The following is a 56,909-nucleotide window of genomic DNA, read 5'->3' as shown; positions in this document are numbered from 1 at the left end:
TTAAAGGGCGGTCATACGGCACATTCCGTTTTAAAACTACCATTGAATTTGGCACAGGAAGATTCGCCCATCTGCAATTTTAGTAAAAATATTTAACGAGGTAGGATGCTGCGAGAATGCAAGCTTTTAGCACAGATAATAAATATACAGATGTCTCACCCTTATGGCGAGAAATGATATATGAAACTGAAATCAACCAAAAAAAGAGCTTTTTCAAAAAGTTCAACACATTCACTAAATGAATACCCGAAAGCTATGTTGCTCGTCTTCTTTCCTATGAATGAAAAACTAAGGCAAAGAAAAATCTGAAATCATTTTTGTATGTTCTTTTCCTCTCATAATCCTAATGCACAGTAACACATAATACACCAAGATCATTCTTTACAAATGAAAACAAAACTGTTTTATTTTGATTTTTTGTGGTGTGGTGTGGCTGGTGGTGATGCGTTGAAAATAGGTGCAGGAGAATTGATCGCTTGTCGACGACGAGAAAAAAAAAATATTTACAGTTGTCTTTGGAAATAGAAACAAAGCTAGGACAAGGTTGTCTTTATAGCTCGAGTTCTTATAATCGGATATGTAAATGCTAGTTGCGTGCATTCATGTGGATTTTTTTTATAAATTCTTCTTTTTCTTCAATTTTGTAAAATCTCCACAAATACATTTTTCTGTTTTATATGTTTTTAAACGTAATGAAGTGTTGTTGACTGGTGTCAATAGGATGATGAGGTACCTACATATGTCCAATGTACATGTATGTACCTCATTGTACATAATGTGTCAACAACTAAAATAATATTTTATTTTCTAGTTTAAAAAAAAAGAACTGATCTTATTTTTTTTTATTCAAAAAGATAACTTCCTCAAAAATGGACAAGTAGATTTTGTGCAGCAAAAAATAAAATATGTACTGTTTTCTGTTCAAATAAGGGTCTTCCTGTAGATTTGTATTGTCTGATTTGTATGTTTCCTTGACATAACTGTATAAAAAAACTTGTTCCTTTTTGATTTTGTAATGGGTCCGATTTGTCGAATTGAAAATGTTGACATTTCTCGACGTTTTAAGGTCCATATAGTGGAAATAAAAGCATTTTGGGAAAATGTCTGTGCGTGTGTACCTACGTTCGTACGTTCGCGACTTGTTTTTGCTGTCCATAGCTCAAGAACCAGAAGAGATATCGACTGCAAATTTTGTTATACAGATAATAATGTAGAAAGATGCTGAAATGAATCTCAATTTCAAGTATCTTAGTCTTGACATTCTTGAATCAGACTGTGATGCAACCCAACCTTATAATCTACCATTATTGTCTTTCAGATATAAAAAAAGGCTCGGATGCGGCCCACATCCCGTTAGTTTATTTACTTTTACAAATTTTAAAATAACCAACAATATTTAATATAAGGAAATAGTTTAGTTTGAAAATCTAGTTTTGTTAAATAGATTTTTAATCGAAAACAATTTGTATCAATTTTAGTAGCATATCTTAAATTTTTACAAATTGGATGAATGAAATTAATTTGAGAGATATCAAGAAACGAACACCATTTTTACCAAATTTCCTGTTAGGTTTTAACATTTTTTTTAAACTTTCAGTTCTATTTTTCTCAAAATTGTTTTGAGTCGAAAATCAAATTTTACCAAATTTTATTAATTTTCTTGTTTAGGTTTTTATTTTTTGTAAAAAAAAACTGTCAATTCGATTTTTCTCAAAATTTTACTGAATGTTGACAACAATATTTTTTTAAATTAAAAAGTAGTTTAAAGCAAATATCTCAAAGTTTTGAAAAGATATTTGAGTCGAAATGCAATTTTTAAAAACTTTGAGTAATGTTTTCTCAGGTTTTTATTTTTTATAATATATAAAAAAAAACTGTCAGTTAGATTTTTCTCCAGATGTTAAAAACTTTATTTTTCGTTGCACAAAATTGGTGTGGAGATAAAATAATTTTGTATTCGTAAAATTTTCGAGGTGACTAATTTTTGTTTAGTTTTTTTTTTGATTTATAAAAAAACCTTTAATTGGATTTTTTTCAAAAAATATATTTTCATCTGTATAACAAAATTTATTTGAAGTCGATATCTCTTCTGATTTTGAGCTATGGACGACGAGAAAAACGTCGCGAACGTACGATCGTACAATCGTACCTACGAACGTAAAACACAGAAATCAAATCATCTGCACATTCACTTGCCCCTTCTTGCCCACACAATATTTTCATATAGCAATACACAAGCAACTTCTTCTATTCTCCTTACCGGACACCTAACAATCGACATTCACAAAAAAATTATCAAAAAAAGATCCAACATTATCACCCCTTTCTTCTTTTACGTACCAAAACGCGCATAAAAAAAATATACATTTGTTTGCAACGGACCAAACTTTGTTTTTGTATTCGTTGGCAAACAAAATGACAAATGAGAAGAGAAAAGTTTCTAAAACGAAAAAAAATAGCAAGGCAAAAAGAGCTTTCTCAGCTTTATTTTTAAAAGCTCTTGTCTGTTAAGGCTTGTCTGTTAAGAGAAAAATATGTTTCATTTTTTCCTGCTGGGATGAGACATCTGTATTAATTTATTATCTGTGCTTTTAGTGTGGGATAAAAGTACAATGTCTCACAAGAAGGCTATAGAAGCTTTAAACCGGACTCCAGGACTTGCAAAATAGTACAGATATAATGGGAGACATGGTAGTTTTATTGGCCGGTGATTTCCGTCAAACCCTCCCAGTGATTCAAAGGGGGAGACCAGCAGATGAAATTCAAGCGTGCATTAAATCATCAAGCTTATGGCCGACAGTTGAAAAACTCCGCCTGAAAACGAATATGAGAGTGCATCTTCATAATGACTTTACGCAGAAATGCTGTTGAAAATTTGTGATGGTTGTTTAGACGTTGACGCTGAAAATTAAAAGGGTTCAGTTTCCCGTCAAGCTTAGCTTTGCTGTTACTATGAACAAGGATCAAGGACAAACATTACAGGTAGCAGGAGTGCATTTAGAATGGTCAACTTTATGTAGCCTGTTCACGTGTATCTAATGCCCGGAATTTACACATATTTGCACCCGACGGGAAAACTTATAACATTGTCTATAAAAATATCTTAAATTAATACTTTGTATTTTATTTTTTTAATTTGTTAGAATTCAGAATTATTTATTTTTGTTACGGTGAAATATATTTTAACATTTGCTGTTGCATTTTAATAAACATATATTAAGGTGTTGAAACTTCATTGTCTGTAGTAATTTTTAAAAATTGTTGATCTCAGCCAAGCAATAAAATTTAGTTATTATATTGACTCATTTCTATTATTATACCCTTACCCTTTATCTCTCATACTTATTTAATTTCTCCACTGCGGGCGAAGCCGCGTGTAAAAAGCTAGTATTTTTATAAACAAAGGAGAGAGACTCGAGCCTAAAAGATTTTGCCTGGCCACAGAGTTTGGACAGAAGTCCCAATGCATTTTATGAAGGACAAACCTTGTAAAACGATTCTCGACCTTTGAATTCTTTAGAAGAAAAGTTGTTGGAGAGGGTTATAAATAACATCCGCATATTCGAGAATAGATCTAATGAAAGTAGTATAGAACGCAAAATGAATGTATAAGTCAGAAAAATCAATAGAATTTCTTTTTTGTAAAAAAATAAAACCTACAAAAAAGTACACAAATTTGGTAAAAATGTGTGTTTGGTTTTCGATATATGCACATATACTGAAGAAGAAAAAGGTATTAAAGATATTGACTTCAAATTTATTTCATTTGTTTAAAAATGTAAGAAATATACATTTTTAAGAAATGCTACTTAAATTGGTTTTTGACTGAAAACCTCGTTAACAAAAAAAGATTTTGATATCTAACTATTTCACTTTTTGCAATATATTGCTTTTAATTCCTAAGAATAATTCAAGTAACACCTTTTTAACAAAACACTAAAACCTTTTAAGCAAAACAAACACCAACGGAATAAGTTATCCAAGTCCGTTTGAAATTTAGGGCAATCGATTCTCTTGTTACTTTAAAAAACAATTTGGGTTTATTAGCACATACAAGAAATTGGCTAAAATTGGTATTCATTAATTCTGTACTTATCTCCCCGTTAAAAATGAGCCGATCCATTGAAGTAAGCTTGAGTCCATACCGAATATTTAAAGCTTACAAAGCAATATTGTGTGATAAACTGAATCGAAAGCCTTGCTAAAGCCTGAATACAAAAAGAGGCTGGTATGCGACCCACACTGATAACTTCCCATCCTGTCTGTCGATTTGACTTGCTTAAAAGTTTGTCTATATGTACTCGTACCAATTTTTACCAAATTTGCGTACTATTTTTTGTAGATTTTTTAATTTTTTTTAATGAAAAAACGGACTGTTGGATTTTTATATACAAATTACTGAATATCGAAAACAATATTTTCTGTGAAATAAAATAAGTTTCAAGCCAATATTTTTAAGTTTTGAAAAGCTATTTGAGTCGAAAGTAAATTTTTACGAAGTTTTAGTATTTTTTTTTTAGAGTTTTATTTTTTGTAAAAAAAACTGTCCATTCAGTTTTTTTTTAAATTTTATCAAATATTGAAAACAATATTTCTTATAAGATAAAATTAGTTTAAAGAAAATATTTCAAATTTTTGAAAATTTATTTGAGTCAAAAATCAATTCAACTTTTGGTAATTTTTTGTAGGTTTTTAATTTTTTGCACAAAAACTGTCAATTCGATTTTTTTCAAAATTTTATTGAATGTTAACAACAATATTTGTTGAAAGATAAAAGTTGTTAAAAGCCAATATCTACAATTTTTGGAAAAATATTTGAGTCGAAAATCAATTTTTACCAACTTTTATACATTTTTTTTAGGTTTTTATTTTTTGTAAAAAAACTGTCAATTCGATTTTTCTCAAAATTTTTCAAAATGTTGAAAACAATATTCCTTATAAGATAAAATAAGTTTGAATCCTAAATTTTAAGTTTTTGAAAAGATATTTGAATCGATATTCAATTTTTACAAATTTTGAGTAATGCTTTTTTTAGATTTTTATTTTTTATAAAAAAAAAACTGTCAATTAGATTTTTCTCAAAATTTTATCAGATATCAAAAACATTATTATTCGTTGCACAAAATTGTTTTGGAGATGAAATCATATTTCAGTCGTAAAATTTTGGAGGTGACAAATTTTTTTTTTCAGTTTTATTGATTTATAAAAAAAAACCGTTATGTTGATTTTTTTCAAAAAATATACTTAATTGGTATCACGTTACAATATATTATATAAAATTTAATTCAAGTCTCTAGCGTTTTTGGTTCGTAAGATATTTAGGGTTAACCAAAATTTTCACCTTTTTTCCAAACTGCTATGGTAAATAAAATGCACGACTGGGTCGCACGAACTTGCTCCTGTATGCTAAGAGTATGTTTAAGAAAGTATTTATACCTATAAGATTTTAAAATATTCCTGTAAAATAAGTTTGTTTTCAAAGATATAAACGCCATTTGATTTGTCTCAAAAAAATCCGCGTGATCTTTGAATAGGAAAACCATAGTACTCTTATGAGCCCAAACTTTTAGGACGACCAGGTACCGAGTCGTTGGCGTGGCGTTAGTATCGAAAGTGGAGAAATTCAGCGGGAGCGAGAGAAAAATATTATTCCCATTCCCATAAGCAGCCAGCAGAATAAGGGAGATAATTAATTTTCGACCGAAAAAGTTTACACAATTTCCTTCATTCTACTTGAGTCTATCCTTGTATATATTTTCACATAAAGAGCTTCCATATGAAGGTTTATGAATTTGTTTTTGTTTTATTTATATCAATGCACTTTATATAACAAACAAAATGGCTTAATATTGCATCTAATAAGGGGATGAAACAAACTTTTGCATTCTTACGTCAGCTGTTTAGGATCTTTTACCGATATTTGTTTTTATTTACATTCATAAGTCTGCTTTTACTTGGGTACGATCTTTGTATATGAAAAATGGTTTCTATTATGTATAAAGCTACGATGCGATTCATATAGATTCAACTTGTTCCTTCAAAGCTTTTTTCCTTTACATAGCTATATTGTAATTTTATATGAGAAGAACCAGGATGGAAAATAAATAAGATAAGAAAGAGGCAGACCATGAATGTTTAAATTGTAAAGCGATCGCCTCCTATTGGTTGTGTAGTTAGGTAGTTAGGTTAGATAGATAAAGCCATGTTTATGATGATAATGAAGGAATGTTATTAGTAATTGGAAGGCTCTTACTATAATCCAATCCCATTCCTCATTTCCTATAAGTTTTCAGTGCAAAACATGGAGTTATTTAGTTCAGTTTATTTTTTTCGTTAAAGTTTAAAAGCAACAAGTATAGGAACAGGTAGAAGAAATTGCTATTCATGTGTTGTTTACAGTCAGGCTCTTGGGCGTTTTGGATTTTAGTTATGAAGTGATACGTAAGCAGTAGTTGTAGAAGTTGTATGTACGTAATACCTTTATAAGTAGGTATAATGTGTATACGTTGAAAAAGTGATTCTAATAGAAAATACTCTTTCTGGCCCGTTTCTTTAACTTGTACTAAGTATTTATTCTTTTATTTAGGAGGAGGCAAGCAAAAGAATAATATTTTAAAATCATATAAGTATGTATACAAAAGTACCAAGATATTACTTCTTGATAGACACTTTAAAACAGATTGTTGATTAAACATATCATATTCGTTAATCCGATGCAGTAGCGTTACACGGCCATAGTTGGTATTTAAAATAGTTATAGTTATAAAAATACATTAATAACCAAATGCATTAATTTGGATAAAAGATAGGAACGTAATTACAATTTTGTCAATAAGTAGATAATTTACTTTAAATACAGTAAAAATAATTTTAAAAACATTTTTTTAAGATTCAAAATTTTACCTGAAAAATAAGTTTGTCTTCAAAAATTCAAATGCCATTTTATAAATGAAAAAATCGTTGGTTTTTCGAATTATTTTTTTCAAAATCGTTAGAGCGGTTTTTTTTTTAATTAATTTTTTGTATATAAAATTTTTCAATTTTGTTCTAAAAATATTTTTGGTATGCAGTTGCTTAGAGATTAAAAATATACGCCTTACATTTGAATTTTGTGAAAAAATGTTGACCCGTTTTTTAGATATTGAGTTTTGAAAAAAAAAATTTCAATATTTTTTAAAAAAATTCAAATAATTAAAAATTGAACTTTTGATAATCACATATTGTTGAGGCAATATATGAGCTTATTCTGATAAAAAATTATTGAAATCAGTTAATAAATTGCTGAGAAAATTAAAAAAACAAAATAACGGTTCTATGAGCGGTACCATTCCTGAGCAATACAAAAATATGTTTTCCTTATTAAAAGAAGCTAAATTAAAAAATAAAATTTTAGAGAAAATTTAAGAAAAATCTATCGGTGTGTTTTTGAGAAAATTCGAATTTTCGTTTTTTGACCAAAAAAATTGTATGGGGGCCACTGTTTGTTTTGATCTTAAAAAAAAAATGAAAAAAATGCCTAACGCGAATCTGCTCAAAACCTTAACTTCCAAGTTTGAACTCAATCGACCAAATGGTTTAGGCTGTAGGAGCGTGGACAGACAGACAAAACCGACCGGACGGAATCGCGGGACCCACTTTTTTCGGCTTCTCTACCATCGTAATATCATGTTTGATTAAAATCTCGAGTTCGAAATTTTGCACGAATGCAAAACTTGCCATATACATAGTTCCTATATGTCGCAAGTAAAAAACCACCCACGCAATTTTCTTGAGAGCCCTTTCTGCATCTTTCTGTCTTATTATCTGTATAACAAAATTTATTTGAAATCGATATCTCTTCTGGTTCTTGAGCTATGGACGACGAAAAAAACGTCGCGAACGTACGGGACGTACGGACGTACGAACGTACAGACATCTTTCTAAAAATCTTTTATTTCGACTCTAGGGACCTTGAAACGTCGAGAAATGTCAAAATTTTCAATTTGACAAATCGGACCCATTACAATAACTTCCTATGGGAAGTTAATAATATACACTTGGCTTTTGTTGTCGATAGATTGGAAGAAGAAAAGTATGCTAGATTGGTAGTAGTTGACCCACCTGAAGTAAATCCATATTGGTGAATGCTAATGTGTTCTTTGATCAGAAAATCAAGATTATTTTGAATTAAACTTTTAAAAAGTTAGGGAATCCCAGGAAACTTGCAAATTCCCCTGTAGTTTTTAACGTTGTTATTTAACCCGGTATAAAGTATGACGTTTCAATTCATCCAAGAAGATTCAAAATAATTACAAAAGAAGGCAAATCAAACTAGAACATTTGAACGTAGGAAATTCCGTCAGCACCAGGTCTTGAATTCGGTTAAAGACGTTGCAGTCCATCAAAAACATCCATGAAGTCTAGTTCCATCGATCCTATATCTACCTTAGGTTGGTCATTAGATGGAATGACAGTATTTCCTTGAATATTACTATAGGTTAGGTTAGGTTATAGTGGCTGTCCAAGATGGAACGGACACACTTAGGCCAGTTTAATGGCCCATTGTGATACCACATGAATCTTGAGGCTTCCTCCTAAGCTCAATGGAACCAGTTAGAGTCTCTTACGAAACGTGAGAGGCTGATTATCCCGATATGATTTAGATCGTTTAGATCGTTAAAGAAGAATTCTCCTAGGTAGTTCTTGCGATTTCGAGCTAGAGCAGGGCATGTGCAGAGAAGATGAAGAACCGTTTCTTCCTCTTCCTCGTCCATACAGCTTCTGCAAAAGTCATTTGAGAATACGCTTAGTCTCATGGCGTGCTTTCCTATTAGACAGTGTCCGGTTATGACACCTATAATCGAGCTTATATGCGATCTGCTTAGAGAGAGCAAGCACCTTGAACGTTTTAAATCCAGTGTTGGCCAGATGTTTTTTGTGGCTTGACACGTGGTGATGTTGGTCCACCTGGTGCCTGCCCTCCTCACAGCGTCTTGCATTAGTAGCAGTTTACAAGTAGCGATTGGTATGCCAGTACTTGCCAAACGTGGTAGGATGGGTTCTATTGTACCGTTCCTGGCGAGTTCATCTGCCTTACAGTTACCTGGAATGTCTCTATGGCCCGGCACCCAGCAAAGGTGAATATTAAACTGTTGCGCCATCTCCATTAGAGATGATCGACAGTTATGGACTGTTATAGAGTTTGTAGAGACTGAGTCCAGAGATTTGATAGCGACCTGGCTATCAGAGAAAATACGGGTATCAGATGTTGATATCACGTTTTCTTTGAGCCAAGACAAGACCTCCTTAATCGCCAAAAGTTCTGCCTGGAACACGCTACAATGATTGGGAAGGCGGAATGAGAGACTTAATTTCAGTCGTTCAGAGTACACACCACCACCAACCCCTTCTGCTGGTATTATTCCATCTGGTCCTGCAGCTTTAAATGGTTTGAAGCTGTTGAGAGCCCATTGTAGCTTATCCCTTGTGATCAGACCTTGTGGATATGTTGTATTTAAACTTGAACGTATATAACTGTTGCAAGTTTCGGTAAGAGAACTACCAGGAAAGTGAGTGTCCAATAGTAGGTTAAGCGATTCATTACTTGAATTAGTCCAGGAGCCGTCTGCATTTTTCAAGCAGCTTGGCATAGCTGGATTAGTTGAAAGAATTATCCGTAACCTAGAGGCTTCAGAAGTTTCTTCTATCATGCCACAGAAGGATCGCCAAGAAGATCGCTTGGATTTCCTTAGTGCCTTCTTGTAGATTCTTAGGGATTCTTTGTAGGAGTCCCAATGAGAGGCTAGTCTTGCAGCTTTGGCCCGGTTGAAAAGTTTCCTGCATTCCTTCCTGAGCGAGTCAAGCTCTGAGGCCCACCATTGTGCTTTCTCTTACCTCTTATATGTAAAGTGGACAAGAAATTTCTAGCGATCTGTTCATAGCTGAGGTAAGGTCATTGACTTTGTTGTCAAGTTCGTTAGCGTTAGAGGAAGGACTAGATAGTCCAGGTTCTAGTAAACTCTGTAATGAGTTCCTGTATAAAGCCCAGTCAGTTTTCCGATAGTTTCGAAAAGTCAATGGACTCGCCCATACAGTATGATGAGCGTTAGCATCGCTCCCAATAATTAGGCAGATCCTTTGCCTTTCCGCTTCAGCGACGACTTTCTCCAGGGTTTTTCCAGGGAGAGGGCCAAGGTGGTCGTGCCCAAGATACGCCGATACCAGCCAGAAACTTCCTTTGGTTGTTTCTAGCCTAGCTACGGTGGTATCTTTGTCACTGAAACGATGGAGTAAAAATACATTAATGCTACGTTTCACTAGTATGCAAGATCTAGGTTCACCTTTATCTGTCACACAAAGTGTGTAGTATCCAGGAGTCCTGAGTCCTCGAATAACGGATCCTGCAACCCATGGCTCTTGGATCAGAACAATATCTTCCCCGTTAGTCGCCAGACGGAGAAGAAGTGAGGCCGAGGCCTTTATGGAGTGTTGGAGATTAATCTGTACTAACTGCAGCATTTTGGCTACAATTAGGCAGATCAACCTCCAATACGGTTTTGTTTTGATCCTCTGTGTCTGAGGATGAACCCAAGAGTTCGTCCTCGCTCAGAAGGATCATGTTAAGGTCGTCCTCAGTCTCCATTGAGGATGGACTGTCCACGACTTTTGTAGAGGGTGCATTCGCGATTGGAGAGGACAAGGGTGCATCGTCACCCTCTGTTAGGAGAGAAGACGACGTCCCAGGTTCACCAACCGCTAGTTCACCTTCGGTAGTTTTTGGAGGCCCGCTTTCCGCGTTAACCTCATCTTTTTTATATATTCGAATTTTAATGATTTCGAAGCCATAGTTTATGGAGCCCTCGTTTAGGGCTAGAGGAGCCAAGGATTCTTTATTGAGTACCACAATGGCGCTCCTATAAAGACCCTTCACTTCCTCTAGCTTGGCTATTTTCCAGTTATGCGTCGGAAGGGACTGGTTACACACTTTGACCATCTCGAGAATGTCCTCGATACCAGCAGGTTCAATCGGTATCCAGATACGGGCTCTAGGTCTGCTGGGAATGTCTTCCACAGCGACAATCTCGAGCTTCGCACCTGGCCAAACTTCACCTAACCGGCTGACAGCAAGCTTGTAAAGGTCACAAGATCTCTGGTCGCCACAAACCATGAGTTTGACATAGCCTTGATGCCAACCCCCATCGCTTATGGAAGGAAGTGGTCCTGGAAGCTCTCTCAAAATGCTCAAAAAGCCACCCGAGAGCTTAACCTTGACCAACTGCCAACGATCAGCCGATATTGTGCCATCATCATCGCTCCTGTCAATGACCGCAACCACGACTTTGCCCTTCGCGACGTCACTGAAACTGGATTGTTTCCTGATGGGATTGAGGGGGGTGCTCGTGTTATGCACCCGAGGCCGTTTTGGTGTCGGTGCGGCCCCCTCAAGAGATCTTTCTCTTTTGGACGTAGAGTCCTTATTGGATCTAGTTGTAGCAATTATGCTTTTGGCCCATTCGACGCTAGCGGTTTGCTGCGGTGTCTTTTCAGCCCCCGATGATGCACCAGAGGCCTTCAAGATTTTCGCCGCATGCCGTCTTTGTCTATAAAGACCTTTAGAGATTTTTCCATTTCTGGAAGTGTTCTCAGTAGTAGTGGTAGGACCATTTTTCACAACCCTGCCACTACTGAAATTAGGTATCGCTACCTTTTTATTCTCGTTGCTACAAACAGCAGAGGAGGGTCCATGGTTAGCCACTACTCCCTTCTCTGTGTTGGCCGCAAGAGATACGACAGCAGGCTTTGACACCAAGCTGCCGCCCGGTCCTGAAGTGATACCGGTCTCACATGTGTTTTTGTTTTTGTTGTTTGTTTTGTACATTTTGGTCCCACGAGACGCGAAGAAAAAAGGTCCATCTGCACAGAGATTCGCATGTACAGATAAGGCTAGTTAATCCGGAGGTCGCCAGGTATCCGGATACTCCGTTAGAGACTGGGCTATTTTTGAATTGGGCCCCCAGCCAGGCTGATCATCGGCACGGGTCGTTTAACACCTTAGATCCAGCCCAATAATGATGAGAGGTGGTTGGGGAGGAAGAGAAAGGGTTAGGAGTCAGTTGATGTTAATTCATCATTCTGACTTGTAAGGAAAAGATTGGGATTCGGTAACAGCAATTCAGCTAGGTTACCTAGAGTGAGAAGGAGTATAGGAGATAGGACCGTTGCTAGCTTTTTCGCCATTACAAACGTGGGATGGGAGTTGGTGACACAAGCGTAGGCCGGTATGCCTTGTTTATGTGGGAATGGATGATGATTTTGGGAAGGTAGAGGGATAAGAACGTCCTTTAGTTTCAGGACTCATCTGGAGAAAATTCTCGAGAATCATTGACCTTACTCAGCTTCTACAACTCGACAAGTTCGACGTTCAGAGTAGAAGAATATTACTATATACTGATTACAAAAATAGCAAAAAGTTCAAGAGTCTGATTAATATCGTTGGATTCCACTCCATTGAAATTCATTGACTTAGCACCTAGAACATTATTAATGTCGAATATTAAGCCACAAAAACTGCATTGAACGAATTCGTCTACAACTCACTTGTTGCACTTAGAACACTTTGAAGCCATTTTATATTAGCAAATTGGGGACAAGAAAAAAGGCAACCATCTCTATCAAGATAGAGGATGGTATGTTTTGTTTAATTTATTCTTTAAGGTTCATTTGCATCTATTAAGGAATTTTAAATGATTGTAATTTTAGACTGCAATCAATATTTTGCTCTTCAAACACGCTCAAGCGGCCGCCACTCCAATTTTTCAAGACTTTTATTAATGGTTTCTGGCTCTAAGTTAAAAATGATATTGGCCTTAAATGCTTGAATCGTTAAAATCATTAAATCAGTCTACCGCGGTTGCCTATAATTTTATTCGTTAACGCAGCAGCTAAGATCAAAATACGCCTTATCGAAATAAATTATTTTTTGTCCGAATTTTTTTGTGCAATTGAAGCTGTTCTAAGACTCAAATTGTGAAGCGATAATATTGCGAAGCCGTTGTACATACATCCTTAATTACTGATTCAATGTGACCATTAGTGACGTGAAATAAATCAAATTTATTGAATCACATTCGCTGTCTTCGGTCTACGACTATTTCCACTATCGAACTGCAGGAGGTTGCCAATAACAATGAAAAATAAGCTTTCCCTTAAAAGTGTACAGAACAACCATGCATGATGTGGTTTTCTGGTTTCCCTAACCAATATGTATAAGCTTTGGAATAATTGGATCCTGTAACATTATTATTAATAGCTTTGGTTGTAGAATGGTTATAGACCAATGCTCTTTGTGTCTAGTTTCCCACCATCAGTAACCATATATTCTGATAAATTGGTTGATTCAGCTGAGACAAGCGACCGACTGACGACGACGCACTGCAGCTGACAGCTGGTGGTAGTTGGGTGATACCTGATGATATGCTGAATGTGCAATTAGGTATACTTGAGAGACGATAAATTACAAGCAGTTTCTTGTGGATACCTCAAGTAATTTGTTGGATATTAAAAAATAAACCAACATTTAATGAATTCGAATTTTTGATTTCTTAATAATTTCAAACATAAAAGTACGAATGATTTTCGGCAAAGTAGCTTTACCTCTTTTGCGCTTAAGACACTGCAACGCATCCTATCAGGAACATTCTCGTACAATGTTCGCTAAAAGAATCTCAGCGCGCATATCTTAAAGGAAAGTGCGTAGTATTGGAAAGACAATTTATTATAAAGAATTTACTCTTGCTACCTTTCAAGACGTAAAAGGTGCTTTCAATAACGTCCTTACTAAACCGATTCATTATTTCTATGCTAAGTTATAGAAGGTATCAAGGTTCGTTAGGTAACATAATCTTTTCCAAAAATGTGATTAAAGAAAAACCCCAAGGCGGTGTTCTCTTCCCGCTCTTATAGATTTTAGTAATAAATATAATTCTCATAAAGTTTAAGAGTTGTAGATGCAGGCCTGCATCTACCTGCCTGCCTCTGCCACCTAAAGTTTTAATCGCGGGTACTGCCTCTTGCGAGGAATTGACCAATTCTCCAACACACAGGAATGCATGAAAGTTGTAAATGACTAGGCCCTGGTTCTTTACGGATTAATGCGCCACCTAATTTATTAACTTGGTTAACCTTAAATATCTTACGAACCAAAAACTCTAGAGACTTGAATTAAATTTTATATAATATATTGTAACGTCATACCAAACAGGTATATTTTTTGACAAAAATCAATACAACGGTTTTTTTATAAATCAATAAAACTGAAAAAAAAAAATTGTCACCTCCAAAATTTTACTACTGAAATATGATTTCATCTCTAAAACAATTTTGTGCAACGACGAATAATGTTTGTGACATCTGATAAAATTTTGAGAAAAATCTAATTGACAGTTTTTCTTACAAAAAATAAAAACCTAAAAAAAAATGTATAAAAGTTGGTAAAAATTGATTTTCGACTGAAATATCTTTTCAAAACATTGAAATATTCGCTTTAATTTATTTTTATCTTTCAAAACATCTTATTGTCAACATTCAGTTAAAGTTTGAAAAAAATCGATTCGACAGTTTTTGTACAAAAAATTAACAAAAGTTCGTAAAAATTGATTTTCGACTCAAATATCTTTTAAAAACTTTGAGATAATAGGTTCTAAATAATTTTGTCTTATAAGAAATATTGTTTTCAACATTAGGAACAATTTTGAGAAAAATCGAATTGATAGTTTTCTTAAAAAAAAATAAAAACCTGAAAAAAAATGTATCAAAGTTGGTAAAATTGATTTTCGACTCAAATATCTCTTCAAAAATTTTAAATATTTAGTTTAGTTTAGTTTAGTTTAGTTTTCGGCTCAAATAGCTTTTAAAAAATTAAAAATATTGGCTTCAAACTTATTTTATTTCAGAGAAAATATTGTTTCCAATATTCAGTAATTTTTATATAAAAATCCAACAGTCCGTTTTTTTTTCATAAAAAATAAAATCTACAAAAAATAGTGGTAAAAATACATATAGACAAACTTTTAACTTTTAAGCAAGACAAATCGACAGACGGGATGGGAAGTCATCAGTGTGGGTCGCATCCCAGCCTCTTTTTACAATATAAATCCGTCATAAGACATAGCTTCAACGAGTTTATGGTACCAAAAGGGCGCTTTTCAGCGCTAATTGTGTCAAGCCGAAAAGGGCTGCTTGTGACTTGTTTTTATTGCATTGTGTATATACTTTTAGCCTAGAGGGTCAGATTCAAGATTTGGAAAATCGCAATTATCAATAACATTGTTTATTTAACTTAAACATAATTAAGAAATACGTTTTAAAAATATGGAAATTTGTAAATAATTTTTGAATTTGTTTTCTTTTACCAACAATTTTATTTGCTCTCTACACGTTCAGATGGAAGGTCCTTTATTACCAAATAGTTAAAGATACATTAAGGTGTCAATTTTTGTTCTCATATAACACTTTTTATGCCCCCCAAACGACGTGAAAAGCTAAAGTTTTGTTTTTAAATTTAAAGTCTACCTCAGACGGAAAAGAAGACAAGACTTTCAAAACATGCACAATCAATATTAAAAGACGAAAACTGCATTAATCGAAATACACCCATAAAAAGGAAAGCAGATGTTATGTCCTTTTTTTACACCCACCTTTGTACCGAACAAAAAGAAAATATATATTTATGAATTAGAAACAGTTCAATGATATTTATATAAGAAGCCTTTTAGTATAAGTTTTCTTTTATAGTCAATATCATTTGCCCACGTATGGCAATAAAAATGTCCTTTTCTTGCAACCTCAACCGTAAACATCTAAAAGAGCATAACCAAAAGAGACAGTCTACAAGAAAAAAAAAAAGGCAAATAGAGACGATGGAATTTAGCATCATCTTTTAAAAGGTTGATTTATTATATCAATTTTGGGTGCTTTTTAATTCTTTTTATTTATTCTTTTCAGACTCATTTTCATTGCATATGTTCTTGAATTCTTTTTAAATTTATTTTGTATGCAATATTAATAATTTGTAAAGTTTTTTTAAAGAATATGTCCTTTATGGTCATGAGTCTGAAATGTTAGATTTAAAAAAGAGGCACGCTGATAATTCCAATTTGCTGACCTTATATACTTTCTTCTCATATATTTGGGAATAAAGCAAGTTGTGATTTTAGAATACATTCAAGTTAAATCTCTTTTTTTTTCAAAATATTCCAGACATATGTTTTGTATTTATTGTACGAAAAATAAAAACAATACAAATTTTAACATACATCCAAAACGGTGTTTTTCGAAACATTAACCTAAAAACGTAAGCTTTTTAATAACCGGCAGTATGGAAGGAATATATCCACCGGTAATCTCATGGTTTATCTCACCGAATAGTGGAACTAATTTTTACATCGTTTTGAGTTTGGAGAAACTCAGTGCACTTGATATTTCAAAGGCATTTGATAGAAATTGACATCAAGCTCTCTTATCGAAAATGCGTGCTTTTGATATTGATGAATTTCTTCTTTGTGAGGTTAGATGTTACTTATTAGACCGTTTAATTCAAGTAGGACGGGTTCAAATCTAATATCCACAAGATAAACGCTGGTGTGCCGCAGGGCTCCGTTTTGTCTCCGACGCTCTTTCTTATTTTTATAAATGATCTTTTGTCTGAAAGTTTTAATCCAATAAATTGTTTCAATGACGACCATCAGCTTTATATATTCATTTGTAGATTTTTATCCTTGTTCTTCGAATGTGGAGTACCAACAGCAGCCTATGATAAGCTCATTGAATTCTGATCTTGACAGCGTTGTCTAATGGGGAATCAAAAACCGTGAAGAATTTAATGCTTCGAAAACTCAATGCTGTCTACTGTCTTCAAAGCGATATTATCCCTAATCCCATTTTCCATAGGGAGACTGAATACGAGTAGCTTCAAGTTCGAGGTATGTACCTACATTTCAAACCACATGTTGTGGATTAATCACCATTCGGCATCACCAAAAATGCTGCTAAGTGCTTAGGTTTTTTCAGACCATGCAAACATTTTTGTACCCCTTCTGATTGGGCTATAATTTACAAAGCTTTTATTCGTCCGAAACTGGAGTATAATTTTTATACATGGGCATGTGTATCGAAAAGAATGCTCTAAGAGCTCGTTTTCTTACCGAGGCGTTTGCTTCTCTTTAAAACTGCCCAAAGGTCTCATGCCTATCATCGTTATTTTATAAAACAATGCTCTAGTAAAATAGCCAGTTGCATTTCTTCCCTTAAACAATTCAACCGTATTACCCGTATTCCTAGCAATGTCTATCAGTTTACTCTTGAACCCAATTTTGAAAGTAGTGTTAAGTACAAGGATTCTTACATTAGCCGCACTACACGAATATGAAAAAGTTATAAAAACTTAGCCCTTAAGTTATAACTCACTTTTTTACATTTTATTTATATTAGTATTTCCAATAATATTTTCTTACATTTACAAATAAAATTGTCAATTGTAATTAATTAACAAATAACAAACCTCTGTATACATATAAATGTAACTCAAGTTCTTGAGAATAGACGGCTTAAATTTTGTTTTAATAAAAATAGTTAGCGCAACAGTTCGTTGAGAACTAACAACTCTCAACCATTACTGTGTGCAAATACTGTTGGTTTTTGTGGATGAGGGCTAATTTCAGAAAACGCATTTCATGACAAGAATCACTCTAGGAGGATTTGTCCTTTTCTCGACAAACCTTATCAAAGGTAGATCTGACTGTATACCGACTACTGACTAGGTTGTAAATGAGCGTGCAGTGTTAGACGGAAGTATGTAATATTTTATGTTTGTTGGGAAATAAAATGTAGCGGAAATAGGCAGTGGTTAATGATTCGTTTCGAGGCGGTTAAACTCAAATTGCTGAGAATTAGAAATTGAGAACTAACAACTCTCAACCATTACTGTGTGCAAATACTGTTGGTTTTTGTGGATGAGGGCTAATTTCAGAAAACACATTTCATGACAAGAATCACTCTAGGAGGATTTGTCCTTTTCTCGACAAACCTTATCAAAGGTAGATCTGAGAAAAGTTTTAAAACTATGGTTTGAAGTTGAACAAAATTAAGAATATAAAGAGTTATCCATGTTTTGGTTTCAAAGTAAACGTAAATAAAACACATAATAAAATACTCGAATTCGTGATATTTATTTTGTATTATAAAGTTTGAACGTTGACATTACGTGTGAAACACTACATCATTTTAACGACCACCACGCAAATTGTAGCAATCATCGATTCTTTTCAGGTAATTTTCGACCACTTTAAGTGGTCAAGAGCTAAAGGTTCACCGGTGTCAAATCGCATGATTTTGGTGACCAGGTGATATCGCCACGGAGAGAAATTACGCGGCAAATAAATGTCTCTTGCAATAAAGCCATAAACCAAACTATTCTTCAATAGCAAGCAAAAATAAACCGGTTATCATATGCACATAACGCTCCGAATTCACAAAAACAATCTTTGCATCGTCGTTTTTGAAGAACTAAGGTCCAATCACAGCTCCGTACCAAAGAGCGCATCAAATAGTTACTTTTTGTAGATGTAATGACCTCACTTCAATAACTTGATGATGCTCAAAACCCCAAATACTACAATTTTGTACATGCCCACCGAGTGAAAAATGTGCTTTGTCACTGAAGAAAATGCTGTTCGAAAAATCGCTGTCCACCACTTGTTGTTTAAGCATCAATTAGATGTACCGTAAGACAGTTATAATCCCTGAGAACGATGAGGAATCGACACATTCGGGTCTTCGGCAACACTTTCGAGGGAATGTACGAGTAAAACGATGATGCACAAGGCTTACAATATCTACAATATTTTAATTTCCAGTCTCTTCAGATTTTTAACTAAACAAAAAATTGTTTAAAAACTTAGTTTAACTGATGTCGAACTCCAGCCACATATTTTTAAAACCACAAAATCTATATCCTGTTATTTTCGAATGAAATTTCATTTTTATTTATCTGATAAATGTTTCAAATCATTCATAAATAAGTAAGAAAATTAAAACTCAATAATATGGCATTGATATGAAAAATAAAATGCAAACTATTTTTGGTTGCATTTTTCAATTTGAGTTGAAAAGTATTTCGAATTTCGAAAAAAATGTTTAATATTCTTTAAAATTCAAAAATAAAACCAATGGCATTTTTGATCATCAAATATTATTGAGAGCTTTTGCAAAAAGAAAGTATTGACATCTGTTAATTAGTTTATAATAGACTTATAATAATGCTTCAATTAGGGGTACCCAGTACAGTACACATTCATTAACATTTGACAAATGCACGATCCAGGGGTTGGGTCAAGTATGCCATAAAGCTTGATTTTGATTATTAGTAATTTAACGACATTTTTCAAAAAGTGATTTGCTGTCAAAAACAAGAACAAAATTTTGTTTCACGGTTAGTTAAGAATTTGAAAAACTTAAGTAATGCTTTAAATTATTTTCATAAATTTTTTTTCTTAGAAAAAGAGCAAATATTCTTAAAAAGAAACCTTGAATAAGAAATAGTCAAATTGATATTAAATTGACTTCGAATACGTCTAAAAAAGTCGTAATTCGTAAAAAATTTCGTACCCGAGCTTTTAATCAAACATGATATTTCGATAGAAAAGTCGAAAAAAGTGGGTCCTCCGATTCTGTATGTCTGTTTGTCTGTCCTGGCCCTAACATCTTGAAGCCTTATGTAGATTGAGTTCAAACTGCGAAATGAAGATCTTAAGCCTATAAGTGTAGTGAGTTTTTCATTTTTTTTAATGCGAAGAATAAGAGCATTACCCATAGACATTTGTTGGTTAAAAATCACAAATTCGATTTTTATCATAAAGTAACCGATACATTTTTTTTAAAACTTTCTAAAATTGTTTCTTTATTTAGCATTTTTTTCTTTCAAGATTGATTTGTTGAATACAAACACTTTAAAGATCTTAAATAATTAAAAAAATCTACTTTTTGAAGTTTATTTGCCTTTGATGTTCTAGAACTGAGATTTAAATACGAATTTCAATAATAGGTCTGTTCGCGTAGCCTTGAAACAGTCTAATTTTACGAAAAAATACGAAATTTAACCAAATTCTGTTATCGTACTAAAAAATTTCGTATATTTTCGTAAAAGAGAGAGTAAGAATTTTTTTTAGGCTGATTAGTGAAAAATGTAAAATTTGATAGAAATTCAAATAAATTAAATGAGTTGCTCGCTTTAGCTGTAAGTTAAAAATATAAAAAAAGGCCAAAGGACATCAATAAGGCAGTAATATTGTGTGAAAAATTTGTTGTTTTCCCGTTCGCTTACTTTTTTGTAGTTTCTTTTTTGCGAGAGAATTTTATATCTATTGATAGAAAGGCTATAAATCTTTGAACTGAAAAGAGATTTTGAAACGTGTAATTTTTGAGTGCCACACAAAAGCTTTTTTCACACCTTATTTGCTTACCTTAATTTGTTTTTATTTAATTTTTAGAAAACTTATGTAGTTAGAGTACCTACAGAGCACCTATTTGTTTAAATTCAAGAACAAAAAATTTGTCCCTCTACAATTTTTAAGTTTTGTTGAATGATTAAACATACAAATATTTGCTAGAATCTAAGCAAACTAATACCGATAGATATAATAGATTTCCGAATATTGAATGAAAAAAAAACTACGTCAAAAAAGCCCGAAAATTCTTTATTTTGGATTCTCTCTTATTTTTTGGGGTTATGAATTTTTATAGCATTATTTGCATTAATAGTATAGAAACGAGAAAAGTATATTTTTTTATTATTTTTGAAAAAAAAACACTACGTTTTAAAACAATTTTTTACATTTAAGTGTGCGACATCCCCTCCCCGCCTGATTAAAAGTTTGGTTGCGCCATTGTTACAAATTGTATATGAGGACTTTTATAATTTTTAATCAAAAAAAACTGCTAACACGAATTAGCTCAAAACCTTAATTTCCTATATGACGCAAGTAAAAATGATTCGAAAACATTGTGGGGTACAAATGGACCAATGCCACATTTGTATTGATTTTTCCCGTGATGTAAAGGAAGATACCCGAATATTAATTATTCTAAAGCTTGAATGTATCATATCATTATTCATATGAATACACTTTTACAGTTGATTAAAAATTATTATTAATTATTTATAAAATAAATGGTTTTTCTATAAATTATTTATTCTCTTATCACAAATAACAATTTGTTAATATTCTATTCATGCTACATTTAACAGCAATCGGCACACCTGGAAATTAATTCACTAGAATCTAACCTGCCGCCTAAATTAAATTACCAGGTAATAAGGGCAACAACTGGTAGACGCAAATTGATGATATTTCAAAAATATACGGTATTTTTCGGATGAGTTACAATCATAACTGCCAGGTCTCGTAATTTTTCATTCGAATCGAAATTTATTCTCGTTTTGCTCCTTAATTGAAATATAGAACAAGAAACCCGGAAATAACTCGCATCAAATAAAAGCTGGTAGAAGTGAATTTATATATGACTTTGAGTTGAATATGGTGTTGGGTTGGTGGGGGGTGGTGGGAGTGGTAGGAGTGGTAGGGTCGTATGACAGAATATGGTACAGGATGGTCTGGTGTTTTTATTTCCCATTTTCTCATCAATTCATGTCGTTTATAAAAATAAAGCCATTTGCTATACCTTCCAAAGCCCGAATCAAGTCAAAGGCACGCACAAATTGCCACTTCTATTAAAAGCCAACAAGTTGTGACAGCTCCAAAAACAACGCAAATACATGGAATTCTCCCTTCCGCTTTCCATTCCCCATCCAGAGCGCATATAATAAAAGATTTCATTAGTGAATTTAATGGATTAAACAATGTGCCAAAAGCATATAAAATGGTCCACGTAGGCAGAGCTGAAAAGTATAGCAGAGTTCAGCAAGGGCCCAAAAAGGTATAGCAGAGCGGGCCGGGCTATGTGTATATGGTGGAATGAGTATGATTAAGGACTGTATACCGACTACTGACTAGGTTGTAAATGAGCGTGCAGTGTTAGACGGAAGTATGTAATATTTTATGTTTGTTGGGAAATAAAATGTAGCGGAAATAGGCAGTGGTTAATGATTCGTTTCGAGGCGGTTAAACTCAAATTGCTGAGAATTAGAAATATCTAGGGTAGGTATAGGGTAGGTATACTATACTATGTTAGGTACCCACTTCTGTATCGTATGGCATGTCTTAATATGAGGAATGTCTAATTTCATTTCGTGGGTAAGTAAATGAAGAGCTTTTAGAGAACCCCAAGAATACAAATGAGTGTGAGATTCCCTTAGGTATGTATGGGGGTACTTTCAAACTTAAATTTCTTTCCATTTTAACTTGAAAAAAACTCTGGAGCAATAGACCTGGGCTTGAATTTTGTTAAACAATTTAAAGATGTGGCTTAAAGGTGTGAGGAAAACAGGGGTATGAGGTTTACGGATTGTTGTTGAACATTCTGTTCTATAAATATAACTTTAAATTTAAATTTACAACACCTATGTTTTCTTTTACATTTTAGGGGGAAGAGGTAGAGGTATAGCAAATAAATTAAAAATATTTATAATTTTGGATAGAGCTTTGGTTAGCAGCATGTTGTAGACGTTTGCCAAAAGAACAGAAAAGTAATATTAAAGTGAATTTCAAATCGTCCCGTATCTCTGAAAGCAAAAAAGCCTTAGATGCGATCTACGCTTATAAGCTTTCATTAGTGCCTCTTTAAAGGAATGTTCGTTTTAAAAAAGCAATTTTTCATTTGAAATGTATGCAATCTAAAAGCGAATTTAAATCTTATTTTTGTGCATATGGTTAAAGTTGTATAAAAAACCTGTCAATTAATTTTGTGTATACTTTGACCAAAAGTTAACAGACATATTTTAAATGATAAAGTCAATATTTTACTTTTTTTTTTAATTTAAGCAAACAAAATTTTTCTTAAAATATACCTTGAGGTCAAAATCGTTTTTCTACGTTGAATAAAATTATTTTGGAGATAATATGAATAATTTTTGTTCGAAAAATACTCGAAAAAATAAAATATGTTTTTAAAACGTGTTTTAAGAAGAAATAAAATGCTTTTAATTTAATATTTTGGCCAAGAATTAAGCTAATTATTAAGATAAGGGCTCACAACTTTATTTAAAAAAAAAATATTTCGGGCAAGTGGTTGCTACGGATGGCTCGAATAAATTTGAGCTGGAAGGCCCACTTATGACCACTTTTTGCAGGAATTGAGGTTGTATACCAACAATGAAGAGCCGAATATTTGCTTCTAAGTGAAATATTTTTGAAGTGATGTCTTAAGCACGTTCGGGATACCATTATTCGTCGTCTCTATCTCAAGAACAAGTAGAGATATCGACATCAAATAAATGTTGTTTTACAATTTTTTCGATACTAACATTAAAAAGAGGCTGATGGGATGCGACCCACACTGATAACTTCCCATCCCATCTGTCGATTTGTCTTGCTCAAAAGTTTGTCTATATGTACCCGTATCAATTTTTACTAAATTTGAGTACTTTTTTTGTAGATTTTATTTTTTATGAAAAAACCGACTGTTGGATTTTTACAAGAAAAACTACTGAATATCGAAAACAATATTTTCTATGAAATAAAATAAGTTTGAAGCCAATATTTTTAATTTTTGAAAAGCTATTTGAGGCGAAAGTAAATTTTTACCAAATTTAAGTATTGTTTTTTTTTTTATAAAAAAAACCGTTAAATGGATTTTTTTTCAAAAAATATACTTCTTTGATATCACGTTACAATATATTATATAAAATTTAATTCAAATCTCTAGCGTTTTTGGTTCGTAAGATATATAGGGTTAACCAAAATGTTCACCTTTTTTTCGAACTGATATGGTAAAAAAACCACCCACGCAATTTTCTACATCTTTCTGCCTTATTATCTGTGTAACAACATTTATTTGAAATCGATATCTCTTCTGGTTCTTGAGCTACGGACGACGAAAAAACGTCGCGAACGTACGGACGTACGAACGTACGTACACACGCACGCACAGGCATCTTTCTAAAAATCTTTTATTTCGACTCTAGGGACCTTGAAACGTCGAGAAATGTCAAAATTTTCAATTTGACAAATCGGACCCATTACAATATCAATATTCAGTAAATTTTTTAGAAAAATCGAATTGACAGTTTTTACAACAAATTAAAACCTAAAAAAAACAATACTTAAGCTTATTTAAGATTTACTTTCGACTTAAATAGCTTATCAAAAATTAAAAATATCGGCTTCAAACTTATTTTGACAAAAATCAAACCGTCCGTTTTTCCATAAAAAAATAATATCTAAAAGAAATAGTACGTAAACTTGGTAAAAATATATGTTCGCTTCTCGATATCTCTCAAATTGATTTCATGCATCCAATTTGTATTTGTTTATATAGGAAATAAAAAATTTAAGAAGTGCTACTGAAATTGGTAACATTTTTTTTCCACTAAATCTAAAATTTAACTAAACTTTTTCATTATACGAAAACTCTTGTTGGTAATTTAAAAATTTTTAAGAATAATTCAACTGGCAACTTTTTCAGCACAGGCGAAAACCTACAAACTTTTAAGCAAAAGACGGGGTGGAAAGTTATCAGTGTGGATCGCATCCCTGCCTTTTTTTTAGAAAAATTTAATTGACTAATTTTTTTCTTTATAATTAACAGACATTCAAGGAATTATTAGTACCTTTTATATATTTATATTTAAACACAGTCTGAGCATTAGGAAAATAGGAAAGGATTTAAAAGGAGATAACGGTGCTCATTGGTCTTAAAGTTCTGAACATCAAAATGTTAGGGAAAAACAGAGTTGGCTAAAGTATTCCACATTCTCGATTTGCGATTTAAGAAAGAATCTCTAGTGATTTAAATGTTTCGATCATAGTTCTATCGCCTATTATTTTTAAAGCCCTTTTTTGTATTCTATCCAAGATATTTAATCATGTTTTGGGGGCACCTGCCCAGATATGCGAATTATATTCAAGCTTTGGACGGATGCAGCCTTTGTAAATTACAGCCAGAAAGGGGTGACAAATTTCTTGCACCGTCACTGTGGTTCCACCGAAGGCCGAAACTATAAGAAAACTGCTGTAGCCATTATTTTATTAAACGGTTAAAATGAGCTGAGAACATTCCAAACTAAATAAAAATAGAATAGGAAAAACCGTTACATTTTTATCTTCAGAGTAATCACATTGCAAACACATGGCATTTGAGTTTTAGTGCTCTAAGAGTAATTGCTACTGCATTTGTTTAAATAATTTTTTTTTATCTATGCGTTATTCTTTTTTGTAATGGATATATTGGTGGAAGGTAAGATATTTGTTATTTATTTTTTATGATTCATTTTTCGACTGAGCATAGAAGTTAATAAATTGGGTCTAAATAAAATAGAAATAAAAATAAAATAGCTTAATATGGTTTGTTTTAAACTTTTAACTGTTACGCCCCGTTACGCCCCCACAAAGTTGTATATTACTAGAAAGGTAATTTCATGTACTTTTTAATACACGTTGACTTAGCTGCGATTACTTGCGAATTCACTTTTAATTAGTTTTTGAGCCACCTTAAGTCTCATTTTTTGTATTTCAGGGCATTTAACAAAAGTCTCATTTACAAGAATGTTTGTGCTTCAGCATTGGTTAAATGCTAATGGAACCGAAACAAATAAGTCCCATTCAATATTAGATATCATTTCCAAGTCCTTACAAGACATTCCAAATGCAGATTATAAAGTATTGGAAACTAGAATCGTATATGTTTGTAAAAAACTTACGTATTTCTGGAAAAAATCTTGCCGAAAAAGATGTCTTCTTGTTAAAAATTATTCAGGATGGCTTAATACAAAGGAAGTATGCCTCATTTCTGAAAATAATAATTATTTTCCCTATTCAACTTCTGCGGGGCGACCTTCAACTTCTGCGGGGCGACCTTCAACCTCTGCGGGGCGACCTTCAACTTCTGCGGGGAAACCTTCAACTTCAGGGCGACCTTTCAAAGATTTTGCAGAGAGTAGTAAAAGATCAAAACGAAGAAGATTGGCTACTTTATCGGAAGTGGATTCCTCTGCTGTTGATTATTTATTAAATAATTCAAAAACACCTATAAAACGACCAGGTAACGAAGAAGTTCTTTCACTGATAACTGAAACCAAATTATCAAAAAATCAGTATTTGCTATTGAGAGATTTTATTAATTTGTATACGTCATACGACTTTTTGCCTTCGTATCAAAAAATAATTCAAACCAAAAAATTATGTTATCCTGAAAATGAAAAAATTACAGAAGTGTCTGCCGAAGTCGAACTGCAAAGTTTACTTGACCATACAGCCAAGCGTATACTGGAGTCGCAAGAAACTATTTTGCAAAATTTTTCACCTGATTTTTCTAATATGATTTTATTCGGAAAATGGGGGTTTGATGGCAGCACTGGACAAAGTGAGTATAAGCAGAGCTTTTTAGAATCAAATGCCGATGATGACAGTAGCTTATTCGTAACATCCTTTGTTCCTTTGCGGCTGATATGTGAAAAATCTAATCAAGTTTTCTGGAAAAATCCACGCCCTTCATCCACTCGATATTGTAGGCCGATTCGTTTCAGATTTGCAAAGGAAACTAAAGAGCTTTCTTTGCAAGAAGAATCCTATATTAAAAATCAAATTTCGAATTTGAATCCATTAATTTTTGAAGAAGAGAACATTCAGGTTAGAATAACATATTCCTTACAACTAACTATGGTATAGATGGAAAAGTGTGTTGTGCTTTAAGTGAAACTGCAACAAGCAAATGCTATATATGTGGTGCTTCACCAAAAGAAATGAATAACATTGAAAAAGCCAGTTAATGAATGCAAGTATGAATTCGGTATTTCCCCTCTCCACTCATGGATTCGTTTCTTTGAATTTTGTATTCATTTATCGTACAGATTAGATATACAAAAATGGCAAATGAGATCCGATGAAGACAAAGCCAGTTTTGCAGATAGAAAAAAATACATTCAGGATACGTTTCGCCAGAAACTGGGGCTTATTATCGATAGACCGCGAAGTGGAGGGAGTGGAACATCTAATGATGGAAACACGGCACGAAAATTCTTCGCAAATGCTTCAATCTCTGCTGAAATTACAGGAATCGATAAAAATATTCTTGAGCGATGTCACACAATACTGATCACCTTATCTTCTGGATTTGATATTAAGTGCGAACAATTTAAAATATTCGCACTGGAAACAGCCAGACTCATTATTCAAGAATATGGATGGTACAATCTCCCTAGTTCAGTTCACAAAGTCTTGATTCATGGATCAGACATAATCAATCATGCTCTTTTACCAATAGGAGAACTATCTGAAAAGGCTGCAGAGGCTACAAATAAAAACTTCAAACTGTTTCGTCGAGATCATACAAGAAAAATGTCAAGAAAAGTTTGCAATACAGATCTTTTTCATCAGCTTCTTTTAAATTCCGATCCTTTAATTACAAGTTTGAGGAAATTACCAAAAAAAACAAAATTATGCTTTTTCAGACCAAGTGATTTCTTTGCTTAAGATTTAAGACACATCCTGTTTATGAAAACTTCCTAACTTAAAAGTTAAAATATTGAAATGGCCGTAATTTTATAAATAATTTTTGAAAAATATTTACTTTAAATATTATTATGTATACAAAAAACTTTTCGAATTCAAACTAATTTAATAAAAAGAAAAATTTAATTTAAATACTGGTACCTAGAGTTGTTTAACTAACAGGTAAAGGAATACTTAATGCCATTCATGTACAAAAGAAATCATGCATCCTATAAAGTATACGTAATAAAGAAAAAAAATATATTTAAATAAAACTATAATAAACCAATCGTCAACCCTTTACCGAACATATCTCAAAGTCATGACGAGATAGTTTAAAACTGATTGCAGATTTGAAATCAGGGAGCTCAAAACATTTTAGGACGAATCGTTTTTAGATTTTATCAAGTAAGTTAGTAATTATGGCCGCCTTTGTTCGGGAGTGGAACCACTGTGGCGTCGGAGAAATCCTAAGCACCTGGCACCATTTTTGGCAATATCCAATATATGATCGTTCCATAAAAGGTGATCTGTGATACACATACCAAGTAAAGACAGTTGATTACTTTCTTGGATGCAAGTGACACTCATAGATAGTGGAATCGGGGGTGTGATACGCTTTAACGACAAGAGACAGCATTGAGTTTTCGAAATATTAAGTTCTACACGGTTTTTGATTCCCTATTGTACAATGCTGTCAAGATCAGAATTTAATGAGCTTATCATACGCTGCCGTTGCAGTTCCAAATCCGAAGGACAAGGATGTGAATCTATAAACGAATATGAGAAGCTGAGGGTACTGTCGTCGGCGAAACAGGTTAGGTCGGAGACAAAACGGAGCCCTGGGAAACACCAGCATTTATTTTATGAATTTCAGACTTGTAACCATCCAATACAACTTGTATTGAACGGTAAGGAAGGTAATTTCTAATCTAACGAAGAAGAGATTCATCAATACAAAAAGCACGTATTTTCTATAAGAGCGCTTGAGTCCAAACCCTATCAAATGCTTTTGAAATATCAAGTGCAATAATCTTACTTTCTTGAAAACGATGTAAAAATTTGTTCCACTGTTCGGTAAGATGAACCATGAGATCAACAGTTGACCTATTGCAACGAAAGCCATACTGTCGGTCATTAAGAAGCTTCCGTTCTTCAAGATATTTCTTAAGCTGAAAATTAATCAAAGTCAAAAAGCGCAATTGGACGATAGTTTGAGGGGGAGGAGGATTCGCCTATTTTACGAAACCTTTAAAACCAACAAAGAAACGTTTATCGACTCATGTGTTATGAACCCAGAGAGAGATAGTTACTTCAAATTGTTTAATCTTATATAAAATAGGTATTGTTAATAATATTTTGTTAAACTTTTAGAAAAATCAAACAAGTCTATTTACTATGAAATGGCGGACTACACTGAACAAAAATTATGTAATAACTATGACTTCGAAAAAAGTATTCCCCTCATGTCTAAATAGGCACTAGTTAGGTATTTTTCAATACCTTCATATTAATTTGGTATGAAGGCACAATGTACGAGTGTAAATTTATATAAAGATGATAGAGTAACTGGTTGATCAAATATTTGGGATTTCCTATTTTTTAAAAATAATAGAAGATATTATATGTAAATCAAAATTACATAATTTAGAGTCAAAAAGGTTTCCCAATAATATGTGTTTTTGAATCAAACACAAAATAGTAACTAACAACATCGTTACTATAGTTTATCAGTGGTGAAAGTTTGAAGAAGAATACGAGATTTGTTTTATTATTCTTGGGTTTATAACAGAAGAAAACTGGCTCCTTTTTCCATAAAAAAATAATCTTGATTTGAGAACATGTTAACAAACAAAACACTTGTATGAAGTACGATTCCAATTTCCACTGAACGGGACATCAAATGTCTTTTTTTTTTTAAGTAAAAGTTGAAAAAATAAACTTTTATTTAATTGTTCAAAACATGTCCTACATCAAAACGATATTTTTATTACTTTTCCTTTTATCCAAAGAGTACTTCCTTGACATTGAAAATAATTCTTAAATTCTGAAACAACTATTCTTATCAAAAATCTATCATAACACCAGAGTTAAAAAATTAATTTTGTTACACTTCTAAATAAAAAATATCTTATTACGACTTTTTCTGTTCTTCAATTTTTGTATTGTTAAGAAACAAGGTCATAAATGATTTATGAGAATTTCAAGATGTAATCATCAAGGAATGTCTTCTTTACTTTTTCTAGTTTACAGTTGTGACAATTTGGTTTATTAAGAACATAACATTTTGAAGACATCAACATTTTACGGGTACACATTTTTTATGTTGAAAAAATTCACAATTTGAACAATAAATGTTGTTGCTTAGAATAATAAAATATTATTTTCAGCTTATTATTAGCATACGGCACCAATATTATGAAATCTTATGGCTTCCTTTAACTTAATAAAAATAAAAACTATAAAATACATTTGCCTAACTACAAACTTAACCTAAATACAAATTTTATTAAGAAACGTGCGGATTTATATGTTTCAATTGATTTTTTAAAATATTTGTTTTCTCATTGTTGAAAAAACTTATTTTAAGAAGTGTATATTTAATTGGAGTTTAAAGAAAAGCCAAATAATTGATGAAAATAAAATGTATGTGTGGATCATATGAAAATAGTATCTGATGTTGTAACTGAATTTGTACAAATTTGAAAGATGCTATATAAAAGAATGATCCAAAGATAAAAAGATGCGATTATAGATTTTCATAAAATTTATAGAAAAATTTGTTTATCGAAAGAGTCGAAAATGAAAGGATGAGTTAAGAAAATATTGCATCGCTAACCACACTGAATAACCTAACATTATTGCCCGCCAAAACTCTACCCTCATATTTTCTATAAAGAATTCAAACAGATTTTGTTGTTTGGATATTAAAATCGTAAATCGTATTAATAAAATACGAAAACTAGTATAAGACTGAAATATAATCATAATTTCTTGAAATTCGGAAAACCATTTTTTTTTTAAATATATTAGCCGTAAAACTATTTGTACCAATATTTCGAACTATTTCTTCATTTCTATCAAAAAAAATGTAAGTTGATTTTTTCAAAATTGGTATTAGTTCTTAAAAAAGTCAATATTTTGTAGTATAATATAATTCTAAAGCCAATATAATTATGTTTTCGTTATTTATTAATTTTCCTGTAATCAAACACTGTATTGCTTAAGTTATTAATATTATACCTTATTAACTTCCCATAGGAAGTTATTCTAGTCGGTCCGAATAGTCGAATTGAAAATGTTGACATTTCTTAAAGTTTCAAGGTCCCTAGAGTGTAAATAAAAGAGTTTTAGAGAGATGTCCGTCCTTGCGTGTATACTTCCGTTCGTACGTTCGTACACTTGCAAAGCTTTTTTCGTCGTCCAAAGCTCAAGAACCCGTATAGATATCGACTTCAAATGAATTTCGTTATACAGGTAATAATGCAGAAAGATGCAGAAAGAACTCTCAAAAAAAAATTAAGTGCCATAGCAATTTTACAAAGAGAGGATGGGATGCGACCCACGCACTGATAACTTAACATCCCGTCTGTCGGTTTGTATTGCTAAAAAGTTTGTCTATATGTATTCGTATCAATTTTTCCAAATTTGTGTACTATTTTTTGTAGATTTTATTTTTTATGAAAAAACGGACTGTTGGATTTTTATATAAAAATTACTGAATATCGAAAACAATATTTTCTGTGAAATAAAATTAGTTTGAAAAGCTATTTGAGCCGAAAGTAAATTTTTACCAAGTTTTAGTATTGGTTTTTTTTTAGAGTTTTATTTTTTGTAAAAAAAAACTGTCAATTTGAATTTTTTAAAAATTTTAACAAATGTTGAAAACAACAATTTCTGATAAGAAAAAATTAGTTAGAAGCTTTATATCAAAGTTTTTAAAAGATATTTGAGTCGAAAATCATTTTTATACCAACTTTTTAACATTTTTTTTTCGGTTTTTATTTTTTGTAAAAAAAACTGTCAATTTGATTTTTCTCAAACTGTAACTGAATGTTGACAACAAGATTTTTTGAAAGATAAATGTAAATTTAAGCCAATATCTCAAAGTTTTGAAAAGAGATTTGAGTCGTAAATCAATTTTTACCAACTTTTATACATTTTTTTGTAGGTTTTTATTTTTTGTAAAAAAAACTGTCAATTCGATTTTTCTCAACATTTTTAAAAATGTTGAAAACAATATTTCTTATAAGATAAAATAAGTTTGAAGCCTAAATTTCAAGTTTTTAAAATATATTTGAATTGATATTCAATTTTTACCAACTTTGAGTAATGTTTTTTTCAAGTTTTTATTTTTTATAAAAAAAAAACTGTTAATTAGATTTTTCTCAAAATTTTATTAGATGTCAAAAACATTATTTTTCGTTGCACAAAACTGTTTTAGAAAAGAAATCATATTTCAGTCGTAAAATTTTGAGGTGACAAATTTTTTTTTCAGATTTATTGATTTATAAAAAAACGGTTATATTGATTTTTTTCAAAAAATATACCTGTTTAGTATCACGTTACAATATATTATATTAAATTTAATTCATGTCTCTAGCGTTTTTGGTTCGTAAGATATTTAGGGTTTACCACAATTTTCACCTTTTTTTAAACTGCTGTGGTAAAAAAACCACCCACGCAATTTTCTTGAGAGCCCTTTCTGCATCTTTCTGCCTTATTATCTGTATAACAAAATTTATTTAAAGTTGATATCTCTTCTCGTTCTTGAGCTATAAGGACGAAAAAAACGCGAACGTACGGACGTACAAACGTACGTACACACGCACGCACAGACATCTTTCTAAAAATCTTTTATTTCGGCTCTAGGGACCTTGAAACGTTGAGAAATGTCAAAATTTTCAATTTGACAAATCGGACCCAATACAATAAGTTCCTATGAGAAGTGAAAAAAAGTTAACATTTTGGTTAACTCTAAATATCTCACGAACCAATAATGCTCGAGACGTACATTATAATCAAATATATTGTTGGAAAAAAATCAAATTAATGGTTTTTACAAATCAAAAAACCTGAAAAAAAAACATATGTAACCTCGAATATTTTACATACAAAAACTGATTTTATTATTATTATATTATTTATTAATTTTTGAGAAATACGGAATTGACAGTTTTTTTTTTAATATTTTTTAATTAAACCTAAAAAAACCCTACTCAAAGTTGGTACAGATTCGACTTAAATATCTTTTCAAAACTTTGGGATGTTGGCTTTTATCTTTTAAAAAATATTGTTTTCAACATTCAGTAAAATTTTTAGAAAAATCTTATAGACATTTTTGTTTTACAAAATATATACCTAAACAAAATAAAATTAATACAAATTTGTAAGAACAGATTTTCGACTCAATTATTTTTCCAAAAATTAAAAACATTACCTTCAAACTAATTTTATTTTATAAGAAATATTGTTTTTGTACAATACAACTTTAGATTCGATTTTTCTAAAAAAACTACCAGATGTCAAAAACGTTGTTCTTGGTTGCATACAAAAAAAAAAACAATTATTTTTTTTAAGAAATCCATTATGAAACTTTTGATGTTAATCTCTTGAAAAAAATGTATTTGAAGTTGATGATCTCTCCTATTTCTTAAGATATGGCTGAAGAAAAATGTAAGGTTTCTAAATTCGCAATATAATAGCCGATTACAAGAACTTCCTATTGAAAGTAAATTTGTGAAATGTTTAGAAAGTTTCAGCTTTCAGCGTCATCAACAATAATGTTCTATTTCTCATCCGAAGTACTTATAAACTTGTATCAAACTCTTATCAACCTTAAACTTTTTGGCAAATACATTCGTGGGTTCAGCAAACTCTTATATTTAATTAAAATTAAAAAAAAAAAATGTTACCATCAAATATCAGTTAGAGCAAAAATAAACAACAATATACTCGAACTTTCAACTCTCTCCACATCTACCATATGATACTTTATCAATCATTAAAGCAAATCAACACCCTGAAAAAATAAGCAGATATAGATCCTTGCCCAACTTATTTGGCTAATACAATATTTGATTTAGTAAGCGCATATAAAAAATGCAAATGCCATTGTTAACAAATTTCAATTTCTCGCACTCACTTACAGCTCGTCGTTGTCTTCATTCTCGTCCTTGTCGTTCGTTGCCGTAGCCGTTGTCGTTTTAGTCGTCACCCCTAATAAACTTCAGACAAATAAGATGAATATCAGCAATCAAGTCATAACCTCTTGTGAGAGTAAGGTATACGAGTATATGATGCTTTGGTTCACTCGACCAGTCAACCTCAACAATCGCATCGTTCCAGCCAACAATTCACCATTCACCAACCTTTTTATAGAAATCAGCTCCATCTCCATAAGAAAAGTGATGGGGTCCTTGTGCTGCCAGTACTGTGCGGTGCTCGGGCGGTGGATAGCGTGGCGATGTGTGGCAATGAGCCGTAAAATATCCTTGCGCTCAGACAAATAGCCAATAAGCAAAATACAAACAAAAAATCGGTTCGATTCATTGACATTTGGATGAAGATTTTTTGTGTTTATTTCGTTTGTATCCTTTCCACCGGTTTTTCTTTAGCAGCTAGAAATTTCCCTTCTCAGCATCGAGTGAGATTATCCTTTTCGAGATGGTGCCAATGATGAAAGTCGTAAAAGTGTCCGTTTGACCGGATTTACGTTTTTTAGTCGTCCATTGGAATATTATTTCAAGATGAAACATCAAATAATTCTTTTTGGCCAAATTTATACAAAATTCAAGGATATTTTTATCCAAAATGAGAATGAACAGTTATAGTTGCAATATAAACCAGCTGGTCAGGCTACGAACGACAACTCATGATTTCGAGTGATATGGGGCACTAGTTGAGACTCCAGTTAAAACCGTGAAAGCCCATTGAACTTTTGTGTGTCCTTGATGCGAAAAACACAAATAAATTTATTGCATTCAAAACTCTGCCTTGATGGGTTAAAGCTTGTTGATTGGAAGTTTTAATTGGGCCGAAAAACGTTTTTATTAGCTTGCCGCCTTTTTCACTTGTCATCACGCGTCGTCGTCTTGTCATCGTCATTCGCGGATGATTATAATATTTTCGAGCAGTTGATGACGGTAATCCACAAGTTTTGTGTTCTGTTTATGACAGAATAATTGTCAAACCACGAGACGAGTGAGTTGACTTTTATTCATCAATGGTAAACGGTCTATCGTCTTGGTCTTTTGCGGGGGACTGTTTGGGATAATCGAATTCATCTAGACGCCACCATCATCAGTGTCGTCTTCGTCGTTGAAAAATTAATTCATGTTACCGTCATAGTGTAGCATCAGTGGCGGCACCTCGCGGCGATATAAAGCTCAATTGCGCGGTGTTTATTTATGGGGTTCGAGGTGAAAGTAATTAACGCGAGCGTCGAAATACTTTGTCTGATGAAGAAAATTATGTTTATTTTTTTTGAGTGATCATAAGGTGCCTCATGATGGTAATTAAGACGCAAAAAAGCACTTAAATGATTCCAGTATGTTTTGTTTTAAAATTATATTGCTCAAAGTTTGAAGAAAGTGTTTTTTGTTTTTATTTTTGAAAACTTCCATGGAAGTCTTGTTGTGCCAATAGTATTATATCAGCTTGATTATGATTAAATTGACAATTTATTATTATTTATGACTTTTCTTAGTTCTTACAGTTGAAAACTGAATGGAACTTTTAAGCAAATTTCAAAGTTAAATGTCAGGAGGTAAAATTGTACATAAGTTTATTTTATTTTCACGATAAAGATAAAATGTGAATAAGATATTAAACACTTTTTGAAATGTCGGAAATCTATATTCATACAAAAACACATGACTTGGTTTATTTATTGTATTGCTTCGTCACACATCCTTTTTTTTGTTAACAACTCTTAAATTATTTTAGTAATACTTGGTTTATTGTTAAAAGCCACAACATGATATGAAAAGAAACCATCATGTGAGAAACATCTGACCGACCATAGATTTTCAAAGCGTGTAAAGTGTTTGATATCTGTAAGCAGATTGTCTATAAGTTCGATAATTGGTGTCATGACTCGACACTTTCCGGCTAGACATATTTGTATGTATGGATATAGAAGTGGAGAAAATGCTTTAACACCTTCTCCGTATAGACTATTGACTCATCAACAATTTTCATTTCGAGATGCACTCTTATTGATTTCATTGAGATTACAAGATGTCCTCAAAAATCGTGTCTTATCAAACTGAGCCAACAACTGTCCTAATTGTTTTCTACTCCACCTTAACCTAACCTAATATTATTTCTTTGATATTTCTATTGAAAAAAATGTTGGGATTAAACCTAAACTGTTCGTTAGTAGAGGGACACCGCAAGGTAGTGTTCTATCCCCTCTCCTCTGGAACCTAGTGGTGAATGAAATCCTAACTAGTCTGGATGCGAAGGGTTTCAGATTGATAGCCTATTCGGACGACGATGCTATAGCAGTGTTAGGAAAGCATTTTAACACCTTAAAAGAACTCTTACAAAATGCCTTAGACAGACTAATACTTTGGGCTGATTGGTGTGGACTTTGTGTTAACCCACAAAAACCCATTTAGTCTTATTTTTGATGAGATACAAAATTTTGTCAACCCTCCCTATATTAAAGGAATCGAATTAAAATTCTCAGACGGAGCTAAATACCTGGGTTTTGTGTTAAATAAAAAACCTAATTGGAAACGCAACGTGCAGGAAAGAGTCAAAAAAGCTACTGTAGCTCTCTTTTCTTGCAAAAAAGATACATTGGTAATAAATGGGACTCTTGTATAAAACATGAGGAATTCTTCCTCTTCCACGGTTCCTACGCTCGTTGTCACTGACACTCCATTTGTTAGTTCCTTAGAGAAAGCTAATCTCTTCGTTAGACAGTTCGCCGCCAATAAAAAGCTGCCAGTGAGTGTTATGACTCCGCCTGTCATCGAGCGCGTTAGTGATTCTATGGGGCCAATATTTGTTCGCACTCGCACTGTGGTGAGAGTCCGCTATTGTTCTGAAGGGGTGCTTTTCAACGATGGCAAAACCACTGAGTAAGCTTTTTTATCTGTCCTTCTCCTCTGGTCTCGTTCCGAGCAGATGGAAAACTCCTTTTGTCCAGCCTATTCCCAAAAAATGCGAATCTTCTTCACCCTCTAATTATCGACCGATTGCACTTACGTCCCTTCTTTCCAAGGTCCTGGAAACGCTGGAAAATTATCAGCTTAAGAAATATCTCGAAGACCGAAAGCTTCTTAATGACCGGCACTACGGCTTTCGCAGCAAAAGGTCCACTTGTAATCTTATGGTTCATCTCACTGAACAGTGGATCAAATCTTTACATCGCTTTGGAGAAAGTAAGATGTTTGCACTTGATATTTCAAAAGCATTTGATAGGGTTTGGCATCAGTCTCTCTTATCGAAAATGCGTGCTTTTGATTTTTATGAATCATTGCTTCATTGGATTAGAAATTACCATTTGAATCGTTCAATAGTTGTATTGGTTGGATTCAAGTCTGAAAACCACACTATAAATGCTGGTGTGCCGCAGGGCTCTGTTTTTTCTCCAACACTATTTCTCATTTTTATTAATGATCTCCTGTCTGCAACTTTCAATCCAATACATTGTTTCGCTGACGATAGTACTCTCAGCTTTTGTGGAACGATCACATACGCGATGTCGCAAAAAATGCAAGATGTTTGGCGATGCAAGAAGTTTTTCTCCCACTCTGATATGGCTGTTATCTACAAAACGTATATACGTCTAAAGTTTGAGTATAGATAACTCCCATATCTGGGCTGGTGCACCTTGAACCTACTTGCCTTTTGGACAGCATTAAATTTAAATAAATTAAATAAATTGGTAATAACACCATCATAAGATCATTTACGACGCTTAAAGATCGTCTAAAATTTCATGGGCTTACAATCCAGATTCCACACATTAGCTGTAGAGAAAGCTATAAACCGAGATAAATTAAATAAAGTCCAACGTTCAGCTTCCCTATGTATAAGCGGATCGCTTCGCACAACCCCATCTGCGGCACTGAACCCCTTAGGTACTCTACCTAACACCTCTTGACATATTCAGCAAACAAATAGCTGCAAGCTCTGCTATTCACCTCAAAGCTTCGTCGTAGTGGACTAATAACAACATTGGCCACTCCGTAATTCTTAGGTATTTAGAATCAATTCCAAAGCACACAGACTACACCATCCCCCAACTGCAATTCGACCGAAATTTCTAGATTTCTATACCTCCTAGATCTTTTTCGGAAGATCTTGGAGGATGAGTCAATCCATTTTTACACAGATGAGTCAAAAACGAAAAAAGATATTAGTGGAGGTGTGTACACTGAAAAAGTGAAATTAAGTCTCCTATTTCATCTACCCAATCATTTTAGCGTGTTCCAGGCGGAACTTAGTCTCTACAAACTCTATTACAGTCCATAACTGTCGATCATATCTAATGGAGATGGCACAACAGTTCAATATTTACCTTAGCTGGGTGCCGGGCTATAAAGACTCACCAGGAACAGTACTGTGCAGCCCATCCTACCACGTTTGGCACACACTGGTATACCAATCGCTACTTGTAAACTGCAAGACGATGTGAGGAGGGCAGATGTTGGTGATGTTGTTCCAGGTGGAACAACATCACCACGTGCCAAGTCACAAAAAACATGTGGCCAACACTGGATTTAAAACGTTCAAGGTGCTTGCTCTCTCTAAACAGATCGCATATACGCTCGATAATAGGTGTCTTAACCGGACACTGTCTAATAGGAAAGCACTCCACGCGGCTAGGCGTTTTCTTAAATGAGCTTTGCAGAAGCTGCATGGTGGAAACAATTCTTCATCTTCTATGTACATTCCCTGCTCTAACTCGAAAACGCAAGAATGAGAATTCTATTTTAACGATCTAAACGATCTAAATCATATCAGCCTCTCACGTTTCGTAAGGGACTCAAACTGATTGAATTGTGTGTCCGTTTCCATCTCGGACAGCCACTTTAACCTAACCTGATCACCAAAACTGACATTTTCCAATTGGGGATCTTTAAAATCTTTAAAGTATTTACTTGCCATAAACCAAAATTTCATTTAAGCTGTTTTCATAAAATATGCCATTATAAAAATTGAAATTTAAGCAAGTTTTTATAGAGATATTCGGGACGTCAAGCTAATTTATTTAAATTTGTTAGTGGATTTTTAACTTTCAATATGAACTTATTGTAATCGTTCAGATTTTTCGAATTGAAAATTTTGAAATTTCTTGACGTTTCAAGGCTTCTAAAGTCGAAATAAAAGATTTTTAGGGAGATGTCTGAGCGTGCGTGTGTACGTACGTTCGTGACGTTTTTTTTGTCGTTAATAGGTCAAGAACCAGTAGTAATAAACCAGAAAGATGCAGAAAGAACTTTCAAAAAAAAATTTTGAGGGTGGTTTTTCTGACACAACGATCTAAAATAAAGATGAAAATTTCTGTTAAACAACAATTTCTCACGTGCCAATAACGCTAGCGTCTTGAAACAAATTGGATATTACGTATTGTAACGTGATACCAAACAAATATTTTATTGAAAAAATTCCAATCAACAGTTTTTCTTATAATCAAAAAAACTGAACAAAAAATTGTAACCTCAAAAATTTTACGAACAAAAAATGATTTTATCTCTAAAACAATTTTTTTTGCAACAAAAAATAACGTTTTCAACATCAAAATTTTGAAAAAAATTAATTGACATTTTTTTTATTAAAAATTTAAAGCTAAAAAATATAGTACCCAAAATTGGTAAAAACAGATTTTCGACTCAAATATCTTTTTGAGATTATGGCTTCCAACTAATTTAATCTTATAAAAAATATTCTTTTCAACATTCGGCAAAAATTTGAGAAAAATGGAACTGACATCATTTTAACAAAAAATGAAAACCTAAAAAATGTAATAATAAAAGTTGGTAAAAATTGTTTTTCGACTCAAACATCTTTTCAAAACTTTGAGGTATTGCCTTTAAATTAATTTTATCTCACAGAAAATATTGTTTTCGACATTCAGTAAACTTTCATTTTTTTTGTAAAAATCCAACTCAAATTTGGTAAAAATTGATTTTCAGTTCAATAAAATTGGTTTTCGACTAAAAATCTCGTTAACAAAAGTAGATTTTAAAACCAAACTAGTTCGTTATATGTAAAATATTGTTGGTAATTTTAAAATTTTAAGAATAACTCAAGTGACAACCTTTTAACAAAACACGAAAACCTACAAACTTTTGAGCAAAACAAATCGAGAGACGGGAATGAAAGTTCTCAGGACGGGTTGCATCAAGGACTGTTTTATATATTAAAATTAATATTTGAAGGATAAATTATTTCAAAATTATTGAATTCCATACAACATTCTGCAGATAAAGCTTTCAACTTTCATTTTCGTTTACAGGCTTTAAAATAGCAACTCTACTCTGATGACGAAATCATTTTTATAATATTACTTCCACTGAAAAATAGATTTTATTTTTGCAACTTATGTGCCCTTTTTATGCACGGAAAATTGTTTAAAACAAAATCGTTTGTTTTTTTTTTTCATTTTTATATTATATTGATTTATGTGTTTGTCTCTTAAAAAGATGTTTCCCTGGTAATATATAGAATAGCGTAGTCACATACACGTACAAAATTCCAAAATTTGGCAATATTGTTCATAGTTCAGCTCTATTCATATAAATACTACGCTTATAAACATCGTGCAAGATATGGTAGGTGATAATTTGATGTTCCTGATAAAAGATTTCCATAGTTCTTGGAAACGTTATCACTTTTTAAATCTTGATACTAACCATCTATTAATGGCTTTTCGATGTTACTATTTAAAATGTAATTGTAAAAAAGGCCTTACTGTATTTCTGGTGTTTTTGCACCCATCAGCCTACGTTGAATCTACCCTTCGGCATTTTTCTATTTTTTTTGTTTAAATTTCATTCATCTATGAATACGCCCTTCTATTCCCTTTAAAGTTAAAAACTTTTGGCTTTTATTTACGCCCACTGATCCTTTACATACATATATTTGTTTTGTTTTTTTATATGCCATTTTGAATTAAGTTGATTTAAATCTCCTTTCGATATAATTTCTCATCCTTATTCCATCAAAAAGTAGGAGCTTGTAGGATGTAGGTTTTTTCTTAATTTCCTTCATCTTCGGGAGGTATATAAAGATTCTTAAAGATTCCATCAAAAAAGTTCTTTTTTGTTCAGTTGAATTTTCAATTTTAAAGCATAATCTTGTGAAAAGGGTTTGAATGATATAGAAAAAATAAATGTATGTATTTGTATCTATGTGAAGAATCTTATTACGTAAACCCTTCTTTATTTTTCAAACCCTCAAATAAAGGCAAAGAAATCATCAGAAGTCGACGGAAATTATGGAAATATAAAGGTACACGCAGATTGAACTCTTTATGATGTGTTTAATCTTTAAGATATACAAAATACAATACCTAATAAATGTATAGGTAACCAGTTTTCTTGGTAAAACTTAAGTAAGGAACTTAAAACTTTTTAGATGCCTTTTAAATTATTGAAATATCTAAAAACTAGCTGTACAAAACATTTTGTTTTAAAGAGGTTTTGAGTCTTAAGATTGTCAATGATGACAGCCAAATCAAAATATAATTCAATAAGAGTTTGTATTTGGACATATTATCAAATAAAAAACATGCATATTTTTAATGCAAAAAAGAAGGTATGCGATTCTCAAACACTAGAAGTATGTGTTCTACGATACTGCTTTTTAGGAGAAATTCTTCAAGTGTAATTATTGTCATCTTAAGTGCTTTCTTAAATTATCCGAACAAGTTCGGCAAAAAAAATGTAGGTCCCCTTTATCCTTCACACTACGCATAAACTGACAAATAGAGGGTTATTTTCAAGATAAAATCTCCTATTCAAAAACTATTTCATTAAAAAATGATATAATATTAATATTATCTATATATGTATCATGTCATAAAAAGCATTGATGCTTATAGCTCAAGAACGTATGGATCGCACCATTGGCATTCAATAGCCCGTAATTATCTTGGCATCAAAAAAACTGAATTTTGGACTTCAGCTGAAGCAATTTTCTGTAATACAGTGGATCTTCAATAAACAACCCCCCAACCCCTAAAAAAAAACTTACAAAATTCTTACGTAATTAGAATTTACATTATACCCTTCTCTTCGTTATTCTTAATGCTTATTAAGGCTGAAACACAAACTCACTAGAGCTTCGGCTTCGTCTGCGTTCCGTTGGGCCTGCTTCGAGGTTGCTTTAAATGACACTTACAATATGACATTTCTAAAACGGCAAACAAAAATATGAGTTTTTAAATCGAAAAAATTAAATTTAACTGCACGGAATTAGCTAACACAGCCTATAAGAACCACTGGGAATCCTTCCAAAAGCAAATGTATTTTGTTTGTTGACTTTCTTACAGCTGTTTAGGGTTGAGCTGTCAGACAAAGCAAATGTTCAGCGAATTTGAACTAGAGCTTCCTTTTTGAAGTCACATTTTGTAACATTACGTTATTTCCTTACATTTGTCAAATGAAACGTGAGGTCGAAGCTTCATTCTGATAGCATTGATTTTCTATGGCCGAACTCATAAGCGTCAGACGAAGCCGAAGCGTGTTTTTGTGTTTCAGCCATTATAGTTTTAACGCCGTCGAAAAGACGTCCAATCAAAAATTCGGCTTGATTTCACTTTAGAAAAGCGAGATAATGTTTCAACGGCTCACAGAAGCTGTCTCTGAACGCTTCCTCGAAAAACGGAAAAATGGAATTTGCAAAAACGGAGACGCGATGAAGTGCAAAAACTATTCCTAGCCTGCAGTCGCCAGAATAGTAGCGAAGATTATCTCAGAACGCAAAAGACAATACTTCGGAACAATTTTGGTGCTGAACAAGCAGGATTCCACACTGAATTTTTTAAAATTGATAACATTACGACTTTGTGGGAATTGGTCTTATTTCTTCAAAATGCTACTGAAAAATAGATTAATTTTCCCTTTGCAAAGTGCAATTAAGCAAGTTTTTAAAGTTAGTCTCAGTTCACTGGGTCTTATTTTACAGCTTCTTATCAATGAAAGGTCCGAATGTAACGTCTATCAGGAAGGTAGGTTGTCAGAAGGGTTTAAACTGTCACTTATTGGAGAAATAGTATGGACAAGTATGGATAATACAAAACATCTAAAGTATCCACGCAGAAGATGGTCAAATTGATAATAAATTTCCATCGAATGACAACAAATTTTTAGAGGGAATCAGAAAAACTGAGACTAAAAATAAACACGGTTAAAACAAAGATGTTCGGCACCGGAACTTATTAGTAATCTTTTTAACATAAACTTTGCTCAAAAACCAGAAAAAAGATATGCCTAACTCGCAATTCGGGATGTTGTCCAATGTTTGCAAAAACAACTTTCTCAGCAAAGCTATAATACTGTTCCGCTCAAACGTCGAATCAAATGTACGAAGGGGTAAGTGGATGACAGAGAAAGAAATGAAGAGGAGGATTCATCCAGGTTGAGGAAGAGCTGAAGGTGCTCTAACAAATCTTCGGAAATAGCACTCGCTGTCAGGCTAGGTAACACATACGGACCTTAAAGTTCTGAGGAGCTTAGTATGCTAATAATTAGGTTGGTCTCTTTTCTCAAAATACTACCGAAAATGAGATTTATTTTCCCCTTGCAATTTTGAAAAGTTAGTCTCAGTTCACCTCATTTAACAGCATCTTATCCATGAAAGGGCTGCCTAGTTGAAAATGGTTTCAAAAGGAATTTATTATTAGTATTATGGTATTTTAATGTCTTCCAACATTTTTTCTTGAGTTGACAAATATGAACCACATTAATCCAAATTTAGTCACTTATTACGTGCCTCAAATGTTTCTGATCGATATCTATACTGCTGGAAGACATATTTTTCGTAAGCATTTTCACTGCCATGACATTGAAATTTTTCTTATAATCGTGTTGTTCTTTAGAATAATCATTCATCAAAATTTCCTGCCATGTTACTGAGTTCCCATTTAATATAATATAATATTTGGAAGATAAATGTATTGATACCAATGGTGAAATTTTTAACCCCTCTCTATTTTGTACAGATGAAAATAACGACCATCAAAGTGGGTGGGTAGAAGATTGTTTCAAATTAAAGAAGACCCTAACGTCTTATCACTTTGCTTATGAAACTGAATATTTTAATAGAAGAATCTATAAATAACACCTAAATAATCTATTTTTAACCTGTTGTGAAACATTTAAGTTGAGTCTTGAAAAAAAAATGGATATTTTAAGAATAGTTCTTAGCCTATCCTCCGACGCAATCTATAATTATCCATTATTAATAAGATTTAGATTTGGCTTTTTGGTCTATTTCTATACCTAACACTTTGTTAAGATTTTAAATATTAAAGCTTTTAAGATAAATTATAAAAACTTAAACTCACTCCGGATATAACCCATCTTAGAGGTGATCCAACAAAAATGTTGCCATTTCGTAACCTTGCCTTACAGTATACCCATGTGTATTTTAATTTCGGATGTACTTTGAATTTCATCAACTCTCATTAAAATTCAGAAAGCATATCTTAACCTATTTTTAGCAAAAATTGTAACTTAAGGGATCAAGGTCTTCAAAACATCACCATCTGTGATTTCCCTTGAACATTCATCATAAGTTAAAATAAATCGAAATTTATTTATGTACTCGTACCCGACTTTCGCGAATATCCTCCTTACACATAAGATATTTGGGTTTTAACAGTTGAATGAACGTTGCGCTGCCTTCGCTTCAGTTTCCTTTGAAATTTTAACGCTTAATCAGGTACCGTTCAGGAATCAAATGTCAACATTACTTAACTCGGTACATTTCTAAAGGTTCCAGGGTTTTGTTTTATTTTCCACTTCTATATTTGCAATTATAATTAACTAGCTGACCCGTGCTCGCGTTGCTTCGCAAATTGTAACCACGAACATTTTTTGAATATTAGTATTAGCATATGAAAAATTTCTCAATGGGACTGAGCATATTTTCTACAATAATATTAATTTTAGTTTATATGTATATACGTACCGTATCTAATTAGATTTCACACTTGAAAAAAAAGAGTTTGTTCATGTTTGTGCATATTATAAATATTTTTTTATTTCAAAGCCTCCGGATAAACAATATTTGCAGTTATATTACTGCGAGGAAGAAGTATGCATTGGTTGCTTTTTGAGCCTACCCTGGAAAGAGCAACATAAAGCTGACCATGAGAGAAGACATTTTCCCTAAGGTCGACTCCAATAAATTTAAACGATTGACCCTGAGCCTTGTTAATTGTCATACAAAAGCATGGTTTAATGGGAAATTGCACACGTTTAAATTGAAAAGGGAGATCTGTTGGTATCATTGGTATCCGGGGAATCAGGGCATATTTTCCTACTGCGGGTCCGGTAAGAATTTGGACTTGTATTATATTTTTTAATAGCTTTTTGATTTGGAGTCGTGTGCCATTGCACAGATTCGGAGGATTGAGATTTCTTATTAGAATAATTGGTGTACCAATTTTTAAATTAAGTTGATATGGCGGCAGGCCTGCTGGGTTGAGTGAATTTAAAAACTCATGAGGGTAGTGCACACTATCATTATCATCAACCACAGTGTCAATTGCATTGTATTTATGCGACTCCGTTTTAAGATTCTGAAGCACGTATCTGTTTATTTCATCCACTGAACAGTTTTTTGGTGACACGATAGCTCTTTCGCAAAACCAAGAAAATGGTCTTGATTCTAACGCGTTCAGGTCTCCATACACACACTGAATAAGTTGTTCTGTGCTATACACAATTTTTCCGAAGCTTTCGTTTAATTCAATTGTATTTGGACCCATGAAAGTATGTTTTCCATCACCAATTCTTAGAAGTAGAGACGCGAACTCAGAAGTATCAGTGTTGTTAGTAAGCTCTACTCTCATATTGATTTTAAGTTGAAGTTTTTGTACATATCGCCAAATAGAAGACGACTTAACGCAAGATTTGATAATATCGGCTCGAGTACCCTTGGGAATCACTGGCATTATCTGTCTAAAATCCCCAGAAAAAACCATTGTGACTCCACCCATAAGTCTTGACGATGATCTTAAATCTTTAAGGAGTCTATTCACAGCCTCAATATGAGCTTGATTACTCATCGTACATTCATCCCAAATGATAAGGTCCGCTTTTTGGAATACTTTTGCAATGGAAGTGGTTTTTGAAATAGAGCATGTTGCTTCTTCATGGGCAATGATGTTAATTGGCAGCTTGAACGTAGAGTGAGCAGTTCTGCCTCCACTAAGCAATGTTGCTGCAATCCCAGAAGAGGCGACGGCAAGAACAATCTTACCTTCTGATCTATATTTCGCTAGTAAAAGATTAATCAAAAAGGTTTTACCAGTACCTCCAGGCGCGTCTATGAAAAAAAGTTTTCCTTTATGTAAATCTACACTTTTTTTATTTGGCTGAAAGCAAGTTTTTGTTCCGAATTCAGTTTTGGTAAATTTTCCTGCACGTACTGATGTAGATTTTGTTTGTCGTATTGGATTTCTCTTGTATAGTGATGCTGTAAGTCCATTTGGTTAATCCTTGTTGGTTTTGGAAGTCCATACTCATCAATTCGCTTATCACTTAACATTAAAAGTTTATCTTCGATCAAAATTAAACCTTGATTGAAAATGTCATCAGAAAATAGGAGCTCGTTATTTCTTTGCTCAGAACGTGCTTGATATAAAATATCTTCACACATACTTTCTTTAAATTCTTCCCACAAACTTTTTGGTTCAGTTGGCTGACAGAACATAAGCAAGATCGCAAACAAATCTCTTATCTGTCGTGGTGACTGTGTTGCGGAGGCATCAACCAAAGCGTATTTCCAGTGTTCATCATCTTCGAGAAGTCCCAACTTTTTGCACGCAGCTTGGTATGTTGGTTGGATTTCGCCGTTAACAGTTCTGATCATTTCAAAAGATACTGGACCACGAACATTGTGAAGCAGAATCCGCAAAAAAAAGCATTCACCGGAATTGGGGTGAATTGTGTATACTCGGCCAAGAGTATCGTCTCGTTTTATTCCTGGATATTCTGGAACCACTTTTCCTTGCTTACGACGGTAAAATTGTTTGTTTTTCCAGGTATAGTAAGAGGGTACATCGCAATATAAAAGAGTTTTTGCAAAATTATCATTCCTACAAAGTTTAAAAAATTCTGTTAGCGTCGTTGCAGGTGGGTTCTGTGATATTTGTTGAAAGTTAGCATCGTTGAAGGTAACTTGTTGGCCGTTTTCTAAGTGCACAGCTAAATGATACACAGCAGGATAGTGGTCATGAATAGGAAATTTAAATATTCGCCAGAACGCTTCTGAAGTGCTTAAGTAGCGACCATTTAAGTATTTTTCTACCTCATTCTTTGGATCTTCTATTGCAAAAGTAGCTTGGTCACTTCCCTTGTTTATGTATTTTGTTAAATATTTTATAGCCTTTACAGAGTGGCAATATTCTACATTGATATGCGCTGAAAAACATCTACTTAAAATAGGAGAATATGGCACAACCCAACTATTATTTATTTCCTTTGTACCAATGACAGCAACTTCACCACCTTTCTCCAAGGAACGTCGACGGTATTGTGGGTAGCCATCATCACCTGTTTGTGTGTTGTGTATCAACGACCGTGGGTACCGTTTCGTACATTTACCATCAGCCATGCATGGAGATTGGGGATTAAGGTCACCACAGGGTCCATGTATCATGTGCTTGCAAACAATTTCGTATAACAATGGATCCTCGTCCTTATTAGGTATCTCAGCTCTTATAATAGAATCAATCTCATCAGGCTGAATTTTACTTGCAAGCCAAATCAGTATATGGGCATGTGGCAAACCTCGTTTTTGCCATTCAATGGTCAACATGTAGCATTTTGTCTCGCCAAAAATATGATTTTTGTGAATAAATTCCATCAGTTTGTTATATTTTAGGTGAAATACTCTTGCAACGATGTCATGTCTATCAACAGATTTCTGTCTCGAAAAAAGCTCAGTTTTAATATCCTGCCACTCTGGATTGCAGGTCATCGTGATGAAGAGATCTGGACGGCCATGTTTTCTCACATATGTCATTGCGTCTTGATTTTTTTCGTGCAAATATCTTGGCGATCCAGTAAAAGTAGATGGTAAAATTATTTGTTGACCTAAATTCCGAGGGTTGACGTTAGCGTCATTGTTAACAGCATCTCTTAAGTGAATATAATTTTCAGCTCTTAGAGTTTTCTGATGTGTTCTTATGAAATTAAGTCTCTCTGATATCATTTTGGCGGCCATATCAACAACAAACTGACTGAAAAGCTTGCGAAATAAAAGCAGAAAATTTGTTTCATTATCCCTCACCATAAATCTATAGGAGTAAAATTGCATGCACGAAACAGTTTTATTTAAATTGATTTGACCGGTTGCAGGAAAAATTGTTGGAATGCCTATGCAATAACCGTCTTCACCGCAAATAAACATTAAAGGGTATTGCAGCGGATCATATGAACGATGGAGCTCCGAAACACGCTGTAAACGTCCGTCACGCCCATGCAGAACAATGTCTCTAGGACCTTTGTCTTCATCCAACATTAAAACAGCAATTTCGTTAGTTGTTGGAGCATTGTAACGACCACTATGCTCGTTTGCAGGTTTATGATCTGCTTTAATTATAATCTTTAAGTCTGACAAATTTGGAGGTGCATGTTCGAGAGTAGTCTTGAAAGTTGATATATATACATTTTTAGTATTTAAGAGATCTTGAAGTATTTCTATGATTTGCCGTTTGAGATTAGGACCCATGTTTTGCCGCAAAGATATTTGATCTGCTTCAGAGATAAAGTATATTTGAAGGAAGCTTGGATTGCTTGTTTGGGGAAGTAAACTTCCAATAAGGTGGTATATTTGGCCTTGGACTTTAAAAGTGGGCATGAAGTTGCCTTCTTTAATTTCTTTTCCTCCAAAAGACGTCATTTGGAAAAGCGTATTATATGACCTCAAATTATGTAAAAAATTTGTAGAGTACGGGTGATTTCCATTCAATATACTTTTTAAAGGTTCAGGTGGTTCGGCAATAGATGGAAGCTTTATTTTGCCATTATTACAGCACATGGTTTTACATTCCTTAGCCCATTTTTTAGCTTTACATAAATTGCAAATATTATCCATTTTACCAATGTCTATTTTGTTGTTGTTTAAGTATGGAAATTGGGATACATAATTAAAAGCTCCTCGATTACCCAGAAACTGATTTATATTTGAAATGTTAATACTTGCTATATTATAAATTGATGTTGTTGCTGGAAGACAACCACGGCGAGTTCGTGTGGCATATGCTCGTTGGTTATTTAATCTTTCCTCCCTTTCCAATGGTTGCTCATTGCAACAATGAGAACAAATTCTTTTTGCGCCTATGGATTTTTGTCCGATGTTAGCTTTTCTTTTAACCATTTTATATTTCTATGCGATAAAAGAAAAACAACTAATTTAAGCTTGAAAAATCAAAAAACACTTCCTTACCGAAATTAACACCTTAGAAAAAAACTTGTAAAATATTACGTAGTAAAGGCCAAGCCGCACGTGAAAACAAACAAAAACATTTCAGTTTTTTAGTTGAAAACAGAACGAAATTTGTGTCTATTTTCTTCTTTTCTTTCTTTTATTCATACCTACAATTTTTTTTTTTGCAACCGAAAAATACAAACAAATTTGTGTTTTTAATGTTCTCATACATCTATAGGTATGCGTGTGTAAATATCCATAGACACATTTTTTTATTCATCTGCTCATGTTCAGTGCAGTGCAACTGCCTTAACCTACCCACATTTGTGTGCTCTTTTTATCGACGTCATTTGTGTGTGTGTAGGTTTAGTTGATGAACTATACAATATCTTTGTATATAAACTGAATAGTATTATCCTGGAACAGAAAATTTTGGTACGAAAGGCGGACCATGAGGGCGCTGTGTGTACGGAAATTTGGTGTGGAATCTAAGAGCGACTGGAAGTATAAAAATATTGAAATAAATAAATAAAATAAATTACTCAAATGTAAACAAAAATCAGTCGTTGCCAACGTTTCCTGAGATTTGTTTTATTCATACCTATCAATGTATAGAAGATATGCATATACAATACATTTAGTTGTATGTGTTTTAGATTTGCTAGCCGAAAATTGTATTGATTTGATTTTAGATTTTCTAATTTTGTGAAATCTGAAAATTTAAAAGCAACGTTTTCAAATTTAAGTTTTGATACAATGCTACGTTGCCATATTTTGAATTTTTCCATAGCAAATACATTCGATGTAGGTATTTTTTAAATTTGTTTTTTTTTTTTTTTATTGTAATGTAATGTTAAGGAGTGGGTGGGTTATGTAGGTATGTAGAAAGCTAAGTATTAAGTAGGTTGGTGTGTATTAAGCTGCATTGTTAGGACTTAAGTCGTTTCGTAATTGGAATTGATGATGATGGCTCAAGCTAGAATTAAACAATCAACTTAAAGGGCCAACGCGTTGGCTCTGTGACGTCATAAAACCATGCAAATATTCTGTATCAACGCACGCACCGTCAACGTTCACAGCGTCAATGCTTAAGATGTTGATTATCACACGATTAGACAAAATAATATTTATTTAAGCCAACGTTATTTTTATTTTGTTTCATATTAGGGTGTGAAAGAATGTTAAAATTGGTACAGTGTAAGCATATTACGTAATTATTGTGTGGTTTTTAATTATTGTAGATCTGCAAATGACGTCTATTTTACGTCAAAGTGTCAACGCGTTGACCGTTTACGTTGACCTTCTAATAGTAGCTTCAGACTTTTTTCTTTAATATTTTGCAGTGCGAAACAACTGTGTTAAAATTGGAAAAAATGAGAATTTATGCATGTTTACCTATTGTAAAACATATTTTTCTATATTTATCCTTTTGGAGTTAAAATATGTATATGAATAAGTACGATAGTATTTGTTTAGGTTGGCAGGTTGTTGCGTAGATAAAAATGGAAGGAAGTTAAATAAAAATATATTTAACCAAAAAGGTAACAAAATTAGTTTAAGAACCTACTATTTTCCTTACCCTACTTTTGGTTGTTTCAAAACGGACAAATAGCTAAAGATTACTACACTATCTTCTTCTTAATTCTTGCGTTCTTAGGAAAAAGGAGAGTTCAGTTTCAGTTTGTTCGTATTATAAAAAAACGTTAATTGGAATTTTTCCAAAAAATATACTTGTTTGGTATCGTTCGTGAGATATTTAGGATTTACCAAAATATTTACCCTTTTTTCAAATAACTGTCAGAAAAACCAAACAAAATTTATTTCAAGTCCATATCTCTACTTGTTCTTGAGCTATGGACGACGAAAAAACGTCGCGAACGTACACACGTACACAGACAACTCTCTAAAAACTTTTATTTCGACTCTAGGGACCTTCAAACGTCGAGAAATGTCAACATTTTCAATTTGACAGATCGGACCCATTACAATAACTTCCTATATTAATTTAAAAATGTTCGCACTATTATTAACATGGTTTAAAAATATTTGTCTCATATGAAAATGATTCGAAAAAAATAGGGAAAACCTTAATTTTTCTAATTGGCAACCACAAAAAGTTTATATTCTAATTTTTCTTCTATTTTTTGTTCTGTGTGTGTTTTTTTTTTTAATGATTTCATTGCCAATCAAACAATCAAAAAAAAACAAATTATACAAAATATAAAAAATAAATTATAACAAAAATTTATTTTTATTGACTCCCTCGAACTTTCACTGAATTTGTATACATTCTTCTCTATCTTCTGTTTTTTTTAATAATCTGGAAATTTATTATTTTATATTGGAATTCTCACTCATTTTTGCCCCCACCTCAATAGATTCCACATGCAAAACATGTGGAACGAATTGTTTAGGAAGTCGTAAGAATATGTCAGGTCGAGCGTTCCTTCCTCATGATAGTACTATTCAAATATATATACAAAGACAATACAGAAAAATTGAATATGTAGGTAGGTAGGTAAGAGAAAAAACGTAACTATTGAATGGAACACATATTAAGAGAGAAGGAAGAAAAGAAAATTAAAAATGTTGGAATGATAATGAAATGAAACAAAGCAGCGACCTCGCGATTGTGATGAAATCTAATTTCATAAATAAAATAAATTCAAAAAGTTTATAATTTTATAATATGTTTTTATTTATTTCTCAGGTTGTATGTTTAACTTAGAAGTGATTTTAGGCTTAAAATTTGCGCAACAATATTGACTTTATGAAGCAATGCTAATCTTTGTCGATTATTGTATAGGTTTTAAGATATGAGTGGTTGTATAAGTCAACTAATGAAAAAAAATGGACAAAAAATGTAAAATTAATAATATTTAAGTTTGACAAATAATTAATGAAAAAAAATTAAAGCCGTAAATAATCTCATAACAATAAAGAAAATAATAAAATATATTTCAAATAAATCGGTTGACTACTTTCTGAGATCATGCGTTACAAACTTTTAAATGGTTTCGCTTTTATATAATAGTATAGATAATAAAATTGTATAGCTTAAACAATTCATACTCTTTAATTTTTAAAAAACAGCGTTTTTAGATGAAGGTTACATTTTAATGAGTCTTTTGGTTTATGGGGGAAAAATAAATAAGTCCAGGTTGAACAGGGTTATAAGTAGGTACCTATACATCATACGTAAGAAGGTGTACATAAATTAGATTTATGAGGGCAATTCCATTGAAGAACGATATTTATGTACCTTAACCTTCTCATATTTTGAAATGGACTGCTCTGCCGATTGAAGAGAATATTCCTATTTCGTATACAGCAACACCATCAGGGACTATTGGACTCATAAATTCTCGAATGGAATGTCTTATATTTGAGCTTTCAACGCGATATAGCACAATCATGACATTTATGTAGTTAATAATAAGCTATTTGGATTATTTTTTATGAGTCGCGTCATTTGGTGATAATATGATGTCCTCCCAATTTGTGAGAAATTCTTTTTTATTTCTCAAAGTCGTAATAATAACAATAATAATAATATATACTACATCAATATTGAAGTATTAATAAACATTGAAATTATACTTAGTTGGTTGCACCTATCGTAAAAGAAAATATGAATTATGAGCCATTATACTTGAGTTGCAACCTTAATTTATATGTGACTTTTTGGACTTTTGCTTTTTGATACAAGGCAAAGTAAATTCAATTACTTAATATAAATAATAAGCTACCATGGTAGTTTTTGAGGCACTACTTTTTAAAACTGTAAAAAAATCGTGTATAGCGATTTTTGATATTATATCTTAATTCATAAAAGAGTTTTGTGTTCAATAAAATACGTGTTTCTAAATCTATAATCCATATCTTCAATATTCATTTAAAATATTTATAGTAATTATTTCAAAAAATTCTCGAATTCTCACAAATGCTCAAAAAATATTAACTTTAAAAAAAGGCAATACGTTTTGAAGTATTTGTTTATTATTTTTCTATCGAATATTTCTTATAACATAAAAATAGTTAAAAGCCAATTTTTTTAATTTTTGAAAAGACATTTTAGTCGAAAATCAATACTGTAGAGTTTAGTAGAAACCTGGCATCCATCAACCAGAGTCCTGCTCTTAAGTATGTTGGAAAAGCAATTAAACTAGGTCCTCGAATTTACAATACAATAACAAGTGACAGGCGGTAGCAAAATAGACAGATGTGTGACGTAAAAGTCCCAACGACACCTACACAAGTCTATACACAGAGTTCGACAGATGGCCCACACTGGATTACAAAATATGAAGTAATTGACTCATGTTCAACGACAAGTGTGATTTGAAGTCAACACCATCATACATTTAGAATGGCCTTCTACCAAAGTTGGGATGTGCTTCCCTATTTCCTTAATTGTCTGCGTGAAAGTATAGGGGTCTTGAGCATTATAAAGTTCGCGTAAACCATCGGATTATTTCTCACCATTTTTATTGATAAATGGCATGGGATCTCATCTAACAGAGTGCTCTCTACAAGTTGTAGAGTTCGGCCGGTTTGGGCTGGGAACTTTATTAGCGATCTTTTAATTATTTTTCATTTTACTTTTAGACCATTTGGAATTGACAAAAAAAGAGCTGAACTCATCCATCAAGCGAAGGTTGGTGTCGCAGTAAGACCGTGACAGAATACCAACATGAACTAAAGGTCAGAGTAGGATTGCATAAATGTCGAAGTTCGTCCAAAACTGGCACTTTTTAGAAAGTTACGGTAGAGTGTGGTCCAAAAAAAAAGTGATAACGAAAATTTAGAACTTATTTTTAAAGTTAATTATTTGTTTTAAGGTATCCCAGTTGGGTAGTTAAAAAAATTAATAAAGGTGGCTTAGTCTTTCGTAATTAGAGAGCATTCTGTTGGAAGAGACAGGGCCATTGTGAAACAGGGAGAGATATTATTCGCTGAAGATGGAAAGCTAAGTATACTTTTAAAATTCAATATAAGTTGTACGTAAAAAAAAAAACTTTTATTCGTTTCGTTTGGTTTTGTAGATATAAAGTTGACCTTAAGATAACTCAGACTCGCGACCGTTGCAAGGAGTCCGTTGTTGTTCGGGAACTTTCCCAACGTGATTTCCCTTTGTGACCTGTTGTGGCAAAAAACCTATATTCGGTTGTTTTGTTTTCGGCAAATTCGACTCTTTGGTTGTTAACTTTACATACCTATGGTTTAAAAAATTCTATGTTAAGATACATTTTATTGAAATTATTAAAAAAAAAAGAGGCTGGGATGCGACCCACACTGATAACTTCCCATCCCGTCTGTCGATTTGTCTTGCTTAAAAGTTTGTCTATATGTACTCGTATCAATTTTAACCAAATTTGCGTACTATTTTTTGTAGATTTTATTTTTTTATGAAAAAACGGACTGTTGGATTTTTATATAAAAATTACTGAATATTGAAAACAATATTTTCTGTGAAATAAAATAAGTTTGAAGCCAATATTTTTAATTTTTGAAAAGCTATTTGAGCTGAAAGTAAATTTTTACCAAGTTTTAGTATTGTTTTTTTAGAGTTTTATTTTTTGTAAAAAAACTGTCAATTCGAATTTTTTAAAAATTTTACCAAATGTTGGAAAGAATATTTCTTATAAGATAAAATTAGCTTGAAGCCAATATTTTAAATTTTTGAAAAGATATTTGAGTCGAAAACCATTTTTTACCAACTTTTGTTAATTTTTTTGGGTTTTTTTTTTTTTTTGTACAAAAACTGTCAATTCGATTTTTTTCAAAATTTTACTGAATGTTGACAACACGATTTTTTAAAAGATAAAAGCAAATTAAAGCCAATATCTCAGAGTTTTGAAAAGATATTTGAGTCGAAAATCAATTTTTACCAACTTTTATACATTTTTTTTTGTAGGTTTTTTATTTTTTGTGAAAAACTGTCAATTCGATTTTTCTCAAAATTTTATCAAATGTCAAAAACATTATTCTTCGTTGCACAAAATTGTTTTGGAGATGAAATCATGTTTAAGTCGTAAAATTTTCGAGGTGACAAATTTTTTTTTCCAGTTTTTTGGATTTTTAAAAAAAAACGTTAAATGGATTTTTTTTCAAAAAATATACTTCTTTGATATCACGTTATACAATATATTATATAAAATTTAATTCAAGTCTCTAGCGTTTTTGGTTCGTAAGATATGTAGGGTTAACCAAAATTTTCAATTTTTTTAAACTGTTATGGTAAGAAAATCCTACCACGCAATTTTTTTGAGAGCCCTTTCTGCATCTTTCTGCCTTATTATCTGTGTAACAAAATTTATTTGAAGTTGATATCTCTTCTGGTTCTTGAGCTATGGAGGACGAAAAAAACGTCGCGAACGTACGGACGTACGTACACACGCACGCACAGACATCTTTCTAAAAATCTTTTATTTTTACTCTATGGACCTTGAAACGTCGAGAAAAGTCAAAATTTTCAATTTGACAAATCGGACCGATTACAAAAACTTCCTATTTAAAGTTAATTAAATTGTTAAACTTCACCATAAAAATGACCAAAATTTTTAGTCTAAGGAAGCAAAACTAAAGTACCTCTACTCCGAAAATAGTGAAACTGTTAAAAAAAATCTGAGCTGTGTGGAAATATGGTTATATGTTCGAGGACAACTGAGAACAATGTAAGTAAAGACTGTAATGTTATAGTTTTGTTGTGGAAAACTCAAGGTTTGTTAAATCCTCGTCGAGCTTTGGCATTAGCAACTCCACAACTGACATTATATTATTAAGTGTTGTTGTAGAAGAAATTTTGATAATTGGCGAGAGCTCTTAGAAGTCTCAACATACATAAATCTGCTGTTCTGAATGGTATCTCCGCTATTGTTCTTAAGTTGTGTTCTAAAACGCTTTCAAAATCCCTGCGTAAGATTTTTTGCCTGTCCTAGTCCTCAGGTTTTGTTCAGAGTGCATGGAAAATAATTTTTTTCCAACCCATTTTCGAAAAAGGCTAATCCTCATTACATTCTTATTATCGACCGATTGCATTTCAGTTCCTTCTTTCCATGCTACGAAAACGCTGATTAATTATCAGCTCAAGAAATATCTTGAAGATAAAAAGCTCCTTAAAGACCGGGATTATGGCATCTGTTGATCTTTTGGTTCATTTCACCGAACAGTAAAGAATCCTTAAATCGTTTTGGAGAAAGTCAGTTTATTACACTTGATATTTCAAAGGCAATTGATAGGATTTATCATCAGGCCCTCTTACCGAAAGGAGTACTCTTGGCTAAAATTAATAGCTCCTTTGTTGAATTAAAAAATATCTTTCGGATTGTTACAAACAAGAAGTTTTGGATGGGGATTCAAGTCTGAAACCACAAAATAAATTGCCCTAGGGCTCTGTTTTGTATCCATTGCTTTTTCTTATATTGTATTATTAGCTTTTAATGAAGAACTGCAATGACAAAATATAATAAACTCATTAAATTCCGACCTAAACTGCGTTTTATAATTGGGCACTGTAGTACAATTCTTCGAAAACTAAATGCTGTCTTAAATCGTTAAGGCGAGTTATACCCCTTTTGCCATTTTGAATGGATGACAATAATTGCATCAAGGAGACTAAACATTTCGATATTCTCCCAGTGT

At 32.6% G+C, this 56,909-nt stretch overlaps 1 protein-coding gene across 1 annotated transcript; it reads right to left on the bottom strand.

The window, feature by feature from the left end:
* Positions 1-25,960: 25,960 nt before the first annotated feature.
* LOC129954274 (uncharacterized) lies at positions 25,961-48,737 on the bottom strand. The gene is made up of 4 exons (XM_056068122.1): positions 47,727-48,737; positions 46,261-47,663; positions 44,976-46,099; positions 25,961-26,142 (listed from the first exon to the last, which is right to left on the bottom strand). The coding sequence occupies exons 1-4, from the start codon at positions 48,735-48,737 to the stop codon at positions 25,961-25,963; spliced, it is 3,720 nt and encodes a 1,239-aa protein (XP_055924097.1).
* Positions 48,738-56,909: the final 8,172 nt, after the last annotated feature.

Source organism: Eupeodes corollae, chromosome 1 (genome assembly GCF_945859685.1).
Source record: "Eupeodes corollae chromosome 1, idEupCoro1.1, whole genome shotgun sequence".
NCBI classification, from domain to species: Eukaryota; Metazoa; Arthropoda; class Insecta; order Diptera; family Syrphidae; genus Eupeodes; species Eupeodes corollae.
Note: the sequence above shows the minus strand (reverse complement) of the source record. Positions and strands in the feature narration are given on the sequence as shown.

Bases quoted from the DNA above. Each gene is read 5' to 3' on its own strand.
- LOC129954274 (XM_056068122.1), bottom strand. From the start codon at position 48,737: ATGACGTCTTTTGGAGGAAAAGAAATTAAAGAAGGCAACTTCATGCCC. The intron at 46,100-46,260 runs GTACGTGCAGGA...AGCGAAATATAG, and splicing joins GACAAACAAAATCTACATCA to ATCAGAAGGTAAGATTGTTC. The intron at 26,143-44,975 runs GTCAGCTTTATG...AATAATCAACAG, and splicing joins GGAAAATGTCTTCTCTCATG to CAGAGGAATCCACTTCCGAT.